This window comes from Papilio polytes, unplaced genomic scaffold (genome assembly GCF_000836215.1).
Source record: "Papilio polytes unplaced genomic scaffold, Ppol_1.0 DF821956.1, whole genome shotgun sequence".
Classification (NCBI taxonomy): Eukaryota; Metazoa; Arthropoda; class Insecta; order Lepidoptera; family Papilionidae; genus Papilio; species Papilio polytes.
The window spans coordinates 2,184,316-2,255,391 of NW_013527248.1; the positions used below are offsets into that span (position 1 = coordinate 2,184,316).

Genomic DNA, 71,076 nt, shown 5'->3' on the forward strand with positions numbered 1-71,076 from the left:
TTTAAATATTTGAATACATTGTAAACTTAAGATCAATATTTGCTAACTTACGTCAAAGGTTGTCGAGTTAATTTTCAAATCCCCCACACCGCGCGTCCCCGTGGGTATTAAGTTACGCAATACGGAATGAAGTTATCGGATGCCAATCCGTCATAATGTTATTTCGATACTGATCGATGCGTTATTAGATTGTTTAAAGAGTATCTTACTCTGAAAGCGTTATGTTATAGCGTTATGATGAGCTGTTGCTTGAGACTTCGTCCACGTGAAATGTAAAAATATTTTTACACTATAGTTGAGTTGATTATAGTTACACGAGCTGTTGCCCGCGACTTTGTCTGCGTGGTATTACAAAACATACAAACTGTATAAATTACAAAAAGCTACGTATCCCTCGGGAAGCGGACATTTCTCGGGGATGAAGCTTATCCCATGTGTACTCCAGACTTTGTTTTATATCTGTGCCAAATTTCAATGAGATATGTTGAACCGTTGCAGAATGATCGAGTAAACATTAAAAAAATTAATTAATAAATCCCACGGGAACCGTAACTATTCCAGGGATAAAAAGTAGCCTATGTGTTCTTCCAGACTATGCTCTAAACCTGTGCCAAATGTCATGGAGATCCGTTCAGCCGTTTAAGCTACAAATGCTAACATCCATCCATCCATCCATCTAAACTTTCGCATTTATAATATTAGTAATATTAAAACTAGGATTGTAACGAAGGCCATTTTAACGGAAGCGGATGCGGAGGCGAAGGGCTTCACCTCTGCAGAAGCTGAGGTTAACAGAAGCAGAATCAGAGGTCAATAATAAAATATTAATCGCGATTTATTAAAGAAATAAAAACTAAAACTACGTTAAATCAAAACACAGATTGATACATAATTACAAGATACAGTTTATTATGCAAATATAATGTACGAATATAACAACTATAGTTAGTTGACTTATCACACCGGCGCGGGCCGCATAAATGATACCTTATCCGTTACAACTCCGTATAAGAAATAACGGAAGCGGAAGCGGAAGCGGATGCGGAGTTATTATTTCTTGCGGAAGCTTCGCACTGCGGATGCGGAATCAGAGTTTCGGTACAACCTAATTAAAACCTACGTTATAGTTGAATAACACAGGCTATATAGCCTATGTTATAACGTACTCGCGTAATTCTCATAGCCTCTTCAATGAAGATGCAAACATTATAAAACTGACTTTACAGTCTGCGGCTTATGCCAGAAGTCATTAATATTAATAACGGAAGCTTTAGTTCGATCTGAACTCACTGCAATCCGTTTTGTGATCATTTTGCTTCGTCTATAATGTTTTGTTAACCTTTGGATATATATAGTGCATTTATTATATTTGAAATATCAAAATAACATAACAAATAATTATTTTCATTATTAAATCACTCGACGCTCGGGCTCGCACATGTGAAAAAAATCCTAGTGAGTCAAAGTAAAATGCTGATGTTAAAATAGTTATTTTTAAAGCAAAGACGTGAATAGAGAACAGCTTCTTAAGGTAAAATAACGTTTGCCTTAAGAAATTTTTCATAGATAGCTATAATTTCCAACAGCTTTCATGGAGCTTATAAAAAAATCATCAAGTGACACTATTCATGCAGAGCTTTACTAAAATGACTTGAAAATAACTACAACGTGTATAAAAGTAGCTTAAAGTTCGACTATTATGACTCAAACGTATTTAAAAATGACAAACAGAAATTACGAACTAGTTATTGAACACTTTAAAAATAATTATTGACTACTTGAAATGATCATTAGAAAATTAAGTATTTTACCAGTCATGATTGTATTTGAAAAGCATTTTTTAATCAACTTAAAAACACTACAAATTTACAAATATTACCATTTTTTTAATTGTTAATAAAATAATTTACATAAAATTCTGTTATATTAAAATACATAGTTCTTATTTCGAATATTCGTAAGAAGGTTTTCGTAACGATATGGACAATATTTATATTAGATTTGTGCAGCTTTTACAAATGTTATCGATGACGTTACAAATACTCTCGCAATTGTTGCGAAAACATTCGTAATAGACTCTCAGATTTTTTATTGTTCTATTTTTATCGCCATTGTATTTAATTTTATAAAACGGTAAATAGTGACTTAAACTTTAAACTGTATAAGTTAGAGGAAAGCCCATTAATATTAATAACGGAAATGAAATCCGGTGCTCGGCGCTTTTGTGGCCAAGTAGCTCTCGACAGCTCAGCGCCGTATTAATCTTTACTTCACCAGCGTAGCCCTACTTAAAACATACTGGTGAGAAACTGAATAAAAACATGGTTTAATAAAATTTAAAAATACAACATTTATTCATAGTAGAGTTTGAGAAAGTTACGTAATATAAATTAAGAATTTTATCACAGCACATAGAAAGCAAATTTCTTCGTCCATACTCATACTGATTAAGCCCAATTACTTTATCGACTGATAAAAAGTCTATACTGCTCGGTGGCTATTGTTCATTATCATCATTTCAGTAGTTACCCCTTCCTTATTTATTACTAGCTGTTGCTGACGTCTTCGTCTGGGCGGAAACTAAAATTTTAATGAACATAGTCTAAGTTACTTAGTGATGACATAGCTTTATAATGGTGCAAGAATTTTTGAAACCGGTCCAGTATTTTTGATTTATTTCGATGCACAAAAAAATATAAACCTTTCCTCTTTATATTACTAGTATAGATGTCTATAATATTGTAACTATGAGAATACCTTTGGAAATATCTATCCCCTTGAATTTTGAAAATTGAATTATTCAACGCACAAATTGTTATTTTAATTGCGAATCATACTAATATCTTACCAATCTTACAATTATTATAAATGTGAAAGTTTAGATGGATGGAGGGATAGATGGATGTTTGTTATAGTTTGTAGCGTAAACAGCTGAACGGATCTCGATGAAATTGGGCATAGAAGTAGAGGATAGTCTGTAAGAACACATAGGCTACTCAATTTGTTTTTTTAATTCCACGTGGACGGAGTCGCGAGCGAAAGCTAGTTAATTCTATTATTATCATAAGAAATCGTTTTTTCACTCATAGCTTTTAAAGAATGTTTTGAAATACAAAAAGCTGGTTACACGTACATGTAAAGACTTGTCACTTAAAAGCGCAATTTCTTCGTTTAAAAACGTGTCGCAAACCGCCGGGATTCTAAGAAACAGATTTAAGAAGCACTTCAAAAATCATTCGCAAACCTCGGCGGAGACGTTCAAACCGCTGTGAAAGGGAAATTGGATTTGTAGAGAATTTCGAGATCGTTTCAATGTGTTACTGAGCTTTTAGAGCCTTATTCAATGACTTGTTTAATTTGCTTTAAATGCGTTATATCGGAAGAATACAAATCTTTTTTATTTTCACACTTAAATGTTATTGAAGTGAAAGAAATAAATGGCAATACTTGCATATAAATATAATTGTGTTTAGAAGGTGGTTTTGAAAAACAAAACAAAAAAAAATGGAAGGATGGGGGAAGCGGATTCGACATGAAAAGGGACGCTTAGAAAGAAGAAATTTCCTCTTTCTTTGCTTCTGTTTGTATGTCGATTACAGATCGCTTTGCTATTTTCGCGAATTCTGGAGAACACCTGCTCGTTTAGCAGCGTATAATATTACATGATTGTAATTAGTTTAATTTTTAAAAATAGAAAATCATAGTTTACGGAATAGTAAAGTACATTTTTAAGAGGCACCTACAAAATTTAAAATATCCAACGCACCCTAAAGTATATGAAGAAAGTGGCTACTTACCTTATTACGTGGAAGTCCATGAACAAAATTACAATTAACATAGAAATGTGGTGCGTGACTCTTCTGTCCCTTTTAGCTAAATTACAAAACACACTCTAATGACAACATTTGAATTTCCTCGAATAAAAGTGACCCTGCAAAGAAATAAAGGGCGTATTGTTTTTAAAAGCTGAAATACCAGTAAAATGGAATAAATTAATAAAAAGATTTTTATTGTTGATACAAAAAATGAGATAACAGTTTCTTATGAGCTAAGAAAACTTAAATCGACAACAGTGTGCTGCAGGCTCAGCGTGGACCGCATGACCTAAGCCATGCCGAGTTGGGTTTCAACCTGTCCCGGATAGTAGCTGGCATACCTGGCACATGCCAGATACTGGCAGGATACAGTAATTTTTTTACTAGATCATTCGCGATGAGACAGTTTTAAGCTTCGTATTTTCTGTTACAAATTCAAATATCGTTTTAGTTTCCTTCAGGTCACTGGGATGACTATTAGCGTCTTCACAAGTCTTTAGCTGACACGCGTTAGTAGCTTGCATGTGTGCCAACTGGCATGTGTATTTTACCAATTTAATTGCTTTATAAAAACTTAAGCAAGAAACCATTTTAAAATGATCTTACAATTTTATGTTTCGATTTCTATGTAACAGTAAGGTAAAGAAAGGTATTTTCAAATTAAAGATTTTTATCGTAGCAATTTTACAACTCAATTTTGAAATGTGCTATTAAAATACAAAGTAGGGTAGCCTGAAAAAAGGTGCAGTTATGTTAATTTCATGGTTGCTATTATGTTATTGAGTCTAAATCACCCCTCGCAATAATACCGGTACTTTCCATGTTCATAAATTGCGCTTTGGTCCTGATACAATCTTAAAAGAGTATTAAGTTATAAAATAATCGCTTAATTGGTACTTAAACTTAAAATTACATACTCACAACTTAAATAGGTGCAATTTGGAACCTTTGAAGCATCATGAGAAGTTGACATTTTGTAATATTATAAAAAATTAAACACAATCATTTTTCACTTATATCTGTTTCGACTTATTATCATTAAAACAGAGAAAATATAATATACAGTAAAGGCCGAATACTGAAACGAATCTAAGACACTTCGCTTCAACAGAAAGCAGAACAAAAAATTCTCAATAGATCGATCGATCGGTAGACTGATTGGCCCTACGGGAAATATTGAAACGTGGTATTGTCATTTAAGACATCATCACATATTTTAACCTTAGTTAATAAAATAGCTTTTTTTTAGTAACCGTTTTATTTTCAGAATTATATTTAGATGCCCAAGGTTCTCTACTAGTACCTACATGTAGTAAAACTCAGAGGAAATCACACCATTTCTCTCGTCTGATTGCCTCTACATTGAAACATGATACCTCATTCCGTATCAAAATACGATTTCCAACTGCAAACGAACTTTCATTTTTGACGCTCATATCTTGGTCCTGTACTTTTTGACTCGAAGCATCAGAAGTGTAAAATTGAGTTCGAATATAATTTTACATTATTGTAATGTTTATTTTTTATTGTTATTGTTATATTAATTTTGGATATTAGACAAACATTACACATGAATAGTGAATGAATGAATGTTTTCACAGTGGTAGTGCCCGCTTTAACATCTTAGCGCGAATGGGCCGGCACGCCCGGTGTAATACCACGACCACACAGAAGACAGGCGTAAAATGGAAGCAATTCCGTGTTTCGTCTGATGAGTGTGGTGCCGGAGGCCTAATTTAAGTCCCTTTCTCTTTACCACCCTTTTCTTATAAGAAGAGGTTGGGTTAGGTTAGGAAGTGGATTTGACGGCGGAGGAGATGCATAGGAAGGGGAAATATCCTCTTTATGTGCGTCTCCTCCTCCGTCGTATAAGGGTAGGCAACGCATCTGCAATTGCGGATGTCTATGGGCAGCGGTCGCTTCGCCATTTTGGCGGCTTCAGGTGCCCGCTTGCTCGTTTGCCACCTTATGTTATAAAAAAAAAAAAATGTTTGGCCAATATTTAAAATATTAAATCGGTATAGGTAACGTTGGCACACTCCGGGCTGCAGCGATAAAGTTCATATAAGCGTTAAAGCGAAATAGCCGTGTTACTCGTAACTTGAGGGTGAAATCAATTTGCTCCTACTGGTAACCGCATCAAGAAAAATAAAACAAAATCGTCAAGTAAAGTTCACTTAACTATAGATTGTCTCAACAATTAAGATTTAGTGTCTTTCTAGTGCCTTGTTTAGTCCCAAATTGCGTAAAAACTGGTGTTTAAAAAGTGTTGGTTTTCATAGACTTTTATTGAAATGGAAATTCAATATTCTATCTACTCTATGAATAAATTATTTTTAGTTACTTATTCTTTGTATACCAGAAAAGGTTTAAGCTTTAAAACCTATGATGTACAATTTTATAATGTCACTAGCTGTTCCCGTGCGGCTTCATCCGCATGAAATTGTCAAAATGTTATTTTATTGTTTCCATGTGTCGAATTATCAATAGCAAATGTTGAAATGACATGACATGAAAAACCTTGACAGTCTTGCTTCCTTGATGTTGGCAGCAATCTATGGTCTCTTTCCCAGATTAGGGTTTTTATCCAAAATATTTACCCCCTAAGTTTAATGGCGTGAAAATATATAGTCTAGAGAATTATTCAAAAATATGCTGTAATTGCTGACATCTTAGGTAACAAAGAAGTGTGAGTTTACGCTTTATTATAATAGTATAGATAATATTTGAAAATGAATTTATTCGCTTTGCATTAGTTGAAACCAAAGCTGTTGAAAGCTGGTCTTGTTTAATAGGTGAATAGACAACGATTTGATTTCCCAACAGGCAATGGAAAAGGTAACGTCGGATTTACCTCAATCTTTCACACAAAGCTTTATTTATTTGTATTGGAAAAGAGAAAAAAAATGTAATAAATTCCGACTTTGTAATATTTAAGCACTTTATTGAATTGCATAAAATTAATGTATACCTAATAGAAATGAATCTTACTATTATAAATGCAAAAGTTCATATGGATGGATGGATGTTTAAACATTTGGGTGGCGATGAAATTTAGCACAGACGTAGAGGAAGAACACATAGGCTACTACTTTTGTTTTTTTTTAAATTCCATGCGGACGGAGTCGCGGGCAAAAGCTAGTAAATTATAAAATGTCGTCAAAATCTCGTTCGTAATTTTGTACAAATTTCAGTCTGTAACATTGAATATTTCGATTTACAAAATGCATATTGTATTCAGTTTTAAGCAATCTGTAAAGCCACTAACTATCCAATTACAAAAGTCTCGGTTATGAAACAATGGTCCTAAATGGCCGCTATACAAAAGGAATGTTTTCGTTAAAAGCCTCATTGTCTCAATTCTTTCATCCAACCAACAATGATTCTACGCAATTAACAATGAAGTCATTAATGACGATGGAAATAAAATTACAAAAAAATCCTTTAGCCATTCAATTTTTAAATAGCAGAAATCACAGCAAATGAATCGCTTGATATTAATATCCACTTAATTAGAACTTAATCATATATACGTTATATCATAATATAAATATGATAAATGCCAAAGTTACGATGGATGGTTGGATGTTTGTTAGCGTTTGTAGCCTAAACGGCAGAACGGATCTCCATGAAATTTGTCATAGGTTTAGAGCGTAGTCTGGAAGAACGCATAAACTATTTATCCCGGGAATAGTTACGGTTCCCGTGGGATTTATTAATTTATTTTTTTATTGTTTACTCGATCGTTCCGCAACGGTTCAACATATCTTATTGATATTTGGCACAGATATAAAACAAATTCTGCAGTACACATGGGATAAGGTTCATCCCCGAGAAATGTCCGGTTCCAGAGGGATACGAAGTTTTTTGTTATTTATATAGTTTGTATGTTTTCTAATACCGCGCGGACGAAGTCGCGGGCAATAGCTAGTTTACTATAAACAATTGACTTTGTTTGATAAGTTTTTCATTCATTCACGTAAAAAAAATATAAATATTTACACACAGGAAAAAAACGTTTTGTATAACATAAGTTTTATTAATGCTGTACTAAGATATTGTTTGATTTTTTTTTTATGTTGTTTAATTACTTTTTATCTATATAACTTTGTGTCTTAATAGCTTTTGCCCGCGCCCGCGTGGTATAAAACAAAAAAAAAAAGTAAGTAACCTATGTGTTATTTCAGACTATCCTCGATATCTATTCCAAATTTCATCGAGATCTAACAGACTGATCTACAAAGTACCAAACGTCCATCCATCTAAACTTTCGCATTTATAACATTATAGTAAAACTGAATAATGTTCCGATATGTGTTTAACAACGATGTGAACAAAAAAAAATCTTAGTGTAGGCTCTATTTGGCATTGGATCACAAGCGTCAGGTGCAAATCCGATTTCCCTTGTTACACTAACGATGCATTTGTAAATCGCAGCTCGATCTCAAGCACTTTTTGTTGACTGATTTTATTGTCCGCTGTCAAATGGAAATTGGAGCAATACTCTTGCAATATTACAATATAATTTATTACTTTTAAAATTATATGTATAGACTATCTGAAGTTTAAATGTGCAGATTTAAAAATAATATTTTCAAGTACTACGTATCCCTTGTTCCTAAGACTGATATTGTAGAGATCCGTTAAGTTCTTTTTATGATATGTCGTGACATTCATCCATCCGTACAAATTTTCGCATTTATAATATTAGTACTATGTTTTTGCATACATAAATATTAGGTATATTTTGGACTAGCTTTCGCCCGCGACTCCATCCACATGGAATTGAAAAAAACCAAAGTGAATAGCCTATGTGTTCTTCCAGACTTTCTTTTACATCTTTGCCAAATTTCATCGAAATCTGTTCAGCCGTTTAGGTTGCAAACTCTAACAAAAATACATCTATCCATCCGTCTAAACTTTGGTATTTATTATATTAGTAAGATTGTCATACTTATTATGGCTGCTATTATAATTTTTACTACCACAATTCCCTTCGAACTATCTCGAATCAAATTCGTGACTTCCTATTGAATATCACTAAGAAAACGACCCCTAAGATCGCTCAAGTATACTTACGATGAAGCATTTCTTCTCATTTCTGGAAACTCTTAACGGCTTTTAGAGAGCTACTGAATGAAACTCAATCACTTATGCAAATGATAGTACTCTAATTAAAAATCATTGAATAAAAAAAGCAAAAGAAGGACACGAGGAATGTTCCAGAATTTACACAATAAAATTGCCTTGCGTAAATGGCTTCGGAATTCAACCCGACATTTAATGAAATATAAAAAAAATCAGTACGTGTCTTTCATTTGATAGTGTGGTAGAGTTTTGATTTGATTATAGAAATTAACAATTTCAATCCTTATTTAAATGAATTCTAGTAACTTTATAAGTGTTTAATTGCTGGCGGGCATTTAAAATAGGCAAGTCGTATCAGAGTAATTAAGAGCAAGCATTCTTTTCAAACTTACCTTTGTTTCTTCGCGAAACAAAACCCTTAATTATGACAATTGTCTTGACGTTATAAGATTTTAAATAGACTTGGAGGAATAATTTGAATTATTCAGTTAATTTCATAATAATTACGCTGTGTGTTTACTATAAAACTTTATACTGCAATACTTTTGGCCCAAACATAAGTGTTAGAAAACTATGTTTGTTGACGTTGGTTTTATGATTTACATTCTACAATATTTCTAGGGTACAGCTATTTCTAGAGATATAATTTTAAACCTAAAGCGATATTGTTAACTACAAAATAGACCCATAAAGCATAAATCTTACTAATGTCATAAATTCGATAGTACAATAAATAGAAACACGGTTGGATTTTTGTTAGAGTTTGTATCCTAAACTGCTGAACAAATCTCAAAGAAATTTGGTACAGATATAGAGCATTTTCTAGAAGAAAACATAGGCTAATTGGCTTTGTTTGTTTTTAATTCAACACAGACGAAGTCGCGGGCGAAAGTTAGTCTTACAATAAATAGACTGTTCATTTAAGGGCTAAGGGTAATAAACGAGGGGAGGTACATTGAATATCAAGGGATTAATTTGTCTCCAAACTGACATAGGTTCGTAAAATAGGTAAACGTATAAGTAAGATGGATACGTCAATGTCAGAAGACACGAGATAGAGATTTTAAACAACATTTTATTAGCCTTGATTGATTGAAAATCAATGTCAAAATTACTGTTAAATCGACTGCAAGAACACATCTAAAAGTGGTAGTTGAGTTGTACAATTAGTTACAAGTGAAAACAAATATGCACGGGAATTGCAAACTTTCTCTTATTAAATCACTGGCTATGAAAGCTAAATTAATTTCCATAACGGGATTTTAGGGCTTGGCACAAGTTATAAAATCAGGAGGAAATATTTTTGAAATAAAATATAAAAGATGACGATTTGACAAATTAACTTAAATAATACTATTCCACGATATTCTCTCGTTTATTATTGAAATAATAATGAGGTAGACTGTTTGAATGAATTATAATAGTGAAGGTTATTTAGTAATTCATAAGAAATAAAAAGAGCGGAACAAAATCAGTGATATTAAAATTAAAAATAATGCAATGAAAAACTCAAGCTTGTTAAAATCGCTCATATATTGTAACTTGCACCAAAAATGTAACATTTCTTTATTTGCCACTTAATATTTGAGCTTAATTAAACCCTCAGATAATTCGGTTTTAAGAGGCTATCCTTTTGGAATTTAAGACCAAGATTAAGAGATTAAGCTATTTGAAAATATTTAAGGGTTTTCTTAAACATTAATTTGGTCCGTTTCGTACCGAATATTAGGATAAAATGTTAATAAAATTTAATCAACTCTGGACATTTTCTCCTATATTTTCTAACTTTTAACAAATTGTACGTGAATATTTAAACCAGTAGATTTAATACAACTACGTATGGTTTTGTTTTTTCCTCTCCTCGTTAAATAAAATTGTTTCTCTGATTAATGGCTGATGCAAGTTATTTTTGGATTTAAATAAAGGTTCTCTTGTTTCTCTTATATCGTATGTTTTATATTTCAAAAGCCTTTTAACAAAATGTGGCTTCTGTAAAGGAACCTTTGATGTCAAATATATTACAAAAGACATTTTTTGAAACATTGTATTGCTTAAGGAAGTAATTACACTAATGTATGGTTGGTTGATATATTAGATTCTATGAACAAATATAAAATTTTGTTCATTTCTTGTCAAGATTATCATAAAGAATACATTTTTGTATTAAACATAATAAAAATTGTAAAAAAAAAACTTTTAATTATGGTTTTATTACATTGATCATACTAATATTATAAATGCTAAGATATGCATAGTTGAATGTTACAATACGTACTTCATCTATACTTCTGTACTATTATAATAAAGCGTAAACACACACTTCTTTGTTGCCTAAGATGTCAGCAATTACAGCATATTTTTGAATATTTTTTTAATAAAAAGCCCTACACTTACGTCACGCTTTAGGCTATATGTTTTCACGCCATTAAACTTAGGTGGTAAATATTTTAGATAAAAACCCTAATATATGAAAGAGACCATAAGTTGCTGCCAACATCAAGGAAGCAAGTTTGCCAAGGTTCGTCATGTCATGTCATTTTGACATTTGCTATTGATAATTTGACAAACGTAAACAATATTGTAAATTTTTCAAAATTACATGCGGATGAAGCCGCACGGGAACAGCTAGTAATTGATATTTATGAACTTGATTCAAATGGTGAACCAGGCTATGTTCACTAGCTAAGATTACCATAGACTACTTGTTAGTTTATACCCAATTCCGGCGATATTACAATACCTTCATATTAGCAAGATACTAAGAGAACAAGAAATCAGAATCTTTATCCGTGCCTACAATACCAAGGGGAAATGAAACAGATGCCATTTCAACTAACAAAACGCTACGGTACAAAATTACTTCGGTAAGTAGCTGAAACGTCGCGCGATTTAACTGGGAATCTCATCCCGGGAGAGCTTTAATACGACTGAAACAGGCAGAGCATGCAAGAATATGTTACCATGCCTCGATATGTTAACATACTGCAAGAATTTAAATCTATGTTAATATGAGGTGAAATGACAACCCTGAAAATCTTTTTTTTAAATCTGATCAAATACTGAAGTCAATCACGTGATAAATGAAAACACGACACAAACTTATATAGTTTCTTACTATGTAAGTTAATATAAATTTATTTAATAACTAGCTTTCGCCCGCGACTCCTTCCGCGTGGAATTAAAAAAAAACCTAAGTGTTCTTTTTTTTTATAATATAAGGTGACAAACGTGCAAGCGGCCACCTGAATCCGCCAAAATAGCGATGCGACCGCTGCCCATGGACCTCCGCAATTGCAGATGCGTTGCTTACCCCTATCCGACGGAGGAGGAGACGCACATAAAGAGGATTCTTCCCCTTCCTATGCCTCTCCTCCACCGTCAAATCCACTTTCTCTTCCCATCCTCTCCTTATAAGAAAGGGATGGTAAAGGGAAAGGGACTTAAATTAGGCCTTCGGCACCACACTCATCAGACGAAACACGGAATTGGTTCCATTTCACGCCTGTCTTCTGTGTGGTCGTGGTATTACACCGGGCGTGCCGGCCCATTCGTGCTAAGATGTTAAAGCGGGCACTACCACTGTTAAAGGTTCTTCCAGACTATCCTCTAATTTTATACCAAACTTCATCGAAATACGTTTAGTCGTTAGGGCTACAAACGGTAACAAACATCCATCCATCCATCTAAACTTTCGCATTTATAATATTAGTATAAAGTATCATGTAAATGCAATAAAGAGCAGTAGACTGAATTGTAAGCAATTTGTTTATTTTTTGGATTGGAATATTCCCGTTAAAGGGAGGAATTTTAAATTAAGGCCGCACCCGTATCATTCCGACTGCAAGTGATGGCGGTTTGTGCTTGTTTTGTAAACTGTTTTGCGTACAAAAATATAAAATCGAGTTAAAATGTAAAAAGCAGCTTTGTATTAAATTCAGACTAAAATCTACTGTTACTATACATGCGAAAGTTTAGATGGATGTTTGTTACAGTTTCTCGACTTAATTGCTGAACATATCTCGATGAAATTGAGAATAGATGTAGAGCACAGTCTGAAAGAACACATAGGCTACATTCTTTTGTTTTTTTTTCTACGATCCAACGAATAACAATCAATTTATTAATTTTGCCTACGTTTTCAACTGCCGCAACATCATCATCATTTGCATTTTACTATAGTCTTTTCAGCAAGTTGTAAGTTTCTGTGTGTTAGATTTAAATGCTGTTTTATTGTACAATGTAATCTAATTTAAGAATAACATTATCTCATAAATCTAACTGGTTTGTTTACGACCCTTCGCAGTCTCCAACCGCATACAAGATTTATACGTTGTACTTTTATACACAAGAAATGTATTTATTTCGTGGAATATAAGTTATTATGAATAGTTATAGATAGGCAGATTTAATGCCTGTAACAACCGATATAAGAAAATAATGAAAAATGTTTAGTCCGGTAAAGAAAATAAAAATCGTAAATACTAACTACCAATAACATTTTCGGATCAATCTATCTATACTATTATAATAAAGCGTAAACACACTCTTCTGTGTTGCCTAAGATGTCAGCAATCACAGCATATTTTCGAATAACTCTTTTTTAAATAAAAAGCCCTACACCTACGTCACGCTTTAGGCTATACATTTTCACGCCGTTAAACTATATAAATATTTTGTACAAAAACCCTAATGTGGGAAAGAGACCATAAGTTGTTGCCAACATCAAGGAAGCAAGGTTTGGCATCATGTCATGTCATTTTGACATTTCCAATTGATAATTTGACAAATGTGAATAAAATGATTTTTTTATAATTTTATGCGGATGAAGTCGTATGGGAACAGCTAGTTCTGTATAACAATAGAGCTGGTTATCGGAATATTGCTTGTAAATTGCAATAAAAAACAAATTACCCTAACCAGCACCTTCACAAAAATACAGTAAACAGTCGACTTTACTTAGGACTTGTACAATTTGATTATACAAATGCGTAAGTATACCATTCTTAGACATCGCAATTTATATTTAACAATATCTTCCGAGTCGACTTCATTCAATGTAACCACCGTCACATGAAATAAAAATTATATCGCATTTTGAATAAAACCGAATCATCTTATCTTAGGGAAAACGTTTCCATTATCATTTTTATTAACGTGCCGGGAATGAGCCACGTTCAGATCGGCCGGCAATTTTTGCGGCGCCTGTATTTCCATAAATTTTATGAGCGAGGGTGCAAAATGAAATTAGAAAGACTAAGATTTTCTTGAATTCGTTTACGATGTATTTCATTTCACGGTAAATACAATGGAAATAGGCTGACATTCAATTAAATTTATGATCAACATAATCCGGGATAGCATCCTGAATTAATAGACTCTGTAATCATAGTCGACTTAAGAAACGAATCTCGTAAAATTAAAAAAGTAAAAGTAATTGTAGTAAATTAAAATGTTTTCGATATAGAATAAAAACATGCGAAGTACAATTATCGTCTACTAGCTTTCGTCCGCGACTCCATCCTCGTGGAATTAAAAAAAAATTAAAATAAGTAGCGTATGTTCTACCAGATTATCCCCTACAACCATGCTAAATTATATCGAAATCTGTTCAGCAGTTTAGGCTACAAACTCTACCAAACATCCATCTATCCATCCATCCATCTAAACTTTTGCATTTATAATATTAAGATTTACTAAGTTGTACTAAAAGGTAACCTATTTTACTGCATACTTCAATAACGATTAAAAATATTGACGTTCTATACAATAACACGTGTTCACACAATATAACGTTAGCGTTGAGTGACACATTCGTAAACCGGTTAATTGGTGTTTGGAGTTTACTGCGGTAAATTGTCACTAGGAATAACCTGTCATGTTCACTCTATACAAATAACTACCCAGTTATTACTACAGCTATGCCAAGTTTTATCGAGATCCATTCATCAGTTTAGGCTACAAACGAGGCTACAAACAAACATACAAACAATACGACTTAGGGTCCTTCAAGCGAGCCTACAATTTCCTCAAAGACCGGCAACGCATCTGTAGTTTCTCTGGTGTTGCGGATGTACATAGCCGTCGTTGATCACCTCTGTGTTCGCGCCGCTCGTTTGCCCCCGTCTCTTAAAAAAAAACATCCATCCATCCGTTCGTTCGTATGTATTTGAATAACTCAAAAACTACTAGGCTTATTTTAAAAATTACTGGACCATTAAAAGCATAAATTATCAGCAAACATTAGCTTTTTATTTTCATGCGGACGAAGTCACAACTAGTTAAATATAAGTGTACCAGTTATTCGAGATTAATCCATTAAATCCTAAAACAATATTAAAATCATTCCACTCTAAAATTGAACTTATAAATTTGCATCTTAATTATTAATAAAAGATCCCTCGAAACATGAGTAGAATAAAGGGTAAATTGATAGCCTTTTAGAATTCACGAGGTACGATAACTTGTGAATATACCTTTTCAAGTATAAAATATCAGCTTTAAACAACTTTACTAGTATATCATAATAACACTTTAATACTTATATCATAAATATGAAAGTTTAGATGGATGGATGGAGGTTTGTTAGAGTTTGCAGCCTAAACTACTGAACGGATCCCAATGAAATCTGGCATACATGTAGGAGATAGTCTAGAAGAACACATAGGCTACTTGGTTTTGTGTATTTTAATACCACGCGGACAGTCGCGGGCGAAAGCTAGTATTGAATTATCTAATGATGTTTCTGTATAATAATTTTCACAGTGATATTAAAACACATTAGCAATTCCGTATAATTTAATCACGTGGTATACCGCATTACACTTACGCACACGAATAAACATTATATTCGTATCACGAAATAATATATTTTTGTATAGATCAAGTTGTAAAGTAATTTACGGATCGTACGCATATATTTATTTTTACTTCTTTACTAACATAGCATATTTTTTAATAGTTATTTAAAAAAAATCCCTACACTTACAACACGCTTTAGGCTATACATTTTCAGGCTATTGAACTTAGGGGTAAATAAATTGGGAAAAAACCACCATGTGGGAAAGGGATTATAAACTACAAGCTGCCGACATTGAGAAAGCAAGTTTATTATGATAAAGGTAATTTTGACATTTGCGATTGAAATTTTGACAATTGTAAACAATAAAACAAAGTTTTGAAAATTAAGTCTCACCCTAAAGTTTAACATCGAATCCGTACAATCATCGGCCCAATGGTAAAAAAATCCCTTAGGGTCGATTGCTTAGTAGGTTCATCGGTCCAACGGGATACATAGTCTAACTGTGGTTTGTGATAGCTCACGGATAGATTAAAGTGGTTTGAAATAGCGATCGATAACCATTAGGATATTAAGCAGAACGAATGGCGACCACATCTTAGTAAAAGGATTACAACGCCATCAAGATGAAAATAGCACGAAAGAACCGTAGAGATACCTATATAGTTAGAAAACTAAAAGCTTTTAATGGACTACGTTCAGAAGTCTCTTACTACTCAATTAAGGTTAGCTTATTGGTACATTTTATGACGTCACAATAAACTGTTACGTCACCTCGTAAATCCAACTAACAAGTTTACGGCCACGTTACCTGATTGCGGGACCTACGCCAAAACTTAATTGCTGGAAGGGAACGTGTCACGCGTTAACAACGGCTTCTGGTCGCCTATAAACTTTAGTATTCGATGGGCGCATTTAAGCAAGCAAAATGCTTAGAGAACATGCTGTTAAGCTCTTCGCTTGTTTTATTTTATGGTGAATACTACCTTTCGCCCGCGACTCCGTCCGCGTGGAATTAAAAAAAACAAAAGTGAGTAGCCTATGTGTTCCACACTATCCTTTACATGTATGCCAAATTTCATCAAAATCCGTTCAGCCGTTTAGGCTACAAACATCCATCCATCTAAACTTTCACATTTATAATATTAGTATGTAGTATGATTATTGTCGTGGCCAGAAACAGAATGAGAAAAACTAATGGTATTTCAATCGGCTTTCCTATCACAATTGTTTCTAATGTAGGTAAAGAAATAAGTTCCGTACTTTACCGCAATATAGCAAGGGTTTTTATATTCCCGGTCGGTTATGACTTAAAAGGAAAATACATTACCGTCTACAAATTCAAATAGTTTGTTGTAACAAAAGAATTTCTTTTTAAATTTTGAATACGCAATTAATAGCAAAGTACGCGAAGTTGCCACTCAAAGAATAAGTTTATAATTTATTCTGGTTTACCTTGCTTAACATCGGGGTTACAGAATAATTAAGACATTTAAAACAAAAGCTGCCTGCGGTTAAAAAGAATGAAAGGAGGAAAATATCTTAAGTTATATGCAAAGGTATTTTTACTCCAATGTTTTACTCGGTAATAATTCCGTATTTTAATGTTTGTATTTTTAATATATTTACTTTAATTAAAATGTAATTTAACCAAATATCGCGAGTGTTAAAATGTAAATTTACTTACTACGATACAAAGTTTGTTGAAATGATGACTCACAGTAATCAACCAGGTGTTGTAGACGTGTTACGATTTAAACTAAGCCGGGTAAACCTAATTACTAAGAGATTATGGTCTTAAGGATATCGTACGTAGATAATTATGAGTTTCAAGACAAATTTACTTTGCTTATATCTTGTAAACGTAGTCCTTAATATTGTATATAGACACGGAAAATGATAGAATAAGTAATGTCAAGACTAAAACAAAATTACAGGCATAGTATTTAATACTTAGGTCAAGTAATTAACGTAACGATTGTCCGCGCAGTTCAGAGGGGCGCTAACCACAAATGTCAGAACTCAGACGGACTCTGTAATTACACTTGTCAACTGGAATAGCAATTAAATGTAATTACTATAATTCATATGAGTACTAATTATGTTAGGTTTATTAGATTTCACTCACAGTTACACCAGCAGGACAACTTTTCTAACATTTTTTAATATCTGGACAAAAAATTGTTTTAGGAACAATACTGAAACGACAGAAAACTGACGGAACATAGTTTGAAGGACTATAACGTGATAACGAGAAAAATAAGGCAATGATGATTAAAGCTTATTAAATGTTACTTCGAGTTTCTAATAATTTCTAATCTATTCAACAAAGAATATTTAGACATTCTTAGAAAAGCGTAATTTTGATGCTGGTAAAGTGAAAATTCAAACAATCGGTTTATTTTTGTGAAAGAGTTTAATCAACTTGGGATAGTATATGTTGAAGAAAACTTACCACTTTAACATGTTAATTACGAACTTGTTAAAGGAAAGTTATGGGACACCATTTAACTTGTCCGTACAACTTTAAACTGTTGCGGTTGAAGACCTTTCATGACGCGTTAGAAGATAATCATTAACCGAACTATCAAACTCTTCTTTTACATAAAGATTCATTCATTGTTTCATAAACTGAACCATGTACTAGTAGTTAAGGGGAGGCTGAAAACCAACGCGGCTTTTTTTATTTTTATTTCATTAATATGTTTTGTAAATTGCGCCGACCCTACGGGAGTAGGATAAGGAGATGATGATAATGATGAATATGTTTTGTAAATTCAACAGTGCTAGAGCCCGCTTTAACATCTTCGCACGAATGGGTCTGCTCGTTTGGTGTAATACCACGACCACACAGAAGACAGGCGTGAAGTGGGAGTAATCTCGCGTTTTGTCTCATGAGTGTGGTGCCGAAGGCCTAAATTTAATCCCTTTCCCTTTCCACCCTTTTCTTAAGAGGTAAGGATGGGAAGGAAAAGTGAATTTGACGCTGGAGGAAGACGCGTAGGAAGGGGAAATGCCCTCTTTATGTGCGTCTCCTCCACCATCAATTAAAAGTAGGCAACATATCTGCAATTGCGGATGTTTATGGGCAGCGGTCGCTTTCCATTTCGGTGGATTTGGGTGGCCGCTTGCTCGTTTGCCACCTTATATTATAAAAAAAAAAATTCAATGTGCTGTTCTGAAAGTCATAAATTTTCAAATTATGAAATATTCAGCAAATATAATAAAAACATAATAAATTATTCAGTAAAGTTAGAAATATGACATCATCTAAAGAACTAGAATCTTAAAATTGGCAAATTCACAAACAAGGTCAAGTTATACAAAGTGGCTAGAATACAAACGTTTTATCTAACCTGTAGGTGACAGATGACAAAACAAGCTTAAATTGAAGATATTGTAAAGATATTCCAAAGGAGACTACTGCAGCTACTTCTAATATACAATTATTCGTATAATTCTACTTCGTACCTTGTTTATTCATTTTAGATGAAAATAAAAGCGTCGTGGAAATTGCTCGCGTGAAAATAAAACTCATTCCGCGGGAAACTTAATAAAGAGCGATAATCAGGCAATTTCACAGTTTAAGCTCTAGGATATCTGTTATGGTGTATATCTTTATATTTTTTTAAGTTGCCACCCAGGTTAAGAGTTGGAAGCAAGGGTAGGTTATTATTTAATTTCAGAGAAAATACTAAGTCTCTACATATAGCTGGACTTCAGGACTCTGTATAACGTCAAGATGTAATAAAGAACACGTTACTATTCCTATTACCATTTTGATAAATAATTTTAGCAAAACTTCTCCATAAAATCCGCAGTCGTGTTAATGAATTTTTGTGGTTATTTATTACCTACTTAATTACTTTACTTCGGAAGTTCACTGAGTTTAAGAAATTATAATTATATTTCTATTAACAGGCATATCTTCATAGAGTCTGTACAAAACGGAATTAAAAAAAATCGTGATTTTTCGTTTTTTTTTTCTATTCTATGTGAATTCAGCCAGTTAATCTGTACTTAGACTTTTTTTTCTTTATCAATTTATAAATTTTTCTTTCGTTGTCATTTGATTATCTTAAACCGTGTACGGATCCCCTAAGTTGATTCTATATCAGCTATTTAGTTATCCGGTGTAGATATTATTCACACATTTTATGAGCGAGGGTGCGAAATTGAATTTATAAAGGCAATTTTCTTCAAGTGCTTATAAGTTAATATTTTTGGACCATCAAGTCTTAAAGATATTATTTTAAACGATAAATTATATTTTTAATTATAACTGACTAGCTTTCGTCCGCGACTCCGTCGGGGTGGAATTAAAAAAAAAACAAAAGTAAGTAGCCTATGTGTTTTTTCCGACTATCCTCTACATCTATACCAAATTTCATTGAAATCCGTTCAGCCGTTTAGGCTACAAACTCTAACAAACATCCATCCATCCATCCATCTAAACTTTCGCATTTATAATATTAGTTAGTTAGATTATAAATACAAAGATAAAATTTATAAATACAACATACAGTAATCTAGAAATTGGTTATAAAGAAAAATAACACACTAAACGATTACTTGGTTCTATCTACCCAATGTAATATACATTATGAAAAGAAACCGAAACAATTTAGCTGAACCCGCTTCGAAACGCATTATCTAAATGAGATTGCCCAATTATTATTTTTTATTGCTGTAAACGAAACGGGCGTGGGGTTCACTTTCATGTTATATATTTCTTCACCTTTCTCGAATTTTTCAAAGAGAATGTTAATGACATTTACGTTATTTGCACCTTTAAAGAAATTGCTACGCATTATCAGCTTTTCTTTCTTTTCTGTATATTAAAGGCAGTAATAAAGGCAAGTACACGAAGAGTCAGATAATTCTCTATACGTTTAACGTGAATTAAAAAGAAACATTTTCATTATATTACACATTTAGTCCTGATATGAAATCGAACTGGTTTAAGTCTAAAGTATCTACCAAACAATAAGTATATCAATATGACAAAAACTACAGGTTTTTTTTTTAATTACATTCAAATCACAGACAAATTAAACAATAAGTCCGCAATATCTTCATTAAGTTCCACTTTTCAAAGGTCGGCGATGAAAAAAGCTATCTGCACTTACAAAACCGCGACTTTGAATAGCATAGTTTTTTTTAGCTAAGATATCCTTTTTCGTCCTACTGTAGCAAAAAATATTAGCTTCCGCAGTACTAAAAAATATAAATTGTGCTTCCCTAAACTAATTAGCGTCATAAAGATAAAAAAATACAATTGTTAAAGCATTAAAACGATCCATAAGAATCTGCAATATAATGATTACTTTTAAAACAAAGACTGGAATAGTTACGCGTAATTAAACTAATACAAGTTGTGACCACTGCCCTTGCGGTCCGTGTCCCTCAGCCCTACGGATAATTAATGGTCGACTGTTGAAACTGATAATACGTTAACTTTAGTTACTAACTTAAGTTATATTGCACAATGTTTTCAAAGATTTTTAAAGATCACTTACAATATACAGCTTAACCAATAATAAAAATCCTGGCTTAGGGATGCGTTAATCGGCTGCTCATTTCCATTAATTTAGTTCCACATTTTTCCGCAATTTAAGATTTTTATATCTTTGGTCAGGCCATTATACAAACAATATTCTTTGTCCCATGCACTTAGGAATTCATGTTAATCACATTAATCTTTGAAAAAGATTTATATTATACCTATATGGTTGTATCATTTTATGTTTTAAAACCGCAGGAAAGAAGTCTCACAGAGAATCTTAGTTATACGAAGTTTGCACGAACACTGGTTAATAAAACATCGACCGAACATCACAAATCATTCTCATTTACGCAGTTCGAATTTCTAATGACTACATTTTTTTTACTAAATATGCATTTGTTAAAATTAAACGTAAAGTATTGAACGATTTGCATCTTTAATTTTACCTTAAATATTTCTAATATTATAAATGTGAAAGTTTAGATGGATTGATGGATGTTTTATAGAGTTTGTAGCTTAAACGGCAAAACGGATTTCGATGAAATTTGGCATAGATGTAGAGGACAGTCTGGAAGAACACAGACTACTCAGTTTTATTTTTTAATCCCACGCAAACGGAGTCGTGAAAGCTAGTAATGATATAAAACTTTAGTTATTACGTTAATTGTCGAAAAAAAGTAAACCATTAGAAATGACTTCTTGATATATATTTCAAAGTATATTCACAATTTAATTTTTTGTATTTCCTTTTTAAATTGCTTTGCCGCAGTATACAAATCATATTTAACTTTGGGATATCCTTGTAAAAGATCTTGCCAATCTTTATATGTTAAGGAAACGATATCAACAACCTGAGAAACAATTGGAGGATTTGAAATAATAATAAAAAAAATGCTAAAACTAATGATGTGAATATTCAGATGGATGGATGTTTGTAGCCTAAACTGCTGAAAGGATCTCGATGAAAGGCATAGATAGATATAGAGAATATTCTGGAAGAGAATACATAGGCTGTTTACTTTTGTTTTTCTTTAATACGCGGACGGAGTCGCGAGTGTAAGCTAGTAAGACATTTAAGATTTAAAAGCACCTCCAGTATTACTTTTATTTCTATCTTTTTCGTTGTTTCTACATCTTATTAAAAACTGTTATTGTTAAACAATACTTACAGTACGTGAGATGTATGAAAACAAAAATGGTGAATTGGGAAAAAGGCCGGGTATAAAACCGAAGTAATCGTTCGTAGTCAATACGGTTAGCAACTTTTTTTCACCGCTGAAAAAGTAGAAAATGTTTGAAAGCATTAAAAAGGTAATTGCGTTAAAAATGCTTTAGAGATAATAGATTTATTATATTAACGGACAAAAGTTAATCCTAATTCTTAAAATTATTTGCGTACCTTTTATCTGTACCCCATTTTTCAACTTCTCCTTCATGAATGAAATATATACAGGGATATATGTCCCCTTCTTGCACAATCATCTTCCCTAATAAAACAACAATCTTACCAATCTTTTTTTAATAATGTAAGGTGGCAAACGAGCAAGCGGCCACCTCAAACCACCGAAATGGAAAGCGACCGCTGCCCATAAACATCCGCAATTGCAGATGCGTTGCCTACCGTTCCTATGCGTCCCCTCCACCGTCAAATCCCCTTTTCCTTCCCATCCTTTCCTCTTAAGAAAAGGGTGGAAAGGAAAAAGGACTAAAATTAGGCCTCCGGCACCACACTCATCGGACGAAACGCGGAATTGCTTCCACTTCACGCCTGTTTTCTGTGTGCACGAGGTATTACACCGGGCGAGCCGGCCCATTGGTGCGAAGATGTACTACTGCTTAAGTTTAGATGGATGGATATTAGAGCATGTAGCCTAATCTGCTGGACGGATCTTGATGCAATTTGGCATAGATGTAGAGGATAGTCTGGATACATAGGCATACTTTTTAAAATCCCACACGGACAAAGTCGCGGATAAAAGTTAGTAAGTAAATACTTTGAAAATTTTGTTTTACTCATCGAAGATCTTATAGCAATAAAAACAAATATTGTGAGATCACATTAAGCCTGCATACCTAGACTTCATAAAAAAATTCAAAATTTCGCAACTACTATAGCATGAAAACCCGTTGTTTAATTAAAAAAAGTATTTTAAATTTGCAATAACCTGGGAAAATAACAACTCTACTTAATCTCGTCACCAATTGACGTAAGAAATATTGCGGCAAATCTTTTAGTAACGGTGGCGACGTCAAATGGTATAAGTAGAGAGCTCCAAGAATATCTTCACGAAGGCATAGCGGTGCATTCTGTACTAACTCTGGTAACCAATTACCTATGAAAATATTATTTCTATACTATTGTAAAGAGGAAAGATTTGTATTTTTACATGTATTGAAATAACTCAAAAAGTACAAGGCCGATTTAAAACATTCTTTTATAATTAGAAAGCTACGTCATGGCTAAGTAACTTAGGCTATATAAAATGTTCATCTGAGCGTAATCGGAAGTGTAAAATAAAATTATACAAAAGTTTGAAAAACAGACATTAAAAACATACAGACAAATTCAGCACCTTCTTTTGGGAAGTCGGTAAAAATTTAAAATTAAAAGCAAGTCATATTTACCTCTCTGTCTTTGCCACAAATGTCTCGTATAATGGTCCACTGCTTGCAAGAGAGTCGGGGACAAGCCGGTATTTTTTAAAAATGTTAAAAACTTCATCACTTTGTAATCGTATTTATACAAATCATTTAATTTAGTATACACAGCGCTAACGGCGATTGATAGTATCCAAATATCCATGAGATATATGACAAAGTTAATGACAATTTTATAATATACTTGTTTCTCACTTAGAGATACAACCTGAAAATGTGATAAGAAATTATCTTAGAGTTTCTTATTTAACCCTTAAATGCGATTTTGTACACCTTTTCGATAACAAACTATCTAATACAAGACCAGTATAAAGGAAAAGATAAAAAATTAACAATCCAATTTATATATTTTTTTATGAATACTATATACAACCTATCCCTTATCTTTTAGTTATTATACTATTACTAGCTTATGCCCGCGACACCATCCCTTTGGAATTAAAAAGTGAGTAGCCTATGTGTTCTTCTAGACTATACACCATATCAAATTTTCATCGAAATCCGTTAAGCCGTTTAAACTGCAAACTCTAAGAAACATTCACCCATCTAAACTTTTCCATTTACAATATTAGTATCAGTATGAAGTATAATTATAAAGAGGAAATATTTGCATTTTACATGTAACGAATGAACTTAAAAATCTCTGGACCGATAACAAAAACACTTTTGTCATTTAAAAGCTACATTATCACTGAGTAACATAGCCTATATTATATGTTGTTTATTTTTTTTTAATCCCACATATTTAAATAATATAAAGAAACTTACGGATTCCATCTCTGTACTCGTATATAACACTAATATATACGTCATAGACACAATATAATCAGCTGCCCAGGTTTTAGGCACAATAAAACCGTATCTTACTTTGCCATTTACTAAAAAAGACTTCGTCATTCTCGCACAACCTAAATTACAATTATTAATGTTAAATAAGGAAATTCGCTGAATTTACAAATAAACAAGCTTGAAAAATCAAATATAAATAAAATAGATGAAATTTAGGGCCTGTCCCACCGAATTGTAAATTGTCTGATAAAAATTCAACGTGAAAAATTTGTGATGGAAATATCGAAATTGTTACTTTATCTGACTGTGACGTTATTTTTAAGCTATCTGAGCCTCTATCAGCCAGTAGTAGGACAGGCTCTTAATTTTTTTTTAAATAGCTGTAAAAGTATGTGTCAAGAAGGACACAAAGGGCTGAAGTTCTAAAAGAACAGTACAAGAGCTGTTACATATATGTGACTTTCCATATTAACTTACCGCCACCTTTTCTGTCTTGAGGCAAACTCCATTCCGAGTAATCAATTGTAGCATTTACATCAGGTGGTAAAGGTGGCACTTTTATAGGAATCACTTCGTCTGCAATATTGAATAAGTACATCTATACTAATATTACAAAGAGGAAACATTTGTATTTTTGTATGTATTGAAATAACTCAAAAACTACTAGGCCGTTTTTAAAAATTCTTTCACCGTTAGAAAGGTTATTTATCTGTGAGTAACAAAGGCTATATACTTTTATTTTTTTTCAATTTCACGCGGAAGAAGTCACGAGCCACATCTAGTCAGTAATATTATAAAAAAAAACCACGAATACTGAAATACTAGAATACCTCTACATGCGACTATAATCCAACCACAAGTCATAGCGTGAAGCACCAATATTACTGATAAAAACTTTAGTATTATCGGTCCAACTCTGCTCTGAAAATTTTAAACATTTTATTCTACTGTAATCAAAAAGATTCAGAAAATAAATAGAGTAGGCATAGTTCAAACTTCACTTGAAACATCATTCACATAATCTCACAATTGTTACAGTGGTAGAGCCAGCTTTAACATCTTAGCACTGCGGGGCCGGCTCGCCCGGTGTAATACCATGACCACACAGAAAACAGGCGTGAAATGGAAGTAATTCCGTGTTTCATCTGATGAGTGTGGTGGCGGAGACCTAATTTAAGTCCCTTTCCCTTTACCACCCCTTTCTAATAAGGAGAGGATGGGAGGAGGAAGTGGATTTGACGGTGGAGGAGATGCATAGGAAGGGGAAATATCCTCTTTATGTGTGTCTCCTCTTCCGTCGTATAAGGGTAGGCAACGCATCTGCAATTGCGGATGTCTATAGGCAGCGGTCGCTTTGCCATTTTGGCGGATTCAGGTGGCCGCTTGCTCGTTTGCCACCTTATGTTATAAAAAAAACAATATAATTAATAGTATTTAAAGTAATTGCCAAAGGATAACATAATATTTAATGTTGATATTTTATTTTTAAAAGCTGGTTAGTTTATTTTATAACAAATTATGTAGCTTATTACATTTTCGTGAAATATGTATTTTTTCCCTACAAGAACACAAGATGGCACTAAACTTGACAACTGATATAGTACCTTTCAGAAAAAGTAGAAAAAAATGTGTTTACTATGCCGAGTCTATATCTATCTATACTAATCTTACTAATATTGTAAATGCGAAAATTTAGATGGATGGATGGATGTTTGTTAGAGTTTGTAGTCTAAACGATTGAAGGGATCTCGATGAATTTGGCATAGACGTAGAGGATAGTCTGGAAGAACACATAGGTTACTATTTTTTTTTAATTCCACGCGGACGAAGTCGCGGGCGAAAGCTAGTATTTCATAAATGTCTGACTGTAATGCAATAACTATGTGAATTATTTGTTACCTGAAAGCCTGTACAAAAGTAACTATGAAACTCATAAAGCAACCGTAGTCGAAGTAATCTAGCCAATTGATACCACCAGTTTCCAGTCAAAAACGTCAGAAGAGGAACAAAAAGCGATATCATATCACAATAACAACCCCATCTTAGAAATCTTCTATGCTTTACTAAACGCATTATGCATTTGCCATCTACTACCGTCATCTCTGCCTAAAAACAAGAGTTATCTCTTTGATGTCATATAGTAAATTGAAAATGGCGATAAAGGTAACATAAAAAAAATTATCGATGGACTAAATTGATCGATGGGATAAAATTGATTTTAAATATAAAAGCAATGAAAACCGGAATTAAAAGTTCTTAACATAACAGCATTATAATAGATTGTAACATAATTGGTACTTACTGAAAAGAATTTGGAAAGTATACTAAAAAGGTGTATGACATCGAGTATAGCTAGAAGTATAACAATGTTGTATTTAACATCATCATCTACAGTCTCCAGAGTGAGGACCACTGTGGAACTAATGACCGGCTCTATCAGCCAAGTTAGGAAGAGCCATTGGGCGTATCGAGTGCCGATATTTGCTTCCATGTGAGTTGTCATCCACTAGAAGAAAATTATGGGAAAACCGTTAAACAAACACACTCATAATAGAATTCCTATCTCCACTTCTAAGATCTAATTTTGAAGTAAGCTGTTATAAAACCATAATCTATACTTCTATACTATTATAATAAAGCGTAAACACACACTTCTTTGTTGCCTAAGATGTCAGCAATTACAGCATATTTTTGAATAATTCTTTTTTTAATAAAAAGCCCTACACTTACGTCACGCTTTAGGCTATATACTTTCACGCCAATAAACTTAGGGGGTAAATATTTTGGATAAAATCCCTAATGTGGGAAAGAGACCATAAGTTGCTGCCAACATTAAGAAAACAAGATTGCCGAGGTTTGTCATGTTATGTCAGTTTGACATTTACTATTGATAATTTGACAAATGTAAACAACGAAATAATTTTTTTTATAATTTCATGCGGATGAAGCCGCAGGCAACAGCTAGTTTATTATATATTGTATTATCACTTACAGGAAGTTTGAGTGATTTTCTACCACGAAGTATATATTGTACAGTATTATGTGGATCCTCGACTACCGGTTTGTTTAGTGCCATAAAGTCTTGTTTTATATGACGTTCCAAGTTGGCTCTTGCCTGCAAAGTAATGTGATAACTGAGTTTTTCAAGTTTATCATAATTGATTCTAGTTAAGTCTGTACAATTTTAATTTCACAAATTCAAATTGAGGTAGTAGAGACGAGCCTAAAAATGAGGTAACTACAAATTCTTTATTATCTTGAAGTAGTTTGCATATTTTTGTATTTCTGCATTACGTGAGATTTAAAATGACATTGGTTAACATACATCATGATTGAGAGCTTCTTGGAAATCCGCAATAGGTATCACTAGTACATCTGCATAACCATCTGCTTCAGCCGACACACGCACTGGCCGCGGCTTAATTCCATCCAGTTGACCAAATATTGCACCCTGATAAATAAAAACGCTATGTTCGTTTATTTATTTCTTTATGATCGGTTATTTTCTTAACCTGTATATATATCTTTGGTATTCCAGTTTAATTTTCAAATTCTATTGATAACCTTCTCTAGCACCGCCAATTTTTCTTCATTCCTCTTCACAATAATATTACCACGATGAACCACACACACCCACGGTGTTAGATCCATCTCTCTCAGTAACTCTTGGCCAGGCAAGAAGTACATCTGTCTAGAAGCAGCCGCCATATTTCTTTCCAACTGCTCACCACCTTGTAGAACACTATTGAGCGCTGTAAATGTTCTACAAAAACGTATTATTTGAGACCCAAATTTATTTTGAAATTAAACAGTAAATTGAATTAGATACGTACTGTTTATAAAAGTAATAGCTTAAATCTTGTCTGAAAGCGACACCAATACGATCACTCATCAAGTTGTGTACATCAGTTCCTTTGGTCCTGAATATTAAATTTATTGATGGTTATTGTTATAGAAATTTGACAGTTATGCGTAATCTATTTACCTTTTCCAAATGTATTTGAAATGTTCTTGAGCATAATCAATAAGTTTCTCGTCAACTCTTTCTGCCTCTAGGAATCTTTTTAGTTGAAAAACTCCATGCTGGTAGATTGTATTCCCACGGAAATGTAATACCAATAAAGTGAGATTATAACAAAGTACGAACCTAAGAAAAAATACAAATCTATAATAATATTTTGTATCATTTCGTATCTCTATGTATTCATAAAATATTCGTTACGCACCAAAAACTACATCCAAGCAACAACAAAACGATAGACGTTCCAATATCTTTTCGAGTTTCTTCAAAATTCCCCAAATCAATTCTAAGTAGTCCATTTTGGGCGAAATTCAAACTTTGCGCGAATATCTAATAAAAATACATGAAATGCACCAAACAGTAACTGGTAATTTTAACGTTATTTTACTGTCTAAAGAAATAACTTACCATACCGATACCGTCATAGGTGACAGTATTATTATCAAACACAGTGTGACTTGGCAACCAACATCTGCTTATAAGAGTAGCGTTGATGAACCCTCCGTTAGCATCCCAGTTAAAGTTAATACAGATCTTGATAAAGTAATGGCTGACGGCAAACATCACGAGAACAGATATCAATTGCCATTTAAACATCTAGAAAACAAAGGAAGAGTCAAAATTTAAATCTCGCCTCCACTAATATTATGAAGAAGATTTGCATTTTTCGACGTTACAAATTTTTAAAAATTCCACCACCATTAAAAAGCTACGTTATCAGTAGCATAGACTATTGATTTTTATATTCACGAGGCGTAAGTCGTGAGGAACAGCTAGTAAAAAATATTTTTTCAATTCCTTCACCACTTAAAAGATATACAAACCATAATATAAGCAATATTGGCAGTCGGAGTATCAGCCAAGTAATCAAAATATCCAATCACTATATACAAATGTGCAAAACGACTGAATGTATTTATAATCAAGGCATCGTCATCTTCAACGACTTTACTCATCACCACAATGTATATTTCATATATGGGTAATAGTCCAATAGCATCCATGAGAAATGTGCCCGTTAAATAGTGTCTGAGGCAACATCTAAAATCAGTTATAAGAAGTCCTCGATGATCGTAATAAGGCATCTGAAATTGCAAAACTATTTAGCGAAAAATAGCCCGATAGCAAAAATATGGTATGATCCAAGTCGGATCACGTCTAGTTTCATTTAAAAAGCTAAGGGCCTATCCCACCACTGGTTGATAGAGGCTCAGATAGCTTAAAAATGACGTCAATCGCAGATAAGAGAATTAAATCCGATATTTCCATCATATATCTTACATGTTGGATGTTATCAAACAATATACAATTTGATGCGACCGGCCTTACAAGGTTTGTGGGATTACTTATGGTTAGTTAAATCAGATAATGTAGGGACTTTCATTGAAATATGGAACATCTAATTTGTTTTATTGCACAATTTAATAACATACAAATAGCTTCAAAATGATATCGATCAGTCCGACGCCGTCGCAAAATGCTCCTGCAATCATCAATGGCGATCGCCAATAAGCTCCAATGCCACCTTTGAAACCAAAATTATTACGGATTATTACACCCAGATTATTAAAAGTTTCAATTAATAAGATGGCGAAATTTGAACCCACGACAACTAACCCTTAACTACGTCATTGGTGATTCACAGAATATTTCACTAAAAGTCGAAAGGTCTCTTACCTTGTAAAGATCTTGAAATAATTGATACACACACAACTATAACTCGTAGGAGCATCCAGTAATGCCAGAATCTGTAAGTTTAAATAAATAGGACTTTTACCACACAAAACAACACATAAAATCTAATATACAGCAAATTAGCGCTAGTAAAAAAATCAATATCGTAAAAGGAGGTAAGCTAATACTGGAACGGCCGCTACTTCGCTGGTTTTGAACTGGCCTCTTTACACACAAGTATTTACACATAGTTGACTAAGTTCGAATTATGACAGCAAAAGTGGTAGCGCCAGTAAAAATAACATCTGTTGAATTTGATCTGATGAATCGGTCTAATACCATAACCAGACAGAAGAGGAGCGTGAAGTGGAATCAATTTAATGAAATAAGCGTACCAGAAGCCTAATTTACGTCCTGCCCCTCAGACAAATGGACATTCGATTAGCTTAGTAGAATCGACACAATGTGTCAAAATGTATAGGAATTAATACGTGACAAACACGTGACATATCAAATGTGATTGTAATTTCCATACATTTTGGACTTTTCGATCAGCGATAGCGATAATAGAATATTACATTGTCTAAGGGTGCTGTTCTCCTTCCCATCCTTTACTTGTAACGGATTAGTACGAGAGGTGGATTTAGCAGGAAACACAAAGTAAAGGAAAATATCCTTTGTTTTTAGGGCAACGCATCTACAAATGTGGATGTCTACGAGCAGCGGTTTCTTCACTATTTTAGTGATTTTAGATGACCGTTTGCTGGTTTGACCGTGAACAATGGAAGATTTACAATTTTTTGGCATTTATTAGTATGATTTGAAGCACATAATACATACGGTGAAGTAGGCGTTATACTAATCATCGTTAAACGTTGTGATACACTTGTTTCATTAGGTTGGTTAGTGTGTCTTTCGTCATGCTTGGAGTGAAAAAGTCGACGATGCTTCTTCTGAATCTGTAATTAATTAAAATGTTAAAGTAACCAAAAAACTCTCACTAATGTAAGAAGCTAACAACTTTTTTCTTATTAGAAACACATAATTGCCAGTATCTAATTGAAATAAACACTTTATGTTTAAAATACTTACTTCTCTATGAGTTTCAATAAAACCTTGTGTCATTTCACCAAATCTCGACTTAAATTCTTCCATGCAATTTTTGAAAATTGACCACTCAAGTGGGTACCGCTCTAAAATTTTAAAGAAGGCCGATCTGTTTATAAATAGGACCTATAAAAAGTTCGTCTTTTAAATTACACCATTAGCATCTTTTTAAAAATTAAAACTGTATAGTGAACAAACACTTTTTCTAAAAACTTGACAAATTGAAATTGATATTCATGCTATTCTTAGGATTCAAGAATTTATTCTAAACATCCTACAGAGGATATAAAAATAAATACAAATTAACCATACATTTTGGAAGTAACTTTTTGCTTAAACTAGACATTTTAGAACGCATGACATTCAGATTTCGGGTTTAGGTAATTATCAAAAGTTACTCGGTTTAGTAATAAAATAATTTCAAATACCTCACATTCAGTATATGCCATGTAAGTTCTAAACGGTGGTTTATTAAAAAAGACCGAAGGGAAGGCAAGCAAGTCGCCCGGCTTGTACATACTTCTGACTAATTCACCTTCATTGTTATATTCACTTTTAATGTAACCCTGATTAAAAATAAAATTATTTAAAAATAAAAGACTTTATTGATCACACCAGTTGCACAATAATCTTCAGGGCTCTGCTTCCTGAGCTAGGTACCTGTATTACAAGAGGCAGGTCCTTCTCTTTTGTCCATAATTATTTATTGTGTTATGTGTGTGTGTGTGTTTGAGGTTGGTATATCATATATGATTGGGCGTTAAGACATCTTGGAGTTAAGAGTTTTTATGCTTTAAAAAGAAAGAATACAATAGAAAGTATAACTAGAAAACTAACATCTTAAACTTACTTGAACAAGCCACGTTACATTTTTCGGTTGCAGACCAAAAATAATAACAGTAGATAGTTTTGGAAGCAAGATAAACTTAGCGTTGTAAGCAAGTTCCCTGATAAGACCATTATCGGCCATTTGAAAAGGCAGGGACTGCCTTATTATTTTCTCTGCTACTTCCCCGTGTACTTTCCAGTATATGTCGTATGGTTCATTTTTTAATATATTTGGATATAAAACATCCATTCCTTTATAATATTTCCAATGGCATTTCATATACCGATTCAAACGTCTCAATAATTCCGGGTGTATTTTAAATTGCTTATAATTATTCGTGACATTGATCACGAAGAATTGATACTTGGATACTCCTGTATTGTATGCATGGAATATACCAATCAAAGATGTTTTACAATAGATAAAGATTAAAAATCCACAATAAATAGTTACAGTTGACACGTAAACATCTGTTAAGTTTTGTGTTGTGTTATGGGAAAAAAGAAATTCCAAAACCCATGCTAGAAATATTTCGAACACATGACGAACTTCGTAAATACATTTGTTTTTAGGTACTCCCCAATCACAAAATACATCACCATAGAAATTAACAAGACTCAAATCGGGAATTATAGTTATCAATGCAAGCGTTAAGTAGCTCATTATGTACACAAAAATTAAGTGAATTAAACAAACTTTAAGAATTACGTGAATCAATGGATCTTTTCCAAAACTCCAGTTAGGAAAGAGGACGTATATTTTTAACAGTCGATTAAACTGCACCGTGTAATAGTATTGAGGCATCCCGATCAGCATCACGTAAGTCTCGAACCAAGTGGCTGACAAAATATCAATGAAAAACCAGACGCTTTTAAAGCGAGCAAACATCACAGATGCGAAGTAAACTCTACCCGTTTCCTGATTTTCCATTGTTGTTATTAACGACACGCATACATCAGCCAAATAAACTATATCAACCCAAAATTGAAAGAAATTAAACCAAACCGGAACATCCGGCCTTGTAATATTAGGCGGATAGAATATAAGAACGAGGAAAACCGTAGCGACAACAATTCTGTTCCATACAACACTAAAACTAGAATTAGGAAGTAGAAGTATCGGAAAACGAACGCTTGCGAACAAAGAGTGCTTCCTCAATTCTCCATCTGTGCACAAAACTAATTGACCAAGATATTTCGGGCAATGGTAGACTACTTCTTCCGCTGATAATTTTAAAGAAGGTTTAGAGTGCTGATCTTCTGGCAAGTTGAAATGCGATACAACCTCCGATATCTCCCACCATCGTTTTTTTAGCCAAGCAATACCTTCATCTTCAGCCCTATCCAATCCTCTTACGTGCTTTTTACACGAATAAAGCGTATGAGCGTGCTTTATTTTATCCTTCACGCGTTGTAATATTGCTTTCCTGTCTACTGGGAACTTGTGCAGAGCTTTCAGAATATCCGCTCGGGGTAAATAATATACTTCACAGTACGTAAGACATCGCACCATAACAATTCGCTTTGCAGGTGACAAGAAGAAACTTATGTCTCCTATAATAGTACCGCTCGTGAATGAAATTATAGGAGTGATACCATCGTCCGTTGAAATCAGTTGAACTATACCAGTCTTTATGTAATACAAGTGTGATTGACAGTGAGGACCGACAAAAAACCTTGACCCTGGTAATTTGTAATCTAAATGTATGAAATCACATAACCACTTCTGGAATGCTCGAGATGTTCTTCTCAAAGTTGGACTATGGTAAAACACAGCCCAAACGAGATCCTGTTTGATTTCCACTCTCAAATATCGAGGTAATTCCGACATTATATTAGGAAGTCGGGTTATACCATCGTGTTTCTTCCACATTAGCGCGTAAAAATTTTTCACATCAATGTACGCTTTTGGAGATGGATTCCTTCGTTTTGCCTCGCCTATTATAATTTGTACTCGTGGGTGAAACGAAAAGATACAATGTAACTTTAATAAAGATTCAGCAATCATTTTTGGAAATATGACAAAAGTTGAGATGAGGTAGAAAAATATCATTAATGCACTGAAGAAGGCATATTCCACTAAAGTAGAGGCTTTAATTTCATCGAACATATAATTTACGGGAAAGAAGAAAATAAACGAAGCTCCGTAAACATAAGTTGTTAACGTTTCATCCGTTTCGTTGAGCTGGAATGAAAAAAAAAACATTAAAAAATAAAATGAAACCGCAACCATGTTCCTGCTGTTCTACTAAAAAGTTAAGGAACCAAATATTAAGGCTTTTACATCTATACTAATATGATGAAGAGGAATTTATGTGCATTGAAATAACTCAAAACTGGACAGATTTCAAAAATTCTTGCACTATTAAAACGCTCTATTGTCACTGAGTAACATAGGCTATTTTATACAGTAAAGCAAGTACCTTATACATGATATATTTCCTCCAATCTTTGTAATAGCCCGTACTAGTACATGTATCACAGAGCCCTACATATGTCATCAACATTAACACACACGTGATACAATTGACCGTAATAATATTCATAATCGTATAACCGACACAGAGTTTAATATTATCATGTGTGGTTAGCAGAGAAAAATATTCTGCCACTCTATAGATTCTGAAATAAGAAACAACGTATAAGAACACTCAGTCTAGTACTGAGTACATTAGTAAGGCGAGGTGAAACGACCGTCCAGGGCGCCGGACATAAAGAGACGTCACAGGTAACGTAAAGGGCGTATCTTCTTTTGTTTAGATTTATATTGCAGTTACGGGCGAAATAGAAAGCTCGCCCAGGTTGGTGTCAAATGGCCCTGATAGTACTAACTTACACAGGTATCTAATAATATGTTCTACATTTTCTATATAGTTTGAACTATTATTGTTCTATTTTTTGTTACATAATAAAATATTATTACAAGGATATTAAACTGAATCATATAACTACTGTCAAATATAAAGAACCCATGGTGTCTGCCTTATTTCCTTTTAAATCATACTCTACATAACTAAGCTCTCGAATTAATTTACTACTATAATTTAATTTAAAACTACTCACGTTATAAACTCAATGAAAGACAACATATTCGGCCAGTATTCAACCTCTGTACAAACAACATTGCTCATGAGGTGAAAGAATGGTATTATGCACAATAAATCAATTAAAAGTAAAAAAGCTGATTTAGGCAAAAACTCTCGTCTCATTGCCTCATCCGTAACTTGCCTAAAATAGAAACAAAACCATAGCAACTTGAGTAAGTTTTGTCAAGTACTAGCTGTTCCCGTGCGGCTTCATCCGCATGAAATTATAAAATTTTTGTTTTATTGTTAACATTTGTCAAATTATTAATATCAAATGTCAAAATGACATGACATGACAAACCTTGGCAATCTTGCTTCTTTGATGTTGGCAACAACTTATGGTCTCTTTCCCACATTAGTGTTTTTATCCAAAAGATTTACCCCCTAAGTTTAATGGCGTGAAAATATATAGCCTAAATTGTGACGTAAGCGTAGGGCTTTTTAATAAAAAAGAATTATTTAAAAATATGCTGTAATTGCTGACATTTTAGGCAACAAAGAAGTGTGTGTTTACGCTTTTTTATAATAGTATAGAAAAGATGTAGTGATGGGTGCCACAGGTAAAAGACATTAGGGATTTTTTTAAGAAATATTAGTTTGTTTTTTGTAAGACTAAGGATAAGCAATTTCATACCTTACCTATGCATTATATGCAGACAAGTATCAATGCCGTAGATGACGTCAGAGCAATACATATAAAAATACTTTAATAAAAATAAATATATATTATAATCGAGGACATCCGAACAATAGATAATAGGGTAAACTGCTTGTAGAGGACCCTACAACAGATAGACCATTATTTTTTTTAATAATAAAATATTAGATTTTCGTAACTTTACTAATATTTCCTTAGACTTGTGCTATAGTTCAAGACAGTCGATTGGGGAGATTCCCTGGACTGAAAGAGATCGGTAGTTCGTACCCCATTAGGCTATTGGCGCTTAATTTTCATCTGCGAAGAACTTGATTTACAAATCGCAAATAAACCATATAAATATACTTACAAACGTGCTTTTCGCAATCACAGATAACAGAACAAGGAATTTGAAAACAGGATGAAATGGTAGAAAGATCAGATTACTCCAGTTTATGGAAGATTCTCCTGAAGGTTCATCCTCATAGTCATCATCATCATAAGTAGAGAAATGTGTCACTGATTTCGATGATGTGCTCCCAGCTTTATACATGGTATTTAATAGTTACAGGTTTAAATTTTTAAATAACCAGATGAGTTGCTATGAGTTTTGTCAAATTTTGACATATTAATGACAGAAATGGAGCGGTGACAAGTGGACAGTAACAATATAAAGATTTTTTTATAATATAAGATGGCATACGAGCAAGCGGCCACCTCAATCCACCGAAATGGGAAGCGAACGGTACCCATAAACATCCGCAATTGCAGAGGCGTTGCCTATCCTTAATTGACGGAGGAGGAGGGGCACATAAAGAAGACATTTCCCCTTCCTATGCGTCTCCTCCACCGTCAAATCCACTTTTCCTTCCCATCCTTTCCTCTTAAGAAAAGGGTGGAAAGCGAAAGGGGCTAAAATTAGGCCTCCGCCACTACACTCATCAAACGAAATGCGGAATTACTTCCACTTCACGCCTGTTTTCTGTGTGGTCGTGGTATTTGCTGGGGGCGAGCCTGCCTATTCGTGCGAAGATGTTAAAGCGGGCTCTACCACTGTTTAGTCTTTTAAGCCGTATTAGACCTCATTTGTCGCCAAAATCTGAGCAGAAAAGTGAAGCAACAATGCGCACACGCATGATACCTTACAAGTACTACACATATATGACTAGTTATAGGTATTTAAAAACAAATATAGTTTAATCAATTAGGAAAACGTTTTATTTAAAAGTACAAAAAACATTAATTTCAGGGCGTAATGCTAACATAAAACAAAACCTAAGTTTTGCGTATTATTATATTAAGGTGTTAAAATTGATTAGTAGTTACAATATTATTTGTGAATTAATGAAAATAAAAAAATAACAATCAATTAAAATATAAGGTAGTAGGTTACATTTAAGTTAACACAACAATATTAATACCTATTCCCGGCATTCGGATTGGCACTTCAGGATTAATACTACTCTATTACCCGATGTGCCAACTGCAACTCTATGTACAGTCGGGAAAACTGGCAGTTGGCAGTTTTCTACCTGAAACGAAACGCGGAACTAAAACCAATATACCGCAACTTATAAATAGGTCTGTATGAAATAATCACGGCTAGTTATTTTTAGAAACCTTCGTTTGCATCATTCACTGGTGTTTAAATAGTTATTTTTAGGATGAGGCGAAAATTGTTTTGTTGCAATAAACAAGGAAAAGTCTAAAGTGGAACAGGCAAATCCGCGACTGTACCATAGCAGTTAAACAGTTAAACAGTTACATAGGTAAACAGTTACAAAGTTACAGTTACACAGTTACAGTTACACAGTTAAACAGTTACACAGTTAAACATTTAAACAGTTACACAGTTACACAGTTACACAGTTAAACAGTTAAACAGTTGTTTAACTGTTAATGGTACAGTCGCGGTCCACTTTAGAATATGCCTTGTGTGATGCAAACAAAGGTATTTAAAAAAAAACTAAACCAACATTTTTTCGTATTTATTGTGTGTACTCTTTCGCCAGTTTGGCGACGTGGTGTTGTGCGACAGCGGCGCGGCGCGGCAGCGAGGCAATGTCGTCGCCCGTGGCCGCGCGCACGCTGTACGCTTGTAGCCGACATGAGCCCGACAACATGCGACCTACCACTCTGTACGAGTACAGAAATCATACTAATATAAAAATGCGAAAGTTTAGATGGATGGATGGATGGATAGATGGATGTTTGTTACAGTTTGTAGCCTAAACGGCTAAACAGATTTCGTTGAAATTTGGTATAGATGTAGAAGATAGTCTGGAAGAACGCATAGGCAAAAAAAAAACAAAAGTGAGTTTTTTTTTTATAATATAAGGTGGCAAACGAGCAAGCGGCCACCTAAAGCCACCGAAATGGACAGCGACCGCTGCCCATAAACATCCGCAATTGCAGATGCGTTGCCTACCCTTCATTGACGGAAGAGGAGAGGCACATAAAGAGGAAATTTTCCCTTTCTATACGTCTCCTCCACCGTCAAATCCACTTTTCCTTCCCATCCTTTCCTCTCAAGAAAAGGGTGGAAAGGGATGAAATTAGGCCTCCGGCACCACACTCATCAGACGAAATGCGGAATTGCTTCCACTTCACGCCTGTTTTCTGTGTGGTCGTGGTATTACACCGGGCGAGCCGGCCCATTCGTGCGAAGATGTTAAAGCGGGCTCTACAACTGTTACTGAGTACTTTTGTTCCACGAGGATGGAGTCGCGGGTGAAAGCTATTAATATTAAAATGTGAAAGTTTAGATGGATGAAAAGAAAGATGGATGTTTGTTAGAGTTTGTAGCTTAAACTGCTGAAGGCATCTCGATTAAATATGATATTGATGTAGAGGTTAGTCTGGAAGAACACATGGGCTACTTGCTTTTTTTTCATTCCACGCAGACTGATTCGCGGATGAAAATACAAAAGTTTAAATGGATCTCTGTTAGAGTTTATAGCCTAAACTACTGAACAGTTTACGATAAAACTTTAGCACAGTATATTTTTTTAATACACAATATAATTTTCAAATTGTGAAAAAAATCATATTTGAATGTATTAGCTCTAACGGAGAAAAACTCTATTACGAAATATCTATCAGGCAAACTTACCTAACAGTACAAGGTATTGTAAATTCGGGCAATAGAAAATCTATCTCGTAATATACAACTTCCATCGCTGGTCCAATTTCATCTTTAATCACTAAAATCTTCTCATAAGGTTTACCTTGTCTTATTCTTAAACATTTCGCTGAAAAACATACAAAAAAACACTTAATTTTCTCGAAGTTGCCTGAAACATCTATATCTATACTATAATAAGATTATAAAGAGGAAAGATTTGAATGTTTGTATATATTGGATGAACTCAAAAACTACTGAGCTGATGAAAAATTCTTTCACCATTAAAATTCTATGTTATCACTGAGTAACATAGGCTAACTATAACATTTTATTACATTTTTAATTTCACCCGGGTGAAGTCGCTAGAAACAGCGAGTTACATATAATTTATTCAAAATAGCTCGAAGTGTATATAATTATATCTACACTAATATTATAAAGTACTGTGTGTATTGAAATAACTCAAAAATTTTACCATTAAAAAACTAGGCTACATTTTTTTTATTTAGTTCCACGCGAAGGTCGAGAGCACTAGCTACATAAAACTTGCGTATAAAATTATTGTCAGTAGTAACTAACCAACAATTTCATAAAGTACCAAAACTCCTATTTCCTTTAGAAGCTTGTGCCATTTGAGCACTTTCTCCACAGGCCCGGAAAATGCTCGCGGTCCGCTTTTATACAACGCCTGAACAAATTGTACATTGTAAATACACGTGTATGTTCTGTTCTACATCAAAGGCTATACAAATTAAAGAAAATGAAAGGCTTCCTATTGCCAAAAATAATACTTGTTGGTTTCATTTTATACTTTCACGCTACCTTACTAATGTTATAAATGCGAAAGTTTAGATTGGATGGATGTTTGTTAGAGTTTGTAGCCTAAACAGCTCTACGGGTTTCGATGATTGGTATAGATGTAGAGGATAGTCTGCAAGAACACATAGACTAATTGCTTTTGTTTTTTTTTTTGTTAAATTCAATGCAGACGGAGTCGGTAGTGAAAGCTAATATAGAACAAAAGATTAATAAGTATTTAATAGTAACTACAACAATGGCTTAGATGTAGTTTCTAGAAAAGATGTTACAATCTTTGACATATGGAAAACATTTTTTTATGTAAAAGAACGTACTTGAAGCTTATCAGAACGTATTTTTCGTTGATTTTGTGCTTCATTCTTCGCTATAATAGTTTCTATAGGCTTGCTCGTTACTTCTGAAAATGAAACCTAACACCCTTGTAATACATTTTAAGCAAACGATTAAAGTACTATTTATTTTTTAAAATTAAAATGCATAAAAAACAGTAAACTCGCAAGCTACAGTTTACAGATTTTGTATTAGACATGGAATTTTTTTAATCATGAAACCACACGAAATCATTTATTTCAAAATTACCTTTTAATGGCATAACTACGTTTTCTGCACTAGATTCTTCGGTTATCGTAGACGTTGAGGCTCTAGAAGAATTTGACTGCTTTGATTGATAAATTAGCGTTTGAGATTTTCCTAAAATATATTACTGGTTCATACAAAAGTAGAAGCAACGAAATAACAATAATAAAGGAAACTAAGACGAAATAAAAAATTGTACATAATAGCATTTTTAATTTAATTCTACGATTAAACTCCAAATTCCTTATAAATAACATCTATCACATTGTAAGCTGCGCTTACGAAGAGAGATATTTGATATTCGTTTTAACATTTGGCCGAAAAATTGTCTATCAAAATAATACAAACCTTTCGGTGTTAAAAGCGATTCATTGGAATACTTCTTTACAGGTTTAATAGCACCGACAACATTTTTATTCATATAATTACTATAAACTACTGCATCTGATGTTTCTGGGATAATATTTTGATAATTCTGAGCTTGATAGCGTTGTTGACCTTGAAAATCTTGCTGCATGCATTCTTGAAGATCCCTTTGCATTGGGATTAGATATTGGCCCTGGTTTTGTTGTCCTTGATAGGGAAAATTTGTGTATATTTATCTTGTTGGATTTAAGATGAAATTCATTTCGAAACTGTTTTACGGTTCGTCATAAATTTTATTGGATACCGAAAAACATACAAAAATACGTTTTTCACTCATTTTTTAAATTTAAACCGAGACAGTCTTACTAATCTTACTAATATTATAAATGAGAAAGTTTAGATTAATGGATGGATGGATAGATGTTTGTTAGAGTTTGTATCCGTAAACGTAAACGGCTCGATAAAATTTGACATAGACGTAAATGATAGTCTAGAAGAACACATAGGCTACTCACATTTGGTTTTTTTAATGCTACCCGGACGGAGTTGCGGGCGAAAGCTAGTAATATAGATACGAAAGTTAAGATAGACGGATGTTTCTTAGGTTTTGTAGCCTAAACTGCTGAACTGATCTCGATGAAATTTAGCACAACATTAAAACATAGTCTGGAAGAACACCTAGACTACTTAATATTTTTATCTAATACGACGCTAATGGATTTGCAATGGTAAGTAGGTAATATATTATTTAAGCACTAGGTAGATTTTTATTTCGCGCAAAATAATTGAATAAAAGAACGTAATATAAAATAGAAAGGCGACAATATCAAATCAAGCTATTCTCACTTTATTAGAGCACTTTAAAGATAGAATTTTAAAATCTATTGCACATTTTATTTCAAAATCAATGGACGCAAAAATAGTTATTATAAAACAAATTGTAACGTTAAAAAGAAATGAGATTTTATTTCAAACTAGCTGTTGACCGCGACTTCGTCCGTGTGGATTTTAAAAGTTCAAAACAGGACAAATTAGAATGAAACCTAAAACACGTACACCTTCTTTCTTAGTACGTATTTACTTAGTAGTATACGTAGTAACAGAAATATCTATGCAATCTATCCAATTTCTAAGTCCAGTAGTTTGTGAGCAGATTTTTTTAGGTACGTTTGTGTTTGTTTTTGTTTGTGTTCGCGATATCTTCTAAAGTATTTGACGAATTTACATGCTATGAAAGACAATTTTAATCTACATAAAATTCTTCTAACAAACACATTCATTTGGATAAGAATTAATATTAAAACGAATTAAACATTACCGCAAAAAGGTTGCGGTTTTTAAGTGCATTTACTAAACATAAAAGTTTCTAAACAAATGATCCATCCACTAGCATCCTCTTGCATTCACATTTAAATCACACACAACTAACAGGATCTCCCTAAAATCACCTGCATCCACCAGCTCTTACTATCAATCACCCGCATCCACTAGCTCTTACCCTCAATCACCCGCATCCACCAGCTCTTACCCTCAATCACCCGCATCCACCAGCATCTTCTTGTACTCACATTTAAATCACACACAACTACCAGAAACCACCTTATAGGAATAGGATCTCCCTAAAATCACCTGCATCCATCAGCTCTTACCCTCAATCACCCGCATCGAACTGATTCCACTTGCATTCACGTGCAAATCAGATACAACTACCAGAAACCAACTTAAATGAACACTATATCCCTAAAACCACCTGCATCCACCAGCGCTTACCCTCAATCACCCGCATCCACCAGCACCCACTTGCACTCTCATTAAATCAAACACAACTCCCAGAAATCATTTTAAACGAATAGGATCTCCCTAAAATCACCTGCATCCACCAGCTCTTACCCTCGATCACCCGTATCGAACTGCTTCCACTTGCATTCAAGTAATAAGAATTAAGAAGTAATGAGGTAAGAAGTAATAAGTAAGAAGTAAGAACTAATAAGTAAGATTAGTAAGATATAGTCGGTCTTGCTAATATTATATTGTAAATGCGAATATTTAGATGGATGGATATTTGTTAGAGTTTGCTGCCTAAACGGCTGAATAGCTAAAGTCTGGAAGAACACATAGGCTACTTACTTCTGTTTTTTGTTTTTTTTTTTTTTTTTAATACTACCCGGACGGAGTCGCGGGCGGAAGCTAATGTAGCATTTGCTATATTTAATTTAATCGTTAATTACTGTGTCATGTTTCTTTTATTAAAATTAAACGTAAATTAGTACCTGCTACATAATTGCTGCTTCCAGCATACGTTCCTAAATACTGAGGATCGATGCCAGACTGAATTGGTCCAGGATTTTGTACTATCTACATAGACGATATGCAAGAAAAATTTATTTTTAAAACACACAAAACAAAATGATTAAGCAAACAACAAAGTTAATCCCTTGTTCTTAAAACAATACCTCAGCTTCAGCCACAAACTCAACGTCCCTTTGACGTTGAAGTAACCTTAATTAAAATGTTAGGGAGTTTTCGTGGCTTTGCTGAGATGGAAAAAGAATTTAAAAAAGAAGCCTTGGTGAGTTTAAAACAAGGTAATTACGTTTTTTTGAAACTTTTTGTCCAAGAGCTACGACTCGAGTGTTTCGTATGAATTTTATATTTTCATTTCACAATAATTAGAATGGAATTGTGAGTATGTAGAAATGTGAAGTCAATTTTAAAAGGCAGACTAAAAGTGAATTTTATGGCAATATTAATAAAAACAATACTTACCAAAGTACAAAAATTTGAACTACTAACAATATTAACTAAATAAGCTTAGATTTATAAATTATCCATAAGCATCTATACTATTATAATAAAGCGTAAACACACACTTCTTTGTTGCCTAAGATGTCAGCAATTACAGCATATTTTTGAATAATTCTTTGTTTAATAAAAAGCCCTACACGCTTTATACTACATATTTCCACGCTATTAAACTTAGGGGTAAATATTTTGGATAAAAACCCTAATGTGGGAAAGAGACCATAAGTTGCTGCCAACACCAAGAAAGTAAGATTGCCAAGGTTTGTAATGTCAATGTCATTTTGTCATTTGCTATTGATAATTTCACAAATGTAAACAAAAAAATAAAATTTTCATAATTTCATGCGGATGAACCCGCAAGGTACGGTCGGTTTACCCGACGAGTAAGAGTAAGCTACTTACTGACATTTCTACTTTTAAAAAATATCTACGAAAATAATTTTCCAAACCGTAATCGAAGCTTGTCCCACGTTAAATACCCTAAACAATAACATTTCGTCATGATAAAAAATTTAAACTTTACATAGAACTAGAAATATACTTACAATACCCTGGTTATTTATGCGTTGTGCGTTTGGTAAAACAGGCTCGAAAGTGGCGTAATATGGGTTTTCAGTTCTGAAAATTATGGACACAAATTAAATCGAAATCGGTTCATATGATGTACGATATTCACGTAAATTAAAACGCTTCTTAACTCTTGATTTAATAAACAAAAGACAACTTACAATGTTATATTATTGCCATCCCTACTTGTTGATGGCATTGCGATCATCTGATTCGGCTGTGGATTTCCTTAAAAAATGGAGAATCCAAAAAATAAATTAGGTAACTGAGCAGTAAATGTTTCTTTAACATAAACGTTTAATAAATATTACCAAGCCTCGGTTCCCTTCTCACGTATCGATCCATTGAGTTATAAAGAAACTCAGTGAAATATCGTTTTATTAAATTAGTTTTCTTGTAAACACAATGTATCCAATAACTTTTCAACAATTAAAAAATTTCATAAAGTTTGAAAAAACCGGTTACAATTCCCGCTTTCTGTGTTACTTTTTTAAAACCTTATCTGGACAAACCATAACGTGTTTTCGGCCTACGGCCTAACTGACATTTTAATGACACTGAAGTTTACATTTATTTTTAGGATTAATTAAAATATTTTGAAATGTTTGTCAATAATTATTTAATTAAGAATTTAATTTTTTCATGACTATATTATGTTTTTCTTCAACAGTTTTTAGGCATATTATGTCAAGCAATGCCAGCGAAAGTCAATGTCATTTTGACATTTACAGTGACAGTCGACAAATCAAAATTACTAATATTTGGGCGTACAGCTTAAAGAATTTTGTTAAAAAGTGTCCTTTAAATCAAAAATGGAGCTCCAAGATATATATTACAACAAATCGGAATACGTTGAAACTGTTAGCAAATCTATTAAGCTTTGTAATTTCAGTTCAAATATCTCCATAAAGGTTTATCTTATTGTTTTCAGGCATCTGGGAATAAAGTAAGTCGGCAAACAGTTCTCTGCGGATCTCAGAATATTGTATTGCATGGTAAAGTTATTGTACAGAGTGATGCCATTATAAGAGGTGATCTAGCAAATGTTAAAACTGGCAGGTTTTGTATTATAAGTAAAGGCTCTGTCATACGTCCACCGTTCAAGAAATTTAGCAAAGGGTATGTAATTTCTTAGTATAACTTATAATCATGTTTGAATAGTTTCTATCTCACCCATATAAAGGTAATGTAATTTATATTCTCTGTTACAGAGTGGCATTCTTCCCACTTCAAATGGGTGACCATGTATTTGTTGGTGAAAATACAGTTGTAAATGCAGCAGTTGTTGGCTCTTACGTGTATATTGGAAAAAATGTAGTCATAGTAAGTACAGCAAACAAATTTCTTTTTAATAATAAAGGGTGACAAGGAGCAAGCGGCCACTTGATATCACCAAGAAAGTGAAGGAACCGCTGCTGATAAATATATTTTCAATCATCAAACATAAATATGATAAGTTGATAAGTAATTAACTCTTGAAAAATGATATTAACTGAAATTATTCTATAGGGTCGCAGATGTGTACTGAAAGACTGCTGTATGATTGAGGACAACTCGGTGTTGCCAGCAGAAACTGTTGTACCTTCATTTGCTAGATATTCCGGGAGTCCTGCAAGACATATAACCACTCTACCAGAAGCAACACCCGATCTTATGACAGAGTTTACAAAGAGTTATTACCAGCATTTTGTTCCAATAACAGCCAATGCATAAGTGTGGTTGATATAGTTAAGAAGCAAAAAATATTTGTTTATTGATAAGAAAAGTATTCCATGATTATTGCTTTATTGAATTGTTTTAATATTCCACTAATTTTGTACTGAAAGTAAGCTGATTAAATAATTTATTTACTGGACTTATTTTTTTGTTTTACAATAAAAACCTGTATTTGTACAATGTAATTGAAGTAAACATTTGTGAAGTTTTGAAGTTCAGATAGTGATAAAATGTATATGATCATCCATAAATGCTTACTTGGGGTCAACCATTTAGTGAGATCTAAATTTTCCTTACATGTTTATAGCTATTTTTGCAAGTGATAAAAACAAAATGACAGTAACGGCGTATTTTTATGTATGTAGATTTTGTTCGCAACGAATTGTCGTGACGTAGAAGCAAGCGAAGTTCTCCAAGAAAAATGTCTCCATCCCGTCAAAAATAAATGTAAAATAAGTTATAAAAATAACTTGTAATTTACAAAAACATTTTCGACAACATTCCCTGCAGTTATTTATTTTGTTTGGGCAACCCTAAATTGACACGTAAATGACGCAAACTGATGTTTTGACATATTTTAAGATTTTAATGTCATTCATGAAATCTACATAAAACTTTGCCTTTTATTAAATTTTTTAACAGCTAAAAAATAAAAATAAAAGGTCCCTGATATGGTAGGAAAATAAACAGTGTTGCAAATCGTCCCGCGTAATAATTCTCAATCATGGAATATCATTATTCGGAACATTGTTTGCAATCGGAACATCTATTGACTGGTCAGTATACAATCAAAATGTATAGCAGAGATTCTGCAATAATTTCGCCGGTCATATTAGTATCGATTTTGTTTATATACGCAAATAAAAATCAAGAACTTTTTAATATTTGCTTAATGATTTTGATGCCCAGATGACTATGGGAGTGACTATTCACCACAATTCCTGGTACCAACAAAGGAAGGAGAATATGAGGTGCGGAGTAGTGTATTGGTGGATGGCGGGGAAAGATTTGGAGTATCCGCTGTCGTTTTTGATAAACATGAAGAATTAATATGGATGGGAAACCAAGGCGTAAGTAACACAGTACTTTAAAAAACACATAATTATGGTGTTTAGAAAATAATGATTGTTTTTTGCAAATAATATTTAATTTTAGCTTTATTCTACAAAACAATCCTGTTTTAAATGTTTAATTTTTTTCTTTCTATATAAATACTATCTCCTTGTCGTTACAGCAATAAATTTTAACAGGAATCAATATTTAATTCTAGTTTCTTAATATTTTGCTTTCCTTAGGGTCATGTTACATCATATTATGGTCCGAGTATGCAGAAATATACATCTTTCCAAATTCACGAGTCAGAAGAAGTGAGGGACATAGTGACAGATGAAAGAGGAATTTATGCATTGACAAAAACAATTCTCCGTCATCAGATGCGTAGAGGAATACCGAAGCATACATTCCGGTACACATTTAATTACATTAACTTTACCAGTGGAAGTATAATGTGAAAGCATTTGTATTTTTTATACTATTATAAATTATAGACATATAACTGCGGCTCATAGTCATCTACTTTTTCAGTGTAACTTGAATCAATAGAAGAGAGTATGCAAAGAATGATTAAGTTGTCCCTACTAATTGGTTTCCTCCCTAGCCAAATATTCCCCCTTCCAGTGCTTTTCTTGTACAAATAGAGGTAGGGGAGATGATTTCCACCGGACTATAGTGTGGCTGTAGTACTTCAAATATTCATCAGCTTTTGCTGATTCTTATTAATATAATTATTTTTCAATTACAGATCAGAAAGTATGAATGACATGCAATGTTTATTACAAGTCAGTCCAACAAAGCTAATGTTGGGAGGTCATCAAAGAAAATTATTAGAGTTGGATGTAACAAAAATGACAGAAACTATTATAGTAAGTTAATTGTATTATAGTTAGCTGCCACAAAAAAATGTTGTATAATAATCATGACAATTCAGTGAGTTTAAGAGACTATTAGATTTTCTCTGAATGTTTTAGCAGTATTGTAGACAAAATATCTAGCTATTAGCAGACATGAAACACTAAGAGTGTGTGCACACTTTGTGACTAAACTATCGCACAACTGTATAGTCGCGCGTTGATTTCTTTGATTATATGGAGGTGCGCACACTATACGATTTTTAGTTGGGCAACTAAACAGTTGAATTGGGTGCAAAATAATTGACAATCGCACAACAGTTGTTGCTATAGTTTACTCAAAGGTGTGTACCTGTTCTAAGGAGAATTTGTATACTGTTATTTTTCATTTGTGTAATTATAAATGACAATAGTATGGCCAATGTGTTCTTCCAGACTATCCTCTACATCTATGCCAAATTTCATCAAGATCCATTCAGCTGTTTAGGCTATAAACTCTAACAAATATCCATCTATCCATCCATCGAAATAATTGCATTTATAATATTAGCAAGATATTTTAGTGTCTTTACAAATATTTTTGTCACTTATAAACAAATAATAAGTGTATTGTTTATTCTAGCCTATAAAAGAAGATGGTTGTGTAGTTATGCGTAATGGAGGCGCTTCTCTACTGGCCTGCGGGAGTGCTAACGGACATATATCACTACGAGATCTTAGGACTCCGAATGCATCGGAACATACATTCAAAGCCCATAATAATTCTCTATCAGATATGGATATGCAGGGAGACCTACTGATATCGTGTGGATTTACACAATCGTACGTATAACTTATAACTGTGGCCCTTGTCTGCTTTTGGTTGAATTAAATAAAAAATGTTTTAATTTATGTGTATTTTTGTGCCAAATTTTGTTAAGATTCGATTCAGCTGTATAGTCTACAAACTAACATCCATCCATCCAAACTTTCGCATTTATAATATTTAGATTTTATGTGTTTCTTGTAAGTAATAGAAGATTTTAGTCTGACGAGTTTCTTAAGTTATTGGCTTGGAGCCTACCCTAGGAATATTACTAGGGTAGGCTCCGAGCCCTTCAGTGGGGATGTATATAGCTGGTGATGATAATAGATTTTCTAGTAATTATGTTTCAGCGCTGGGGGTGTTGCGGTAGCAGAGCCTTATGTAGTAGTGTGGGATCTACGTTGTCTTAAGGGTACATCTTCAGTGGACCGAGCTCGGTCAATACATACAGCAGCCGCTCCAATGTTACTCCATTTCCTGCCCGCGTTCTCTGGCCGTGCGGTGGCACTGTCAGGGGATGGACATATCGCGTTGTTGCATGTTAATGCACCGCAGGAGAAACAGTCTATTTTCCAGGTAGGCTTCCGTTGTGAATATTCTTGATTATTTTTCTATGACAAGATATGCTAAGATTTGGATATAGAAATCAGCTTTATATTGGACTTTAATGCATTTAAAATTGAAATACAAAATAAATTAGAAGAAAAATGAAATCAATTCGTAATTCAATTACTTAACTGCAGTTCAGATTTAAGCTTAAATAAGTGGTCGTTTATTTACACAACTATTAAAAATAAATAGTTTTATATAATTCTGTGCATTAATTTTATTTGTCTCAAAGTTAAAGTTCATCTGTTTGAGCGTTTTTTTTTAAATAATATACTAGCTTTCGCATGCTACTTTGTCCATATAGAATAAAAGTAAACAAGCCAATAGCTTTCTCGACTTTGTTTTACATCTATGCCAAGTTTCATCAATATCTGTCCAGCTTTAGGCTATAAACTATAACAAACATCCAGTCATCTAAATTTTCGCATTTATATTAGTAAGATTAATTTATGTGTGTAGGTGGACACACAGAGTTCTATGAGTGTGATGGACGTATCATCAACTAGCCAGGCTCTAGTGTTCGGTGATCAAGGAGGACATCTCCATCTGTTCTCACCGCGGCAAAACAAAGAACCAGTATTTAATAACTTCTCAAGGTGAGTCCTTAACAGTAAAGTTCTACAATTAAACAAATGTTTTGATGGCTCCTATGTAAAATCATAAGTACAAAATGGAAATTTTGTAAGTTTTAACACACCACATCAAACATTCACAGAATAACTAAGATTTATCACCTTTAAAACGCACAAAACGAGATAAAAACTGCAAAAATGTAAAAACAAATATATTAAATTTAGAAAAAATCAAGAACCTCCTTTTGTGAAGTTGTTTATACTGGAATAATATAAATTAGTTTTAATATTAATGCCTTAAAACAAAACCTTGTTACTAATGTTAGATATTATCAAAAATGACTACCTTTAAAATATAGACAGACGGCCATATTACCAATACTTGTAAATTACTTTAAAACACACAAACTGAACTCCAATGCGACAACGCAAATATATCGAACGTTCCGTTGTGACGACTAGTAAAAGACTGAACTTGTTGGCGACTGAGCGCCGAGACTGCGACTGTGCCCGAGCTACTCCTTGCGACATATTTTATAAAACTACCCCCCACTATTCCTTGCGTTTCCTAATATTTTTCTAACAATATTGTTTTAAATAAAGATAAATGTATTGATAAATAGCACACATTATCAAATAACTTTTAAGAATACAGAATACATCAAAAATAGTTAAAAAGCTAACAACCCGGCCTTCCTGCAAAGAGCGAGTCCCTTCGCTTGAAAATTGGTAATTGTACAATGTACACAACTGCGAAATATATGTACACATAGCAACCATGAAAACATTACTTTAAATCAAATGTACAACACCTCATTTATGTTCTTTCAATAAGTGAGCAGCAAGCTCCAACATCAATCTCCGATACATTTGTTGTTCATTAACACAAATAGAAAATAACAATTAACAAGCAAAATATACACTTGTAATCCCAATATTGTTCTTTAATATCAGGATAATAAAGTAAATCTCTGATACAACTTGTGATAGATTCATGTATTTCATTAGTCATAAATTAAAGTGGTCTACTTTTTTCTCATTATGAACACCATTGATAAACTTCACTGTTCTTTAAACACTCGCTTAAAATAAATTGTGATAGCGCCTTTTTTTTAAAAAAGCTAACACTAATTATTCCTATTATCGATAAAAAAAATGTATTTTTAAATGTTTTTACAATAATTTACAGGGAAACAGAGTTCGCGGATCAATTACCAACTCTGCCGACGGCCAGTTTGAAAGACAAAAAATTCAAGTTTTCTTCAATAAAGTTGCCGACGTTAAACAATGGTAAATGGTGCAATGAATTACCACCAGAATTCTTCAAGAAAGCTTACAGGTGAGATTTATTATAAACTAGCTTGATCCCGCGACTGTATCCATATTAAGGCGTTTATGATAATCTTATTTTATTTTATTATGTAAAAATTATTGCTATATAGCCGAATTATACTTTTATAAAACACCACTAACCGATATTTGACTTTTAAATATAATAACGGATCTCGATGAGATTTGGCACAGATATAGAACATAGTATGCAAGGACACATATGCTATTTATCATTTTGTTTGATTTATTTCAATACATATAAATAATAACAAAAATACAAATGTTTCCTCTTTATAATAGTAGTATAGATATCAATAACTTAGTATGGCGTCTCTGATGTTACTAAATTCTTTAAAACTCTCTGGCAATGAACAATTTTTTTATATATTTTCAGGAAACCAAAACCAATCGATCCTGAATTACTTTCTACAATGAAGATGAAAGGACCCATTGGTTATGCTCCCAATCCTAAGACCACGAGAAGGAATCAGGTCTGTAAGAAAGAGATAGCTATAGGTTTCTTATTCTAACTTTTATATTATAAATTTTATTCTATTTCAGATGCCTTATATAACTGATAATTTGGAGGATTTGAGTAAAGTCAAACAATATGAAAATAAATGCAGCACGTTGCCGATTCCTGAACATTATCAAAAGGTATTTAAATTATATTTGTGAGTTTATTCAAAAACATATGTTATTCCAACCCTTTTTTAATATCATTTCAATGTTCGATCGCTATAAAATAAAAAAGCAAGTATAATAAAAGTATTAATGAAAATTTTAAATGTCTTGTAAAATTGATTTTTACTCTTTGTTTGCAACTTCACTTACTCTTTGACATTTCATTTCATAGATTATATTTAGAAGGACTTCTTTCCAACTTTAATTCATGTTTTCTTCATGTTTGTTTACTCTTTATAATTTATATATTTCTTTATATTATTACAGTTGGATCTTCATTACAATAAACATGGATCGAACGAGGAATTGGAAAGTTACAATAAAACCAAATTACCAGGTCTCGAGGCGACAATTCCTAATTCATATTGCAATCCTATGCTGCAGGTAATATTTTCATATTATAAATGCGAATATTTGCGAAATACATTGTATTGAACGTAAGTTATTAGCGAAATATGACGGAAAACTGCTTTTAAACATTATTTTTATTTATTTTAAGGTCTTGTACTACATTCCACCATTAAAAGCGACGCTTTTGGCGCACACATGCGCTAAAGAATTCTGCCTGAGCTGTGAATTAGGTGAGTATTATAATTTTATTAGTACAAAACACTTGTAATTTTTTTTAAATGAGAATGTTGCCATTAATCATCTAGATCTGTGAAAACTCGTTGGAAAATTGCAATTCCAATGAAAAATTTATATTTAAGTGCTATTTTTTGAACTCTGAGACTGTTTTGCCTAATATTAGACCCGTTATGTTATTGAATACGCAGAACTAATCGGCTCAATAGTTTTTTGAAACTGATCGGCCCAACGGGAAACACTATATTTTAATAAAATTAAAATCCAGACTATTATAGGTAAATAGTGAGTCCCATTATGCAGTTGAATCCAATCAATCGGCCCAATGGGAAAAATCTATTTGACTGATGATGCAGTTCGAACGGTCCAACGGGAAAAAAATTATCATGAATTCCAGGCTTCCTATTCCGTATGTTGGATACTTCTAACGGGGTCGCCTGTCAGGCGAACAACTTCCTGCGCGCTTTCCGCACCGTGCCCGAGGCGGCGGCGCTCGGCCTCATACTCACCGACACCACTGACTCCAGACCTGACCTCATGGCGCTTATACAGGTAAATACGAGTCAAATAGCCAAACAAATTCATATTCCATTTACCATCAATTATCGAAGAGATTCAAAAAGTATGTAGAGGAAGCTTGACACTTCACTCGAAATATTTTTTTTTATAAAAAAGGTGTCACTATATCATATTTAAATGTTTACATTTTTTTCACAATGTTTATTATAATAGTAAAATGTTTTATAACATGTCAATACAAGGACACGAGGTGGCTAAACTTGACAACTAACATCATAGTACCAGTGGTAGTGCCCGCTTTAACATCTTAGCACTGCAAGGCCGGCACGTCAGGTGTAATACCACGACCACACAGAAGACAGGCGTGAAGTGGAAGTAATTCCGTATTTCGTCTGATGAGTGTGGTGCCGGAGGCCTAATTTAAGTCCCTTTCTCTTTACCACCCTTTTCTTATAAGGAGAGGTTGGGAAGAGGAAGTGAATTTGACGGTGGATGAGATGCAAAGGAAAGGGAAATGTCCTCTTTATGTGCGTCTCCTCCTCCGTTGTATAATGGTAGGCAACGCATCTGCAATTGCGGATGTCTATGGGCAGCGGTCGCTTCGCGATTTTGGCGGTTTCAGGTGGCCGCTTGCTCGTTTGCCACCTTATGTTATAAAAAAAGTACCTATTAAAGAAGTTACCGGTGAAAAAATGTAAGCTATGTCTTGTCTATTTCTTAAATGTCTGATTATTATACTGGAAATCACCAAAACTGCTAATTTTCTCATGAATGTAAATTGCTATAAGTTTTAGATTTAATTCTTGTGAAATTTTAATAATAAGTCATCAAAATCCGTATCAAATTATTGTCACTTTTTTATATATCTAACGCTGCACCCCTTTTTAAAAATAAACGCCCGTTTGAATATGCTCTAAGTTTTCTATCCGAAAGTTTTTTACATTTCAGAGTTGGATCCGTTTTATATTGCATCAAATACATTCGGAAATACTAGAAACTCGGAAGAAAGACAAGGAATTGGCTAAACTTAGTAAATCCAGTCCACCTAAAGTGTGTCGTGTGAACGCTGCGAAGATGCAGGCTGTGTTGAACGGCCCATACAAGGAGGCATTCCAGTTCACTAAACTGGAGTTTGTGAGCGCTGTTGATACAAATAAAGAAGATAACGAGGATTCATCGAAACTAACAAAAGAAGGTTTGTGAAATAACCAGATTTAATGTTTCCCGTTGGGCCCATTGGCTCACCAATCAGCGCAATGGGAACAAAAATCATAAGCCCGCTTACCCCAACGGCAAATAACTGACTTTATCATCATCATCATTGTCATTATCAATCTTCTGCCCACTGCTGAACATACTTTATTATATTATTTATAGAAATTTTAGGATTGTAAAGTGTTCTACATGACAATTTAAGCTCAAAATGTAATTATCCAAGGATAATTTAGATTACTACTGGTTTTTCTTTTATAAGAATAATAATAGCGTTATCGCTATTATTTTTAGTACACCAATGTTGTAATATTTCCCTAGATATACAACAAATTGGGTGTTTTCTGTTGGCCGATTCGATAAAATCAATCGGCCCAATGGGAAAATAATTCCTATTGGGCGGATCGTTCTTTTATCTGATTGATATGCAAAATAAAAATTCTCTGTATTAAAAATTATAACAACAAATGTCGTATTTGACATATTTTCCTTATAAATTAACTGACATTCTATTTTATAGCAATTTTTATGTCTAACCAGGTGTATATTTTGAAACAAGTTTTCCGTTTTATTAATTTATTATATTATGTTATTCCAGTTAAGAACGGAATAGAACTAAAACTGAACGAGACGTTCCCCAAGAACGTGTGTGTGGAGCGCGAGGAGTCGGAGATCTCGCAGTTGTTCGCTATCGGCAGGCACCAAATGAACCGCTGCCTTAAGTGTAATAAAGAGGTCTGTGTTTATATTTATACTAGCTTTCGTCTGCGTGGAATGGTAAAAAAAAAACAAAAGTGAGTAGCCCATGTAGTCTTCCAGACTATCCTCTACAACTTATACACCATATTTCACCGAATTTCGGTGAAATGTTGCATAGACATAGATGAAATCTTGGAGGAAACATGGGCAACTCACTTTTGTTTTTTTAATTTCACACGGACGGAGTGGTGGGCAAAAGCTAGTTAGGCTATAAAATATCAAAGGGAATAATTGATTTAAATTTTTGTATGACATTTTTATAACTAATTATTTTACGGCTATTAGTTTTACTGCGGTTGTTTCGCGGTCGTGTCGCGTCTCGCCCTGAAGGGCCCCCGCAGGGTCTGAAACCGGTCGGTGCCGCCCATCGGCGAAACCAGGGGGGATATGGAGGTCATGACCTCATCCCCCCTGAGCTGGTTGGGCAAGAGCTTGTCAAAATATATTTACATATTTTGTCATGCTCTTGACTTGACCACGACTTTGTGACCCCCCCCCCTCCATAAGGCCAAAGCTGGATCCGCTTTTTGTGCCCGCCTCCGAAAAAATAGACGTAAGAGCCGTAAAATAATTAGTTACATCGAAGGGATGATCAAAAATATGACAACGCAAACAGGAGGAGCGCGAGTCAGTGACTCTAGCGTGCCTGCTGCAGTACGGGGAGTGTCGTGCGGGGGGTGCTGGGGGCGCGGGGGGCACGGTGGGCGTGTGCGGGGGGTTCGCGGACCTGGTGCAGGCGTCGCTGTCGGCGCGGCGCAGCACGCCCGCCTGGTGCGACACCTGCTCGCGGTTCACGCCCACCGCCCAGCGAGGACGACTTACAAGGTCAAATAATACTTATTTAAAGATTTTGTATCTACTTTAATTTTTCCAATTTTTATTAATTAAGCATATATTGTCATATATTATTTATTAAAAAACAAAAAGAAGGGTATAACGACTGAAATTGTAGGAGCCGACTGCACGCTGTACTTACAAATTGATAACCGCTTTTACAACTGTTATTGTGTGAATTAAAGAGTGAATCTAAAACCTTTAAAATCAATTAAGCCTTATATAATATATCTTTAATTATTGTGAGTTAACTATTTATTGATTTTAGGTTACCACCGATATTGGCTATCAACTGCGGCGGAGTAACACCTCAGGAAAAAGCATTTTGGTCAAAAGGTGTAACAAAAGATGTAAGTATAACTTCGAAAAGCAACATCTATATGAACTTAGCTTAATACCTAGAGATCATAAAATAACCTAATCGGTGTAATGAGCGGTTTGTAAAATTAATTCTGAAGGCTGATCATATACACCATAACGATTCTCCATTGTAAACGTATGTGGGAAATAATGAAGTAACAATCGCGTAACATTAGAAACTCCATCATTAATTGACCATCTTAATGGATAACTTCATAACACAATTTAATCGAATTGCAAACCTTTACAGATATTAACCAATTGATTTTATAATAACAAAACGCATTCCACCATTCAAGGACAACTGTCTTCTTCTTTTTTTAATCAATACTGGACCCCATCGTTATATCGATAATTTCGCCAACGTCATGGTTGAATAAATAAAGTATAAAAAACAAGATTAAAATTTTGAATAGCAGCTGAAAAAAAAGACAACTGACATCTGTCATTGGATCGTTGACATCTATCATGCGATGCACATTCAGCCAGTATTCAAAATTATTAGTTGCCAGTAACTTTAATAGTTCAAAAAGTATTAATAATTTCGCCTCGTTAACCTTATCTTTCAGGTGGATCCATCTAAAAAGAACGGCACAGCTAAACCGTGTCGTTACGGAGTGAACTGTGCACGCGCCGGCTGCCGCTTCAAACATCCTGATAAGTAAGTTATTTAATTTCCAACTGTTTCTCAATAGTAATAAAGACCATTAATGTGGATCAAAATGGAGGCTTGTTTAAAATATAAGAACTGTAAAACTATTGAAAATTCATCTATACATATTTAAATCCCACAAAAGTAATGTGTGAAAGAGATAGCGTTCTATATTGTCTAAATTTCTCGCTCTAAAAGTCAATTTGTAAAAAAACAATTTACAGGATTGTCTAAAGTAAAATAAAGTGTAAATAATAACACTATCATCTTTAACTTTAAACTCTTCCAAGGAAAGGATGGGAAGAATGGATTGGACAGGGGAGATATCGTATAGGGGCAATATCCCTCCTATGCCTTTAAATGTCTATGAGCAGCGGTCTCTTCGCTATTTCGATGAATTCAAAAGATCCTTTATAGCACTGTGTATTAAAAACATGAATTTGGAAATTAAATTTATAAGATACGTTTTATTCCAGTGGAACTTCACCTCCAACTACACCCAATAAGATTGTGCAGGAATCTAACTGTGTGCTGCCACACCACCTCGTCATCAGACAACAATCGGATGGTGATGTTGCCATCAACGATAAGGTAATCTAACTATACTATTATAATAAAGCGAAAACACACACTTCCTTGTTGCCTATGATGTCAGCAATCACAGCATATTTTTGAATAATTGTCATTTTCATTAAAAGCCCTACACTTACGACACGCTTTAGGCTATATATTTTCACGCCGTTAAACTTAGGGGTAAATATTTTGGATAAAAACCTTAATGTGGGAAAGAGACCGTAAGTTGTTGCCAACATCAAGGAAGCAAGATTGTTATGGTTTGACATTATGTCATTTTGACATTTGCAATTGATAATTGGACAAATGTGAAGAATAAAATGAAAGTATTATAATTATATGTGAATTAAGTCGCATGGGAACAGCTATACTATTATAATAAAAAGAAAACAAAAATTATTTGTAACGAAGAAACTCAAAAACTACTGAACCTTTCGAAATTTCTTTCACCAATAAAAAGCTACGTTATCACTAACATAAGCTAGATTTGTTACTTTTTTAATTCTAAAGAGACGAAGTCGCAAGCAATAGTAAAAGAGGAAATATTTCTATTTTTGTATGTAACGAATTAACTAAAAAACTACTTAACTGATTTCAAAAATTTGTTCATCATTAGAAAGCTATATTATCACTGAGTGATATAGACTGTATTTATTGCTAGACTTGCTGTCGCACACGACTCAACGCTGAATTAAAAAAATCAGTAATAAGTAGACAATGCGTCTTAGACTAAATTCGTAAGTAAATAGTGTGTCAAATATTAGAGAGATCCGTTTAAACGTTTAGGAGATACTTACTAACATCCATCCATCCATCCATCCATCCATCCATCCATTAATCTTAACTTTCACATTTATGGTATTAATCAGATTAACTTTAGAACACAATTTGAAAAATTCATATTCTACTATGTTGTATTATTTTGTTTTTTTTTTGTATTTGTTTCTTCTAGAAGGAATTAAGTCTAGAACTAAACAAGCAGAAGAAATTAAAGGGTCGTTCAGAGGAGGAGTACACGCTGTCGGCGGCGGTCGTGTGCGTCGACGACAACCCCAAGAACTTGGTCGCGTACATACAAGTCGGCAAAGATAATGATCCTAAATGGTATCTTTTTAACGATTTAAGGTAATTGTTTTATTTTTTACACACATTCCTATACGTAAATCGTGTCTTTATTGGTTTAACATCTATTTCCTAGTAGATTTTGTCAAATTACAGGTGCTTATTGTTACATTTTTGTAGTCTTTAATCTTATGGTCATTTTTACCAACTATCCCTTAAATGTAATAGTGATTTTAGCATTTATGCAGTCTTTAGTAAGAATTTTGTTTTCACCCACGTTTAAGGTGTCAGTTTTTCTTTACATAGATAAGAGTCTACTTAAATGTTCAAGGAGACTTACCGGACACTTACCGGACGAATACTGAAACGAATCTCAAACTCTTAACTTCGTTAACGAATAGTTTAAATCGCTTATAATCCGACGTCAAAATTTGAATGGAATTTAGAGTTGACATGTGTATTTACATTACATGTAAATATTTCACTCCGTCCGTTAGACCGTTTTTTTACAATAGATTTTTGTTAATCTACTAATATTTCCTTTAACCATTCCAACTAAGCTCTAGGCTAGGATATTCAAGACAGTCGAATATCGGCATTCGAACCCTAGACCGCAAGATTAGCAGTACCCCAAACCATTAGGCGTAGTGCTTAATTACGTAATACCTTCCAGCATCGTCCCCGTAAGCGCCGACGAGGTGGTAGAGTACAACGCATGGTGGAAGTCTCCCTGCGTGCTGCTGTACACGGCGGCGCGCGCCCGCAACCGCGCGCCCTCGCCCGCGCCCGCAGGACACCCGCCCGCAGACAACCACGCTCCCTAGCGCCGGAACTCACTCTAAAGGCGTTTATGGTCCCCATAGCGCCCGCAGAGTGATATTTTAATTAGGATAGCGCCCGTATGCGAGAGAATTCACTTAGTCGTTAAGGCTCGCATACGACAGAATTAATTTAGTCGTAAGGGCTCGCCTGCGAGAGAATTCACTTAGTCGTTAGGGCTCGCATACGAGAATTCACTTAGTCGTTAAGGCTCGCATACGAGAATTCACTTAGTCGTTAAGGCTCGCATACAAGAATTCACTTAGTCGTTAAGGCTCGCATACAAGAATTCACTTAGTCGTTAAGGCTCGCATACAAGAATTCACTTAGTCGTTAAGGCTCGCATACGACAGAATTCATTTAGTCGTAAAGGCTTGCATGCGAGAGAATTCACTTAGTCGTTTAGGCTCGCATACGAGAATTCACTTAGTCGTAAAGGCTCGCATACTAGAATTCACTTAGTCGTAAAGGCTTGCATGCGAGAGAATTCACTTAGTCGTTTAGGCTCGCATACGAGAATTCACTTAGTCGTTAAGGTTCGCATACGAGAATTCACTTAGTCGTAAGGGCTCGCATGCGAGAGAATTCAGTTAGCTGCTAAAGCACGCATGTCAGACAATTCTGTTAGTCGTTAGAGCACGCATGTAAAAGAATCCGTTTAGTCGTAAGGGATCGCAAGCGAGAGAATTCACTTAGTCATAAGGGCTTGCTTACGAGAGAATTCATTTAGTCGGAAGGGTTGACATGCGAGAAAATTCTCTTAGTCGTTAGGGCTCGCATATGAGAATTCAGTTAATCGTTAGGGCCCGCATGCGATAATTCACTTAGTCGTAAGGGATCTCATACGAGAAAGTTTCATTAGCGCCTACATGCAAGAGAATTCGGTTACTCGTTAAGGCCCGCATGCGATAATTCAGTTAGTTGATAAGGGACGCATGCGAGGGAATTCAGTTAGTAGCTAGGTCTCGCATATGAGAATTCAGTTAGACGTTAGGATTCGCACATAAGAATATAGTTAGTCGTTAGGGACCGCATGCGAGAGAATTTCATTGGTCACTAGGCCCCACATGCAAGAGAATTCAATCATTCGTTAGGGCCCGTATGCGATAATTCATTTAGTTGTTAGGGCACGCACGGGAGATAATTAACGTTAGGACCGGTATGCGGTAGAAATCAGTTCGTCGTTAGGGCACGCATGCGAAATAATTAAGTTAGTCATTAGGGCCTTCATATGATAGAAATTAATTGGTTGTTAGGGCTTGCTTGCGAGAGATGTTCATTAGTCGATAGCCCCCGCATGCGAGAAAATTCATTTAGTCGTTAAGGCCCGCATGGGGCGATATTCCTTACTTTTCCTCACCGCACATATTATAAATATAAACTAAGTACCCGCACGACGTTTTCTTTACATCGACTAATCATTTACATTCGTTAACCCGCATGCGGGGAAACTCCTGTGTATTGCCATCTCTCTCATTCTTTACAAAACAGAGATAGCAATAGTAAAAGTATTCGCAATGCAACTTTACGATTGTATTGTCTTGCTAAATGTTTTGTCTAATAGCTGTAATGTATTTTTATAGTGTTTTCACTTTTGTCTGTACAAAAGTATAGTCATCTCTTTCGCTCTCTTTGTAACAAAGATACCTATATGTTTAGTGGTATGTGTTTCGGTATCATCTACGGTTAACTGGTACGACTTAGGTATACTCTAGTAGGTGTAAGATGGGAAGGGTAGGTGCATTTAGCAGAGTACGAGACGACGAAGGGGATATATATTTTTGAGCGTCTTCGTGTAATGTAAGGCATCTGAAATTGCTGATGTTTACGGATAGCAGCTTCGCTATTTCGGCGAAACCAGCTAACCGCTTACTCGTTAGCTATATTCTAATATAAAATATTTAGAAATATATGATTATAAATGTATGTAGATCTTAGTTTTTTGATATAAAAAATAAAATCGAATCAAAAATTTTCTTGTGTGTGCGAGAGAGAAAGATATAGTGAGATAACATTTGAACAACGCTTTATAAATACTTTTGTGTTTTTATTAAATTATTTTAGTAAGCTTTTCCACTATTTTTAAGAATATGTGATTACTATGAACTTTTGTGTCTGGTGTTTGTGAAATTTTAAAATTAGATTAATTACACTTAATTATTATATAAAAATAAAATAATCCATAATTTTAATCAAGAATTTCAAAAGTAGCATAGTTATTTTCAAATATATTGTCTTATAAGGCCTTTCCTCGCTAAAATTATATTCTACAAAGACTCGTATATGTTCCGAGATACGACAAATTCTTTTAAAAAATGATTCTCGTTAAATAACCTGTTTTAATCGATTTTTAAATTTCCAGTATTAATCATACTTTTTTATATTTTAAATTGTAATGGTAATTTAAATAAATTTTAATTAAAATCGTTTGTTTCTTATTTATATTCTTTTATATTTTAATATTCCATACATATTAACAATAACAGAGTTCTTAGTTTCTAGTACTGAATAGAACTGTATCTATTTAATAGAATATTTAGGGCCTGTCCCACTAAATTGTAAATTGTCTGATAACAATCCAACGTGTAAAATATCTGTGACGTCATTTAGCTATCTGAGCCTCTATCAGCCAGTGGTGGGACAAGCTCTCAATGAAATATTCCTAAAACTATATAATTTTCTAGTTTACATGTTTTCGTAATCGTTAAGCATTTTGGTCTCCGCCTTATGATGTTCGTCTAACACATGAGTTCTTTCCAGTCTACTTGCAGCTACCTTCTCAATCTCCTCATAAACTGTTGGATAACAAGCTATTGTACTATCAAAATCTTCCTTATTCAATTTAAACAGTTCACAATTGGTAACAGCTACTGCGGTTGCGGTGCGTAATTTGTGTTTCATTGTAAGAGCGATGTCGCCGAAAAAATCCCCATCTTCTAAATGACACACTTCTCTACCAGACTCAGAGTAGATCGCGACTGTACCTTTGTCGATAAAGAACATACAGTCACCTGGAAAAGTGAAATAACTCAATGTTAGGTGTTGCCAGCATCAACGTAATACCGTAAAATATAACACATCCGTAAGCGTAGAAAGCATTATTTCATCTTTAATTCGAAATACAGTAAATCCCTTTATAACGCGAATCTCTACATTATTTTTGTACCTACCATATAACGGAAAATATCGGAAATAACGCTAATACAACAATTATTAAAAGGTGAACCACCTATAACGTGATTTATGGCTTTGCCCTGTTGATAAACACGTTATAAGGTGGGAACCTAAAACTCTTATAACGTGGGCCAATCAACCGCGTTATAGAGAGGTTTACTGTAATGGCCATACAAGAACATAAGGTGTTGTTAGTTTTAAACACGACTGATCACTTGATATGTCATACTGTCAAACTTTCCCAAGAATGGAGTTAGTTTGCATTAAAGGACTTAAGTAACGAATCGACTCTAAGTATGTCAGTTGTGAATCTTTGATTAAAATTTTACCAATAGTATTTATCTTCATTATAACATCTCCGGCGATAAACAATACCATCTGCAGCCTCAGGCCAACTTCTAATAGCAGAGCTCGTGGTATGTGCTTCAAAAAGGCCACATCTCTCATCAACTGACGACCGCTATACATTATCAAATCTTCACGCAACTGTCCCGACACACAAGACATCATACGAGACTCCTATAAAATGACGTCATTGTCCTTATATCGTCGTAACGACTGCCTCCTACTATACTTCAGAGAAGAAAAGGTATATGTATAAAACCCCACACATTCAAATATTATTCGACTATGATGTTCGTAAGTTACGCGTTTCTTATCACGAATGGGTTGTTTTAGCTCCCGAAATTTCAGCACAAATAGTTCTGTCAGTCATTGGGCTCCAGTCTGTCCGTGAATATGGCGCATGCAACACAATCGTGGTAAGAATACCGTATATTACGAACATTATATTTGTAAAAACCACCATGACATCTATTACTGTAGGAGACCACAATCGACCCCCTTGTTCTTAAAATGATAGGGTGGGACAACAAAGAGAAAGGGTGGAGATGCAAGGAACGGGAAATATTCTCTTTGTATAGTAAAAATGTTCCTATGACGAATACTTACAACAAAGAAGTGCGATTGGAACCTTAATGAGTAGAACTTGATGATTTTCTTCTTAATATTAGAGGGATACTTCCTCTGGTTCATATACGTCTCGATCTGTTGCTGCATCATGAAGTATTTAGCCCGTGCTGACTCAGACCCGAAGAGTGCAATTATGTATTTGAAAGCGCAGTGTAAAACTATAATCTAGAATTGTTTAAACAAGTATATTGGTACTTGAAATCTACGTCTTAAATGTATAAGAAACACCATAAACTATACTAATATTATAAGCGGAAAGATTTGTATTTTTATGTATTGGAATAACTCAAAAACCGATGAACCGATTTTAAAAATTCTTTCATCATTAGAAAGCTATGTTATCGCAAAGTGACAGGCTATATTTTTTAATTTCACGTAGACGAAGTCGCGAACAACAGCTAGTTCTAAGTGAGATTCTGATAATTGTGGATAAACATAAGAACAAAATGATTTGCTTAAGAAAGGAGTGGATTCAGATATGACGGCTGATAGAGATGTATGGAAGAGCAGCACATACTGTGCCGACCCTCCATAAGGGATAAGGGCAAGTGGATGATGATGATGATGACAAGAACAAAATGATATTCAAGAATACTGCATTGTTACCTTAGCAATTACCCAGGCCACCATGAAAAAGTTTTCGAAACATCCATCCGTTTTTAAGAGGTTCAAATTAGCGTTGCCTCGTAACATGCCCACTGAACACACATACAAGCATGAAAGGTAAAAGAAAATAATTAAAAAAAATCAATGCAATATGAATCCTAAAGTGTTGTTAATCAAGGTACATATTTCATTATAATCCATACTCACCAGCTCTGTCAAAGGAATAAACGAATCTAGTTGTAGATGTTTGATTCCATAGTTTTCCTATCGTTAGCCAAGAACAATTCCTTGGATGTTCCGGCTGATAGCTTTGTTCTAGCATAAACTCCACCATAAATTGGAAATACACGTTCCAAGTTAAATATGATAGAATAAACAGACTCGATTCTACTAAAGTTCTTGATAGCATCTGAAAATAAATGCCTAATGAACTAACGAATGGTCTCGAATTGTCTGAAACAGTCCCTAACCGTCTTCAGTTCGCATACAACCTTAGTGAATTAAAAACTTTTTGATTAGATACGGTATTCTTTATTCTGTTTTGCACCTTTGATAAAAAATTGAGCAGATTGTATTTTGTACCTCAACAAAGGAAAATGTCAGTTTCTTAACTTTAAAAATCATAGCATATTCTCGGCAAGTTTTTATGTTCAAAATCAAAAGTTATGTCAAAATGGCTTTGCAATAAAGGAGCAAATGTGCATATAAAGTTGTAAATTTAACAAAAACTAACCTTTATTTTCAAAACTGTAACCAAATTCTTCACGTACATATAAAGAGTGAGCATTCTTAATATCTTGAGAGACCCCAACACATTGCGTGATTCGTAAAACAGATCCAAACACGACAATGATGACGTCACGTCAATAATGAGCCAAGTAGTAATGTACTTCTTAGCGATCTTCCTCAAATCTAAGACAACTCGTTGACAAGTATTACCCTCTATGTAGCCGGTGAAGAAATTGAAGAATATATTAAACATATAGAATAAATCTAAAGATTTGACAGCAATACTAAAGTAATCCTGGAAGAGAAACAGATTCTTGTGAGTAATGAAAAAAGAGTAACACGACTGCCACTGTGAACTCGAAAGGCAAATCGTTGCCATGTTACTTGTTAAATTCCCTTTAAGACGTCATGAAATCATCTCTGACAGTGGTAGAGCCCGCTTTAACATTTTCGCACGAATGGGTCGGCTGGCTCCCAGCAATACCACGGCGAAACATAAGGCAGGTGTAAAGTGCGAGCAATTACGTGTTTCGTCTAATGAGTGTGGTGCCGGAGGCCTAACTTTAGTCCCTATTCCTTCCTACGCTTTTTCTTTCATTGGAATAGAAAGAGAACGTGAATTTTACGGTGCAGACACATAAGAAGGGGAAATATTCTCTTTGTGCGTGTCCTCTATCGATTAAGGGTAGGCAACGCATCCGCTATTGCGCTTTGCCATTTTGGCGGATTCAGGTGGCCGCTTGCTCGTTTGCCGCCTTATGATATATAAAAAAATCTCATTCTTCTTCTGTTTCTTGTAGAAAAGGACGAAACTCAATTATAATGTAATATATGTGTAGATGATAGTATCAAATTACATCACAAGCATAATATTTCGCGCTAACACGGTTCATTGTGGTCGCAACATCCCGCACCTGTACTATTAAGCAAACGAGTTCGCTGCGCACATTGTAATTTAAGCTAAATATTCAAAACATAGGGGTTTTGTATGCTGCGGTACATCGTGACGAATAATTCTATTTGACGATTTATTTTGAAGCGCGTGTTACAAATTTAAATGTAAATTTTAATCTAGCTTGTATTATAAACTCATGTTTCATACAGTTGCATAGAAATCTACGCGTTTGGATGCAGATATTTTGTTTTACTAATATACTCGTAGTATTAGAAGACATTGACAAAACATTATTTTCCACTTGTTACAATTTTCTATAGGACTAATCACAATATCTTTGCTTTCCTTTAATAAGCTCTGACGGGATCAGAATACGAGTAAATTATTTTATCCACAATTTTTCAGTTGAAATATATTCGTCATGTTTGGAAAACAGTATCTTACCGCGACTCCTCCCGAATGGAATTAAAAAAAATTAAGTATCCTATGTGTTCTTCCAGACTATGCTCTACATCTATACCAATCATTGGAATCCGTTCAAACGTTTAGACTACAAACTTAAACATCCATCCAAAATTTCGTAATTATAATATTAGTAAGAAGATTCCTACGCATACTTACGTGTACGTCAGGCTTAGTTCTGCTGATCAATACAGCAACGCCGATGTTAGACAACAGCATGATAATAACAAACAGAGCTTCTAACCACAATCGCACTCTACTAAACGGATGGATTGAGAACGGATAATGCCTACACTGTCGCTGTCTTTCCATACATAAAGCTGCGTAAGACCTTGAAAAGACCAAAACATTGGATTTTACACTCTATAGGTGCAGTAGATGTGGTTTAAAATTGATTTCTCCAATCTTAGGGACTCGAGGTTACCCTAAGTTAGGATGACTATGCCTTAACAGTGACGGCGTCAGGGTAGACCGTGATTGACTGTCTGCCCAGGGCGTTTGACAGAAAGGGGTGCCAAAATCTGCACATTATACTATGTCAAATTTCGCCCTGGCTACTCGTAGCCCTAAATCTGATACTAGACCTTAGTCAACCATGGTCACCAAGTAGTGGACTTCACAGTGAAGAAAAATGTTATACAATTTACCTGAACATATTTTTGGCTCTGACGTCACCCGCGTGCACCGATATAAGTTTAAGGATGAATTTCCTAAAACGACTGCATTGTATTTCATAAGTGGATATCTTGTCAAGTGGCAAGAAACACTTATGTCCTTCGAAGTAACCGTGAGAAGCATCCGTTTTCACTTCTCCCTCCTTCGCCTCGTAAACCTTAGAATATCTTGAAATGAACATCATTTATTAATTTTACAGAATAATTGAGAATATTGTTTGTTCTTATAGTATTTTCTTTTTAACTGTCATAATTATATTTCTTTATTTTCAGAACGATTGTCGTAATAAGGAGGTTATATAAAAAAGATGATGCAGGCGTCGCCAGCCGATGATCTAAGTAGATTCCTAGGTCCTTAGCTCCTCTAGGAGTAGCTACCATCATCAATGGTGGTATCTTAATCAAAGTCGTTTTAATGTCTACTTAATTATTCGATTTTCTTGAGAGATCGCTAGCTGTTCCTCCCACACCTACCTATTTTACTTCTCACTAATATTATAAATGCGAAAGTTTAGATGGATGGATGGATGTTTGTTAGAGTCTGTAGCCTAAACGGCTGAATGGATCTCGATGAAATTTGGTACAGATGTAGAGGATAGTCTGAAAGAACACATAGGCAACTCACTTTTGTTTTTTTTTAATACCACGCGGACGAAGTCGCAGGCAAAAGCTAGTATGAAATAAAAGTATTGTTTCTTTATTACTTTTGAATAAACTAGAGTGTAACAGGGACCCAAAATAGGCCTTGTTCTTCGATAACAAAAGACTATTATCATCATCTCGATCCAGTCCTGTGACTGACTCTCTTAGATATTTACACTTTACGTACTCAGCGAAATCTGGTAAGGTAAACGGACTTTAAATGAACAAAGTAAATTTTTATCTGACACTTTTATTGATTTAACAATCTCCATGATATTATATTCTGTTTCCCTAATTTCCAAAAATCAGCGCAGGATTTTGAACAAAAATTTGCATTTAAAATAACATCTTCACTGCTATCTATGAGTATTATTTTCCTGGAAATAAAAAAAACATTAGAAAACGACTAATACAATGTAGAAATACTTGATAGTAAAGTAATACTTACTCTATGCAAAATTCGTAGATCAGATAATCAAAAATTGGTTTCTTACAGTATGCGTTATCACATTTCGAAATAGGTCCATTGGACAATTCAATTTTAATAAAATATGGAAGAAATGTATAGAACATTTCGATTATATCTTTCGGTACGTAATAATTTCTTCTTTCACTTTTCTTGTATGAATATTGACAAATTCCTGGCTCCTGGTATTTATTAAAATCATAACAAGTTTCAACATTATTATCGATTGCCAATGTATCAAAAGTTTTTTCAAGATTAGCTAATGCATTGCTTTTACTGTCTAAATAATAATTATTTCTATCGGAATATATATTAAAATTAGTTGTATATTGTTTGACGGTTGTTAAAATCATTTGATAGGCGATTCTTTTTGTAAGTTCGAAGAGGCTTGGCGGGGAGTAACGTCCAGTTTCGACAATATTCTTATGTTGGGGTGGACAGTTGATGTCAATTTCATATTCTCTGCATTCCTGATGTATTGTTAAACGACATGTCATATTGTTTGATACTTGTCGATTCTCTGTAATATTTAAAGATCTGAAATAACATTATTTATGTGATGAATAAGTTCTTAAAACACAAATTTACGCCAAGTTGTATGGATAGTGGAGAGCAATATAAGAGGCACGCCTTTGACTAAACTATAGCGCAATTTACTCTCGCTTTGATTCCTCTGAGCTTATATGTATGTGCGCACACTACTCGATTTTTAGTTGTGCAACTAAACAGTTGAATTGACTGCAAAACAATCGACAATCTCACAACGGTTGTAAGGTTGCAAGTTTAGTCAAACGTGTGCGTCCGTTCTAAGTCTAAGTAAAAGACAGATTGCGTGAAATTTGACTTGATCAAGTAGGGTGAACGACTTAGATAACGGAAGTTCATCGATCTGGTGGACGAATACTTGACCCTACGTGAGCGATAAACACAAGGTCGTTTGTTTTAACTTATCCTAACTTACACTTACCCTATGTTAAGACTTCTAGTTTGTTGTTCTCGAAACATGTGATACCAAAGCGAATAAGGTATAGTCTTCAAGCCGGGATTTCGCCAGAATCTAAACTCGCAGTGGAAATAATTGTAGATCGGTCTTTGTGGCAACCATTGCAACTTGTTATCTGGTGAAAACGACATTTAATTATTATATAGAGCCAGTTATTTATTTTCATTAACTGCATACGCTATTATATAAAAGTTAAATGTGTGCGATTGTCGATTGGACTATTTAGTTGCACAACTAAAATTGAATAGAGTGCGTACCTCCATATAAGCTCATAGAAATCAAAGCGCGACTAAACAGTTGTGCGATAGTTTAGTCAAAGGTGTACGCGCGCTCTTAAAGTCATAAAATTCTAACGCACTATACATTGATGCTTTTTCCGGTATTACATGATGATTTCGAAAGATGAGTAAATCACGAAAGCTCAAAGCAGGGCAAACAAGTCTAATGAGGAAACATAAAAATTGATATATCGCATAGCAATGCTACAGACATCTCTAAAAACTGGGTCTTCAATTTTACGAGCGGAACACACTACGAATGTAAAGCTCCACTGTTGTGTTACCAATTATAGGATAATAAAACTACTTTTCCTAGATTCATTTGTATTTTGTTTTTAATTTATCTCGAAATTATATTTCAGGCCATTAATAATGATAACGTGATATCGCAGTTAAGTGAACTTAATAAAACAAAAATAGGACACTAGCTAATTATAGCCAATAACAAAAACATACTAATTATAAAGGGGAAATATTTGTATGTATTGAAATAACTCAAAAACTACTGGAGCGATTTTCAAAATTCTTTCACCGTTTCAATATTAATCCTTATCCTAATAAATGCGTTTGTTGTCAGGAGAATTTAATGTAGATTAAATTTGTCCTTTACAGTATTTAAATTGGACTAATAGTTTAGAAGATATTGCCAACACAAACAATAAAAGATAACCGAAAAATCACAAAGTACCGGGCTTAGAAAGTTGGAATGTTGCATTGTTAGATTTCTGTTATTACGTAGTAACTACTTAGTTAATACTTTCGGTAATAGGTTGAAAATAGGGGCGAAAGTAAGTTTTGAACTTTCAATTTCACGCGGACGAAGTCGCGGGCAACATATTCACTGTTGAACAATCGAAATGTAAAAGTTTAACTATAATGTTAAATGTGTTTTTTCTTGCTTTTACTAAACACGAATAAATTATTTCATAGATTACCACAAACCGAAAGATAGCGCAGTGATCTCAGTTCTGACATTCTCAATGGCAGTTCCCGAAGCTCGTTTTCGTCCAATATTAGGAACTTGAGTTCCCTAAGTTCCCCGATCTCGTCTGGAACACCCCGCAATCGGTTCCCGCTCACATCCAGGCACTTGAGTCGCTGCAACTGGGAGATCTCTCGAGGCAGTTCCGTAATATCGTTCCCGGTTAAATACAAACTTTCCAGGTTCCGTAGTTTACCAATATCGTTCGGGACACGCGATATTAGATTCTCTTTTAAATAAATATCTGTTACATCGTCTTCCTCGCCTCGTAAGTGCTCTATTGGAAATTTTGTAAATCCCCTATAATTCCAATGGAGTACCGTACTAGATTTTACGCAATCCATTTTTAATGATGCAATCTGATTTCGCTCTCGGAGAAAATGGGATAACACTCGAGCGGGCAAATATTTCTATGTCATTTTATGTTTTCTATTTAATTTGAAAACCATATCAATGTTTTTAAATAAATCATTTATTAGCACTCTTATCCACACTATTTTTTCTTTTGAACATTTCACTGAAGATTAAACACAATTAAATCCACAAAAAAATAATCAAAGATACGAGCTTTTCATATTCCCGTCTGTTGTAAACTGAATCTCTATAACACGTACGGGCGTACGATTATTTTTAAACAGGAACAAGGTCTTTCATTTGCCCAACATTTATAATTAGACTGTGGAGAGACGAGAGGTTTTCAATTTAATAAAAAAATATTTTTTTTACTTTATAAAACATCGTGTCGTCTTTGTCTTTTCAAAGAGATAGAGCAGGATAAGGTAACATCAACAATTTATAAAACAAAAGATGAACGTATCATGTAGGTCTACACTTTAGAGATAATGCATTTATCTGGCGCTCGCCGAAACGGTTTATTGTTTGTATAAAATATTTAACGCAAAAATATCGGGAGCCAATATCTGGAGTGATGCAC

The 71,076-nt window shown here is 34.0% G+C and overlaps 6 protein-coding genes across 10 annotated transcripts in view; 2 read left to right on the forward strand and 4 right to left on the reverse strand.

Moving 5' to 3' along the window:
* Positions 1-2,381: 2,381 nt before the first annotated feature.
* Positions 2,382-36,648, reverse strand: LOC106107699. Of its 4 annotated transcripts, XM_013288680.1 has the most exons (31): positions 36,376-36,648; positions 36,008-36,150; positions 35,346-35,510; positions 34,706-34,904; positions 32,305-34,467; positions 31,883-32,020; positions 31,440-31,580; positions 31,188-31,306; positions 30,351-30,421; positions 30,107-30,198; positions 29,498-29,758; positions 29,082-29,270; positions 28,879-29,003; positions 28,638-28,799; positions 28,486-28,572; positions 28,217-28,415; positions 27,978-28,103; positions 27,645-27,767; positions 26,955-27,158; positions 26,552-26,758; positions 25,483-25,573; positions 25,130-25,228; positions 24,632-24,771; positions 23,831-24,071; positions 23,371-23,538; positions 22,605-22,692; positions 22,375-22,480; positions 21,932-22,056; positions 3,798-3,931; positions 3,134-3,200; positions 2,383-2,580 (listed from the first exon to the last, which is right to left on the reverse strand). In XM_013288680.1, the coding sequence occupies exons 1-29, from the start codon at positions 36,556-36,558 to the stop codon at positions 3,874-3,876; spliced, it is 6,213 nt and encodes a 2,070-aa protein (XP_013144134.1). In that variant the 5' UTR covers positions 36,559-36,648; the 3' UTR covers positions 2,383-2,580; positions 3,134-3,200; positions 3,798-3,873. The 4 variants fall into 4 exon arrangements, with proteins under 4 accessions (XP_013144136.1, XP_013144134.1, XP_013144138.1 ...); XM_013288682.1 differs by lacking the exon at positions 23,371-23,538 and having other exon boundaries at positions 2,382-2,580; positions 3,134-3,266; XM_013288683.1 differs by lacking the exons at positions 2,383-2,580; positions 3,134-3,200; positions 3,798-3,931; positions 21,932-22,056 and having other exon boundaries at positions 22,388-22,480; positions 22,605-22,687.
* Positions 36,649-37,993: 1,345 nt separating this feature from the next.
* Positions 37,994-43,239, reverse strand: LOC106107528. Its single transcript, XM_013288404.1, has 7 exons — positions 43,161-43,239; positions 40,873-41,097; positions 40,528-40,638; positions 40,263-40,345; positions 39,709-39,817; positions 39,118-39,256; positions 37,994-38,141 (listed from the first exon to the last, which is right to left on the reverse strand). The coding sequence occupies exons 2-7, from the start codon at positions 41,063-41,065 to the stop codon at positions 37,994-37,996; spliced, it is 783 nt and encodes a 260-aa protein (XP_013143858.1). The 5' UTR covers positions 41,066-41,097; positions 43,161-43,239.
* Positions 43,240-44,988: 1,749 nt separating this feature from the next.
* On the forward strand, positions 44,989-46,114 carry LOC106107564 (dynactin subunit 5). The gene is made up of 4 exons (XM_013288443.1): positions 44,989-45,119; positions 45,191-45,378; positions 45,471-45,582; positions 45,769-46,114. The coding sequence occupies exons 1-4, from the start codon at positions 45,072-45,074 to the stop codon at positions 45,970-45,972; spliced, it is 552 nt and encodes a 183-aa protein (XP_013143897.1). The 5' UTR covers positions 44,989-45,071; the 3' UTR covers positions 45,973-46,114.
* Positions 46,115-46,556: 442 nt separating this feature from the next.
* On the forward strand, positions 46,557-59,835 carry LOC106107622 (PAB-dependent poly(A)-specific ribonuclease subunit PAN2). Of its 2 annotated transcripts, none has more exons than XM_013288553.1 (21): positions 46,557-46,751; positions 46,885-47,045; positions 47,271-47,440; positions 47,777-47,897; positions 48,505-48,704; positions 49,038-49,263; positions 49,756-49,892; positions 51,058-51,207; positions 51,595-51,691; positions 51,762-51,857; positions 52,152-52,268; positions 52,384-52,465; positions 52,867-53,021; positions 53,937-54,183; positions 54,799-54,935; positions 55,576-55,784; positions 56,062-56,143; positions 56,723-56,814; positions 57,282-57,396; positions 58,331-58,503; positions 59,114-59,835. In XM_013288553.1, exons 1-21 carry the CDS (start codon positions 46,700-46,702, stop codon positions 59,262-59,264), a joined length of 2,970 nt encoding a protein of 989 aa, XP_013144007.1. In that variant the 5' UTR covers positions 46,557-46,699; the 3' UTR covers positions 59,265-59,835. The 2 variants fall into 2 exon arrangements, with proteins under 2 accessions (XP_013144007.1, XP_013144008.1); XM_013288554.1 differs by having other exon boundaries at positions 58,334-58,503.
* Positions 59,836-61,685: 1,850 nt separating this feature from the next.
* LOC106107568 (potassium/sodium hyperpolarization-activated cyclic nucleotide-gated channel 2-like) lies at positions 61,686-67,010 on the reverse strand. The gene is made up of 8 exons (XM_013288448.1): positions 66,745-67,010; positions 66,257-66,428; positions 64,745-65,035; positions 64,219-64,420; positions 64,012-64,103; positions 63,385-63,570; positions 62,763-62,952; positions 61,686-62,270 (listed from the first exon to the last, which is right to left on the reverse strand). The coding sequence occupies exons 1-8, from the start codon at positions 66,951-66,953 to the stop codon at positions 61,945-61,947; spliced, it is 1,668 nt and encodes a 555-aa protein (XP_013143902.1). The 5' UTR covers positions 66,954-67,010; the 3' UTR covers positions 61,686-61,944.
* Positions 67,011-67,602: 592 nt separating this feature from the next.
* The window catches only part of LOC106107690 (protein LAP2-like), a 3,599-nt gene continuing 125 nt past the window's right edge, over positions 67,603-71,076 (reverse strand). Inside the window, exons 1-4 of the mRNA XM_013288667.1 lie at positions 70,096-71,076; positions 68,847-68,997; positions 67,862-68,416; positions 67,603-67,790 (exon numbers count right to left, since the gene is read on the reverse strand). The exon at positions 70,096-71,076 is cut by the window's right edge and continues 125 nt beyond it. Of these exons, the coding sequence (XP_013144121.1) occupies positions 67,664-67,790; positions 67,862-68,416; positions 68,847-68,997; positions 70,096-70,486 (1,224 nt within the window). The 5' untranslated portion in view covers positions 70,487-71,076 and the 3' untranslated portion in view covers positions 67,603-67,663. The remainder of the gene's footprint in view (positions 67,791-67,861; positions 68,417-68,846; positions 68,998-70,095) is intronic.

What these genes read in the sequence shown, in the direction of transcription:
- LOC106107699 (XM_013288680.1), bottom strand. Translation starts at nt 36,558, where the DNA reads ATGTATAAAGCTGGGAGCACATCATCGAAATCAGTGACACATTTCTCT. An exon ending in TCTTTCATTGAGTTTATAAC is followed by an intron (nt 34,905 to 35,345) that starts GTGAGTAGTTTT and finishes TTCTTATTTCAG; the next exon opens with AATCTATAGAGTGGCAGAAT. An exon ending in ATGTAACGTGGCTTGTTCAA is followed by an intron (nt 32,021 to 32,304) that starts GTAAGTTTAAGA and finishes ATTTTTAATCAG; the next exon opens with GGTTACATTAAAAGTGAATA.
- LOC106107528 (XM_013288404.1), bottom strand. Translation starts at nt 41,065, where the DNA reads ATGCAAAGGGATCTTCAAGAATGCATGCAGCAAGATTTTCAAGGTCAA. An exon ending in ATCGCTTTTAACACCGAAAG is followed by an intron (nt 40,639 to 40,872) that starts GTTTGTATTATT and finishes AATATATTTTAG; the next exon opens with GAAAATCTCAAACGCTAATT. An exon ending in GGTACTTTATGAAATTGTTG is followed by an intron (nt 39,257 to 39,708) that starts GTTAGTTACTAC and finishes TATGTTTTTCAG; the next exon opens with CGAAATGTTTAAGAATAAGA.
- LOC106107564 (XM_013288443.1), top strand. Translation starts at nt 45,072, where the DNA reads ATGGAGCTCCAAGATATATATTACAACAAATCGGAATACGTTGAAACT. An exon ending in TTCAAGAAATTTAGCAAAGG is followed by an intron (nt 45,379 to 45,470) that starts GTATGTAATTTC and finishes TCTCTGTTACAG; the next exon opens with AGTGGCATTCTTCCCACTTC. An exon ending in TTGGAAAAAATGTAGTCATA is followed by an intron (nt 45,583 to 45,768) that starts GTAAGTACAGCA and finishes ATTATTCTATAG; the next exon opens with GGTCGCAGATGTGTACTGAA.
- LOC106107622 (XM_013288553.1), top strand. Translation starts at nt 46,700, where the DNA reads ATGGAATATCATTATTCGGAACATTGTTTGCAATCGGAACATCTATTG. An exon ending in GCCTTAAGTGTAATAAAGAG is followed by an intron (nt 54,936 to 55,575) that starts GTCTGTGTTTAT and finishes CAACGCAAACAG; the next exon opens with GAGGAGCGCGAGTCAGTGAC. An exon ending in ATGTTGCCATCAACGATAAG is followed by an intron (nt 57,397 to 58,330) that starts GTAATCTAACTA and finishes TGTTTCTTCTAG; the next exon opens with AAGGAATTAAGTCTAGAACT.
- LOC106107568 (XM_013288448.1), bottom strand. Translation starts at nt 66,953, where the DNA reads ATGTTCATTTCAAGATATTCTAAGGTTTACGAGGCGAAGGAGGGAGAA. An exon ending in TTACAGTTTTGAAAATAAAG is followed by an intron (nt 64,421 to 64,744) that starts GTTAGTTTTTGT and finishes ATTTATTTTCAG; the next exon opens with ATGCTATCAAGAACTTTAGT. An exon ending in TGGCCTGGGTAATTGCTAAG is followed by an intron (nt 63,571 to 64,011) that starts GTAACAATGCAG and finishes AAACAATTCTAG; the next exon opens with ATTATAGTTTTACACTGCGC.